This window comes from Thalia democratica, chromosome 4, assembly GCF_965202585.1.
Source record: "Thalia democratica chromosome 4, ktThaDemo2.hap1.1, whole genome shotgun sequence".
NCBI lineage: Eukaryota > Metazoa > Chordata > Thaliacea > Salpida > Salpidae > Thalia > Thalia democratica.
Genome location: NC_139168.1, coordinates 33,642,750 through 33,714,838, shown reverse-complemented (window position 1 = coordinate 33,714,838; position 72,089 = coordinate 33,642,750). Strand labels below are relative to the sequence as shown.

General features: G+C 27.0%; 4 protein-coding genes across 4 annotated transcripts; all 4 read left to right on the top strand.

Moving 5' to 3' along the window:
- Window positions 1–11,776: 11,776 nt before the first annotated feature.
- On the top strand, window positions 11,777–13,702 carry LOC145834070 (uncharacterized). The gene has a single exon (XM_082941404.1). The coding sequence runs from the start codon at window positions 11,794–11,796 to the stop codon at window positions 12,634–12,636; it is 843 nt and encodes a 280-aa protein (XP_082797530.1). The 5' UTR covers window positions 11,777–11,793; the 3' UTR covers window positions 12,637–13,702.
- A 1,048-nt stretch (window positions 13,703–14,750) lies between these two features.
- Window positions 14,751–19,199, top strand: LOC145835263 (exocyst complex component 7-like). The gene is made up of 4 exons (XM_082942834.1): window positions 14,751–15,073; window positions 16,417–17,306; window positions 17,581–17,740; window positions 17,942–19,199. The coding sequence occupies exons 1-4, from the start codon at window positions 14,762–14,764 to the stop codon at window positions 18,578–18,580; spliced, it is 2,001 nt and encodes a 666-aa protein (XP_082798960.1). The 5' UTR covers window positions 14,751–14,761; the 3' UTR covers window positions 18,581–19,199.
- Window positions 19,200–19,540: 341 nt separating this feature from the next.
- Window positions 19,541–27,788, top strand: LOC145834418 (multivesicular body subunit 12B-like). The gene is made up of 6 exons (XM_082941843.1): window positions 19,541–19,655; window positions 19,721–19,825; window positions 20,142–20,359; window positions 23,370–23,518; window positions 25,183–25,250; window positions 26,410–27,788. The coding sequence occupies exons 1-6, from the start codon at window positions 19,584–19,586 to the stop codon at window positions 26,503–26,505; spliced, it is 708 nt and encodes a 235-aa protein (XP_082797969.1). The 5' UTR covers window positions 19,541–19,583; the 3' UTR covers window positions 26,506–27,788.
- A 20,492-nt stretch (window positions 27,789–48,280) lies between these two features.
- On the top strand, window positions 48,281–63,079 carry LOC145834691 (uncharacterized). The gene is made up of 10 exons (XM_082942187.1): window positions 48,281–48,319; window positions 48,407–48,545; window positions 48,603–48,754; window positions 57,842–57,925; window positions 58,052–58,114; window positions 59,191–59,292; window positions 59,380–59,442; window positions 60,710–61,095; window positions 61,598–61,796; window positions 62,071–63,079. Exons 2-10 carry the CDS (start codon window positions 48,410–48,412, stop codon window positions 62,644–62,646), a joined length of 1,761 nt encoding a protein of 586 aa, XP_082798313.1. The 5' UTR covers window positions 48,281–48,319; window positions 48,407–48,409; the 3' UTR covers window positions 62,647–63,079.
- Window positions 63,080–72,089: the final 9,010 nt, after the last annotated feature.

The following is a 72,089-nucleotide window of genomic DNA, read 5'->3' as shown; positions in this document are numbered from 1 at the left end:
ACGATGTTTTGTTATGTTTAAAGGTTTTAATCTGTGAAAAATTAAGCTCTGAACGATCAAGCCTATTTAAAAAACTCATCTTTAGCTTTTATCATTGCGGAAAAAAATCTATATGCATTGAAAAATAAAACTTACTCGTATGCAAGTTATAGTTTTGTTTTGTTATGTAACTAGCTTAACGATAGTACAACAAGTAAATCCGTGAGAGATAACACTTAATTAAAAACATGAAAAAAATTAGCTTTGTTTGTTGCTTACTTTATTTTTAAAATAGTAATTGTTAATTCTTTAAATGTACTTAAGCACGTAAAACTTGATAACATTTTTGTTAGTATTGAAACAAATAAATAATAAGCAAATACAAGTGATCTTACTATGTAGTAGGTAAAAAAAAGAAAACTGTATCTGCACAAGTTCCCAATAATAAACAGTAAGTATGAAACTGAACTTAAAGTTATAGAAACACAGCTCACGAAAATAAGTTTATTGCAATAGAAAAAAACTTAGTCGAAGCATTCAAAACAAAATAATTATTAAGCAAGTAAATTGCTTTGCTAGAAGATAAAATTAGTTTAATTTTAATTCGAATCTTCAAAAGAACAACAACCATTTAGAAGAGATAACAATGTTGAACAAAAATCGCCGAGCTGAAAACAAAGTTGATGAGATGCATTTGCCAATAAGCTTTTTCGTAAAAAGCAAAAAGGGCATCAAGGAAAGGCCAACAGAGGTAAAGATAAAATAAAATCCGTGAATGCCGAGTTGAAGCACCTTAAAAATTCAATGCAAAGCTGATAACTGAACAAGGGGTAGCTGGAAAGAAACAAGAAAAAAAAAAGGAATTGAACGTGTGGGTTACACAACTATTCAAAATTAGAAAATTAAAATTCTTGAAAAAAGTTTAAAGGCCCTCAACTCAAAAAGTTGTGTATATTTGACAAAAAATATAATAGCGCATGTAGATCTAACTAACGTATAGCTTTGAAAAATCAATTAATAAAATATAATTTTAGAAACTTCTAAAAACTACTATATTCTAAAACTCATTTGAGCCACATCTCCAAGAATATTTTGAAATTTTTAATAAAAAAATTTGTTTGTAGGTAATAACTAGACCTACACCAGCTTTTTAAAATATTTAATACTTTTTAAGTTACGGCCCATTAAAATTATTTTAAACAATTTTAATTGTTCGAATTTGAATAATCGCGCACCCGAAAGTGTGACCGTTGAAAATAAAAATCTTCAGGGAAAAGTGAAAGAACCCATTGAAAAAATAAATTGCTTTCAGAGAAAAAGCTAAAAGAAAACAAAATGTTTTGAGCAGACATTTTAATTTGAAAATAGCCAACTCAAATAAGAACGTGTCTAAATTGCAAGCGGATTTAAAAAATAAGACATAATTGGTTGGCAACCTCAAGAAAATCTAACCTCTAAGTGGGTTTATTTGCAGAGCAAAGTGACCAACTTGCAGAAATGAGAACAGCAACTGGAGATAATGGTGGAAGCGCCAGAACTTGCAGAAAGTTTTAGGAGAGCTGACGTTGCAGGGGGGTGGAAGCCCGAAAAGAATAAAAAGTTGAAACAAATGAGGTAATGAAAGAGGAGCTCTTGGAAGAGGTGGTGGTGATAAAGGTGTTAATGAAAGCGAGGAGCATCTTTCTCGCAGGATGCTCAAGAACTACTAAATTGAAATACCGACTAGTGGCAAACAATAAAAAAGAAGAGTGTTCTAAAATATGTAAAAATATTTAAAAAACCAACAAACTTTTAGTCTTGCGCATTACTTTTGCTCGAAGTACTATGTGCAACATCTAAACGCGTTAAAGTGAAAGTTTTAAAACTTAAGTTTTCTTTAGTCATTTTGAGGTTTTTATATGTAAAAAATCATTTTTAAACCTAAGCCTACATTTTTAATTTAAACAACACTCATGTTTAGAAAAAGTATAAAATCTTACTGAATTATAATTAACTTTTAACGTTACGACATAATATGTTTATAAATTTTATGTATTTAAAGATATTTCTTCTACCAGTTATTATTTTACTTGCTAAAGATAGATTGAAAGTAGATCAAGCAAAAAAAAATAAATTACAAGTATTGTAAATATATTTGACATATCTTTATATACTTACTAATACAAGATAAAGACCAAAATATTATTAGAAAACGGCAGACCAACTTGAATGATTAAAAAAACAAAAAAAAATACTATAAACAAAAGTGGAAACAATAAATGATTTAAGTTCTTTTGTTTTTTATTTGTTTACTGTATTGAAAACTTTTAAAATTTGACACTAAAGCGTGTAAAATAAAAACGAATTTAGAGAAAAAAACTTTATATTGATTTTAATTAACTGTAACTTTTCAAAAATTGATCAATGTATAAAGATGATGCACTATCTAAGTTATTAATTTCAATTTGTTAAATGTAATTTTTTTTTGTGTATCAAATTGAGTTTTTGATAGATGACAAAACTCCTCATTAATTTCTACTTACTTAATTACGTGGGTTCATTTGTTTTTAAGTTTTTATTTTAAAGGAGCGTCAAAACTATTTTAATTAAAATTATTTGTTTAATTTATGTGAACTAAAAACATAACTAATTGAATATGAAAATACTTTTTAAACAGTAGAAAACTATCAAATATTCACTAAGTTTAAAAACTAGTTTAAGTAAACTGTTTTGTAAAGATTTTTCTTTATTTCGTAATCTAGGAAACCATCAATAAAATTTTCTTATCATTAAAAAACATTTTATCCGGCGCAACACAATATAAATTGACGAAATAGGTTCTATAAAACTTTAACCGGTCAACAGTTTTATATTTAAAGACTAAGTTTTACCACTTTGATGCTGTTATACAACGTTAATATTTTATAAACAGAATTTGTTAGTTGTTTCTAAAAGTATTAATCCAAATGAAAGAACAATAACGTATAATTATGTTGAATTGTATTTTATTTAGAATTTTTGTTAAACATAGGATGTCTTTAAATGTTGTAAGCTGTTTCTTACAAATACACATTTTTTTGAAAACATACAGTTTTATATTTTTGTTAGTCCCTAAACTATTTAAAAACATCAAAAAGTCTAAAAAAAATAGTTTAAATTTTATTACAAGATGATAACAAGCTAAATCACCGATGTTTCCCATTAAAGAAAATAATTTGACTGCTTATTTATTACTTGTTAAAGTCAAAAAAATTCAATAATTTTTGAATATAGTTAAGCACGACGAAACTGACTTAGACTTTTAAAAATATCTAAAAAAGATAACGAACAACTTTAAATGATCTTTCAATGTAGCAGAAACTGATTTAAAAATAGTTGACTTAAAGGTGAAAGAGCTTGCAAACAGCAAAAGCTCTACCAACAAAAATGTAATTAGCTCGTACAAAAATGAAAAGAAAAGGTGTTCAGCTGAAATTTAACAACCAACAGTAAATTTGAAACTGAGCTGATTTTTTTAAAAACAGCTCTTCATAAAACAGCTTCAGTGTCACACAAAGTAGTCGAACTTTTGAAAGCTATCAAAGTATTAATTTAAAGTTGCTGCGCTGGAAGATTTAAAATTGTTAACTACCTAAGAAAATAGTGGAATTTTAATAGTAGTATTTTTTAGAAACTAAAGAATAATCAGAGATAAAAACTTGATTTCCTAAAAAAAAGTTAAAACATTTGTCTCATAACAAAGCTTTGCTTAAAAAGCAAAAATAGCATCAAAAAAGACCAACAAGAAAAAAGTTAATAGAAATTTTTTGGACGACGAGCTGAAAGTCCTCAATTTTTTTTACAAAAAGCTGGATACCGAACAGAGTAGTGATTGAAGTAGAAAACAACAATGACCAAACAAAATGTGCGTGACATAGAAAAACAAAAAATTTCAAGGAGGAACTGAGCAGCTCATAGAATGCGAAAAGACTAGGAAGGAGAAGAAAAAGAGCTGTTGGATGTAAAGCGAAGGCTGTTTTAAAAGAAGAGAGGACTGTTTGTTTTCTGCAAGAAGTTTTAAAATAAAGCACGACAAACAATAAAAAGGATTAATAAAGCGTGAAAAAAAAAATATATAAAACAAAAATGTTCTATATTTTTGTTTATCTACTGCATTGATAACGTTTTTAAAGTTAAATCTCTTTTTAAAAATCAGTTTTAAAATGTAAAAGCTTGTTGACATAAATTTGAAGAAAATTGAAATTTTTTTTTAACAATTTAGTGAATTGCAGAAAAATATACTTACTTGTTTAAAATTTTCGGTTTGTCTTTAAAAAACTACATAAATGTAAGTATTAAATTAAGACACTGACTAAAATTTGACTTATATTTTTTATGTTAAGTGCGTTGGATCGGATTAAGTAATAAGGTCTTTGAATTCTTTTTATTAAAAATATTTTGCAAATGAGGTAAGGCATTAACACAGCAGTGTTTTGATAAACTCTATTTCCCATGCTAACCCATTTTACCAAAAATTTAAAATCCAAACCCATTAACTCTAATTTACCTTACCCAAACATACAACAAGTAGTACTTATTGTTAATTCAAAATAAAACAAAAAATAAATTTTAGCAGTACAACTGTAGCCTGGTAGAAACTTCGAGTATTTTGAGCTTTAATGTTTCTCTTCAGTCAATAAAAATTATGATTGGGTTTGGGTTAGGTTAGCTGGGTTATCACTTATAAGTTTTATTTAACCAAAGTAAAGTAAAGAGACAGTTTAGTCAACACCCATATTTTAGATTTAGACAACTTATATCAACATACATAAGTATGCAACAAATGCAGGTAGCAAAAACCACATAGTGGTCAAGTATAAATTGTTGTAAGTACTAATCTACACCCATTAGCATTTTTATTGACTTTAAATTGTTTTTTTTTTGTAGGTATAATGTTATTAAAAACATGTATAGTTTGTTATTATATTTTATTTGTCCTGAGCAAGACAATAAAATATATTTGTAGAGTATAACTCAATTATAGTTTATTGAACAAACGCTCAAAATATTTGGTCTCAGGACCTGGTGCACAGAGAACCTTTCAATTATCGGTTCGCACACCATGAGAATACTCAATTACATAACCAGAAGGTTTTTTCTTCAATAGAAAGTAGTTGCATACTGTTTTATTTTTCAATCAGTAAGTATGTACATTTGCAACTTTTTTTCATAAACTACTGTCTAAAGCAATTGAGGAAGAGAGTAATACAAAATAGGCTGTTAAGCCAACATAGAGCTTTTTGGTAACTAAAAAGTCTTATCAAATTTTGTACATAGTCGGATAGAATAGGATTTTTTTTATACCAGATTCTATGAAGTGCTGACAATGTTTTTGAAACTAAAAACTACCCAAAAATATTCAAAAAGTTTATTTCAAAATCAAGACCTGATTCAACTATATAAACGTAGTGTGGACTAATGGTGTAAGGCTCCTAATAATAGGTTTGAAAACCCTCTAGAGTTGAAGTTTTCAACATTAAAATCTAGTGGTCAACAAATATTCAAAAAATACTACTTAAAGTACCTACATGTTTACTGTTTATGGCAACTTATTTACCACTTCTCTAAAACATGGTATAGAGTTCCTAAAAATTAAAATAATGTTTTTAAAATTTTTGAATTTTAGATTTTTTTTTGAAATGTACAGGTTCTTTTAAGGTTGTTTAAGGGTATATTAATAGTAGTTTTTTAACTTAACAAGTAAAATAAAGTGCTCTAACACAAACAATTCTATGTAAAAAAAGTTCAATATTTTCAGACATGTTGTTAATCCTATAATCTAGTATAAGTTTGGTTTTTTATAGTTTTTACTTATGTATTGAAAATTTAACAACTGTTTGAGATTTACCTTAAAAAAGACTTATATTTGCTTTTTCAAATTATAGACCATAACCCAAAGCACTCTAACACAAACAATTCTTTATAGAAACAAGTCAAATTTTGCAGACATGTTGTTAAATATAGCATATGTTTGTTTTTTGGTGTTTTAAATTATGTATTATAAATTTTATGACAATTTGAAATTTACCTTAAAAAAACACCTATGTTTGTCCAGTCTGATTTTTCCCAGTGAAAAAATGATTATGGGTACATACATTGGGTGTCAAATAACTATGTCTATAGAAAATCCTAAACTGATTTTTTAAAGGCTAAAGCACAAACAATAAGGAGGCCAAAAACAAATTCACAAAACGAGTTTATTATTTTAAAGATTATGCAGGGTATGTTTTGAAGCCTATGTTTGTTTTTTTAATAAGTTTACTTCTATAACTTATATTTTTTTCTGTTAAAAACCTTACCACAGTTTAAAAAATGGCAACATTTTTTTATAAATAAGAGTTTAAGTATAAGTATTTTTGAAAGCCTTAAAAAAATAGTGAAGAATTTCAAGTATTTTTTTAACTAAAAAATAGTAGAAATTAGTTGCATTGAAACTTACAACAGTTGCCACAATTCAAACTACTCTGGATAACTCAATCTAATTTTAAACTCATTTGCAAAACTCCGGTAAGTTTGTATATTTTTTCCCCAATCTCAGGCTAGTTTTTGAACTTTAAACCTCTTTTTCTGAAAAAATGGTTTTTATTAATCCTTTCCTTATTCGTTTAGTAGTTTTTGTATTTAATTTGATAAACAGTAAGTAGTTTTTCTTTTTTTATTGGCTCACACTGTATATATTTCTCAAATTTCTTATAAATTCCTCCCAACTCAAGCTGGTTTTTTTATCTGAAAGAGTGACAACCTTGACTTACATAGGTTCTGAGATACTTGAAGCAGAAAATAAACTAAAACGTTTTTGAAAACATTGATACTGTTATATCCCGCTATGTATAACTCTTGGTTTGACTTTTGTTCACCCAAAAAGTAAATTTCTGCCAAACTCTCTTTTCAGCCCACTTTAGCTCTTCACTGGTATAAGTGACAATATTGTCTATATCAGGAGTTGGTAACTGCAGCTCTTAGTCCATATGTGGCCCACCAGCAAAAAATGTTTGGCATATTTAGAACTTCTAGCTTAGAAACAGTTTTCTAGTGCATTAGAACCAAGCTCTAGCTTTTTTATAAAAAAAGTTCCAAATATGCTTTTTTGGCTGCTGCTTCATTTATGTTTTTAAAGTTAAGAAATAGTTAAATTTAATTGTAATGTTTAAATTCTGTGACCTACCAAGAATTTTTTTTATATTGTGCCCAAAATAAATTATTTCCAAAGTAAAACTTCTTTCTCATAAAAGACTACCAACCCCTGATCTAAGTGATTGATTTTGTTGCGTTGTTATTTTAATTAATGTTAGCAGATTCAAAAGAGGATAAAAAAGATGAGAAAGTATTGATGAAACATATTTTTGTAGCTTACAGCTAAAACAAATTATCAAACTATTTGGTCCTTGAAACAGTATCAGTAATATTTTTTTTGTTGGTTATATGAATTTAAACTTTAAAACTTAATAGACTACTAAATTTAGTTATTGTCGGCATAAAAAGTTTTAGGTATAATTATTTTTACTTACCACATTTTTTCACAAACAAATAGCAATATTGATTATTTAACATTTTCCTCACCTATTTAACTTTTACTTACCTGTATGAAATAAAATTTATAAAAACACTTTTAGTTTCTTTCACTATTAAGATACATATAGTTATTTTTATTTGACCATCTATAGACTATTTTAGCATTATAAATACATAAAAATTTTGCAAAGCAGTAACTAAGTAATTCTAATTATCTTATTTAAAATAAACTTTTATGCGTTTTTCTGAATACAAATCACTAAAATTCTCAAGTAAATAAACTAAATATTAAGAAAAAATTAAATCATAATAACTGTGTAAAATAGTAACAACTTAATTCAAGAGTTTAAACAATTTTACGTTTGAGTAATATAAAAAACAAGGTTAATTGCTAATGAAATCAAATTATAAAAAGCTTTATTCAAAAAAAGAGCTTTTTTTACATGTCTTTACACTTAAAAGTAAGTTTTTGTTTAACTCCTTAACTGAATTTTTATTTTAATGACAATTAGTATGTTTTAACTTTATATGGTGTCTACAACTTTTTTAATAACTTAATTGTAATAGTTTTATTTTTAGGTATATGTAATTCTAAACTCTAATTAAACTTATTACGGCTTTTTAACTAAAATATAATAACTACTTAAATATGGTTGTTTGATAATAAACTTAAATCATAGTAGTAATCAGGTAATATATAGTTTATACATTATTGCATTTAAAGTCAGTAAGTGTGTTTTACTAAAGTTTGTGTAAAATAGTATTTAGCCTTGAAGTCTTATTACTAAGTTTAGCTGCCAAAGCAAAAGAATATAAATTACTTTGAAACATTTATTGTAATTTTAAAGCTTTAGTACTGAAGTATCGGAAGTAAAAAAGTGGCTAATAAATAGTTTATTTTGTTGATTTAAATGATAAACTTGTTTAAGCTTAAAAGTAACATATCGTTAAAATTGATACATTTTTAGAGTAGTCGGTTTAATAAAGTGAATAATATATATAAGTCTAGTCTTTAAGCTTAAAGTTGATACATGAAATTAATTTTCATCCAAAATCTATGGCTTAAATGTATTAAAAAATAAGTTTCTATTAAATTAGGAAGTTTTAATATTGAAATTTCAAAGTTCTTAATGTTATGATAAAGCTAAAAAAAATCTTGAAAAAGTTTATTATCTTAAAAGAATTACCATTGCGAATTGATGGCTCTCAAAGTTGCCTAAAGTTAGATTGTAAAGTATTTTACACTTTAAAAAATATCTCAGGTTAAAATAATTTGAGACTACAAGTTTTTAAAAGTATTATGGCATAAAACCTCAGAAAACGGAAGTTATCAAACACAGTTTTAATAATTTAAAGCTTTTAAAATTATAATTTTAGAATATTTCGATTATAGTTTTTGTTTGCCCATTTAGGGCTTAAAACTAATCTTTAAAGGCTCAATTACAATGTCTAACATTAAACTTAAATGTTCGGAAAACCACTAATAAAATTAGTTTGAACATACCTTTAATTGTTTTTAATATATTATTATAAGTATTTTGCTAGAGTAAATATATAATTGATCAACTCCAGAGTTTAAAAAGTATAGAAATGCATTGTATCAATTTTACAATCCTATAAATTTTAATCCATCTGTACTAAGATACACTAGCTATATTATAAACATTGACTATCAATTAGCTTTTTATGTTTAAATGGTTGTTAAAACTACTAAAATGTCCAAAACTTTATAAATATTATACTATTGGATGGAAAAAGCACATAATAACAGCAAGCACTTGGTAAACTAGTCCTCTAGCTTTAAATTAATATTGGTCATAAACCAAAATCTAAATGTATTAAATTAATTATTTTAATCATTGAAATATTTATTTATTATTATTTATTATGATAAGTTATTATTTAATTAAATTAAGATAGGATAAAAGCTTATGCAATAATATTTTGTATAATCTTTGTTGAGCAATACCATCTTTGTGTTTAAATACTTGTAGTTAAAAAAAGTTGTTATAATTTTGATAAGCCACAGTGAGAATGATCAGACTAACTTCGTATTAAGGCCATAGCATAGGTCCATTTTTTTTATTAAAGGCCAAATAAGGTACTATAAATTACTTTTTTTTAAACTTATAATTTTTTTATAAAATTTTTGGATAGAGACAGTTTAGTATAAAGTTCCTGATACACGCATATGGAAAAGTCAATTTTCTTAGAATCTTAGTAAATTTGCTGAAAATTTGTCTCCTTAATTTCCAAAGCAATTATCATAAAATTTTAAGAAAGTTATCCTTGCATTATAAGAAAGTATCATATTGTAACTATTAAAATATAAGCATTATTGAATTTACCATTTTTAAAACGTAATGTATTGAAAAAAACATATAATGCAATTTGAAAGTTACACTATAGTGTTGTAAATTGTTAAAGTAATATTTAAAATTTTTGGGAAGGATTGCTTAATAACTGTATGAGAAGATATATTTTTAATGCAGTTTTTTATTTATTTAGATGTTGTCCTCCTATTGAGGCCCATTGAGTTCTCCGTACTTTTTTACCTCAAAATTTGTTTGAATTTTTTTAAATGGTAAGATTCAACTAATAGCAAGATTAAAGATATTTAAAACTAGAGCAAATTAAAAAATCTTGACCTCCCATATGGCCCTAACTCAGGGTAATTATTTTGTATAAAGTTTTTCTATGAATTTAAAATTAGGTAAATATTGTCCAGAAACTACTCATCACAAATAGAAATATTTAGGTTTGTCAGTATAATTGCATTGTATTCATTTTTACCAATAGTTTTAAAATTAATGGAATCATTAGTTAAGTATCATTCACTGTAAGGAAGCATTTATTTGAAATGAGGAAATCATAATGCATCAATGATATTTGCTTACACCTGGACAATATTCCCTTCTTTGAGAAGCCCAAGTTTGATAGAAATTATATATATATAAATATATATATATAACACAAGTAAAATGACCAAAAAAATTTCTATCAAATATCTTAAACAGATTAGTTAATTATATTGACTTTTATCTTTGAGGCACCTAAAGTTAATTTTATACAATCTACAAACATAGTTATATAAAATTAATTTTGTTTTGCAGTCCATTCAATAAAATTTTTAACATTTTAACCTGTGTTTGAAACATCAAATTGTTTAGACAATTTTAGATTCAAAAGTTTACCTACAAACTGAGTAAGGTTGACTAGCTGACTGCTAGCTAGGTTATTAAAGTAATATTGTTGTGTTTTAGAAGTTTAAAAAATTAAAAGGTTACACTAAATATTTATTTTAATTTAAGTTATTTTGGCTATACCAACATTTCAAGCTCAGACTGAATTTAATTATTATTTTTTCACAAACCATTTCTAATTTTTGTATTTAGTTATTTAAAGAAATTTATGGTAATTGAAATCTGCACAATAAAGTGTAATAAAAAAGTACTGTGCACCCCAAAGTCCCACAAATATTTTAGATGCCTTTATTTTCCTAAACTCAAGAATGTCTAGTGTAAGTTTCAAAATTAACTCCGTTCACCCCTGTATGAGTTTTAAACACCCCAAAATAAGTTTTGTGCACACACTGTAAAGATAATTGATTTAGAGCAAGTACTGAAAGCCCTAAATTGTTAGATATTGTATATAAATATATATAATAATTGTTATAATCATTATAAAAATTGATTAAATTGTTCAAAATATTATGAAAATCATCCACTGTAATTTTCTTGTGCATTTTATTTTATATAAAAAATTAATTCTTCCTTAGTTTTTATGATATAATCAACACTTTTTTTTGTTAAATATACTGATCATAAAATATTTAAATCATAGTAAAATAATACATAAACATTTTTTATGTATGTAGTTAATTAAGATTTACTATAAAATTGTTAATTTTCTAATAAAAAATAGGGTTATTTATTGTTAAACTAAAGTTTTTTTTCTTCTAAATAGGTTATTTAATAGATAATAAATTTAATTCAATAACAGTTAGTAAAAGTGTATTAATTTTACAATAAAAACAGTTGTTGTTTTTTTTACTTAATGATATTAATAATAATTTTAGTTTGCAAATGTTTAACCTTTAGGTCAAATTTTGCATTTTTTTAAGAAAAAAAAGTAGGTACAATTTATAATTTTTATTCAAAGTTATAATTGTTCTATTATTTTTCTAAATGTTAAAAATACATTAAGTAAGACGGTTATTTAAAAAAATGTATACAGTTAATTGCATATTATTTGCTTTCAGAGCAAATAGAATCTTAACTTAACATGGCTGAAAAAAAAGAAATGACGTGGCAAGGTAACAAGTACCAGTGGGTGATTGACAGGGTGATACGAGACGAGGAGTGCAAGTACACAGTCCTGAGAGCCTTCAAGCAAAAAAGAGATGGCCAGGAGGTAGCACTGAAAGTTTACTTCACCAAAAGCTCCAGGGAACCCGCGCAACTGAAGATTCACAGACAGATTTTCATGCGCGAGCTCAACGTCTACAAGGAAGCAGATCATCCCAACATTTGCAAATATTTTGACCATGGCATCCACTTGGAAGCAAACTTCATATCAGTTGAGCTGGCAGGGTACAGCATTGTTGAACATCTGAAAGATTTCAGGCAACAGCGTTTGCTTGATGAGATAAAAGTTTTCTTTCAGCAGCTTCTGGATGTCTTGGTGTACCTCCACGGTAAAAATGTTGCTCACTGCGACATCAAACCAGACAACTTGCTCATTGGAAAGGATGGCAAGTTGAAGCTGGTTGATTTTTGCCTTGCAAAAAGAGTAAATCCCGATGTCATGATTCACTCCCTTGAAATATACGGCACCAGACCTTACATGGCACCTGAAATATTCCAAGTGTTGGAACATTTTCCAACGGAATGCGACATTTGGTCTGCTGGCGCAGTTCTTGTGCAACTTGTCACTGGGTTCAAGTGGGCCATACCTTTTCACGCGGACGCAAACTTCAAGAAGCTGATGAGAAGGGATGTTGAAGACGAACCTTGGAGCTTGATGCAGCCTGACATGCGAGAACTTGCCTTGAAAATGCTTAACCCTGAAGCTGAGTTCAGACCAACTGCCGAAGAGGCAAGAAATTGCAGCTGGTTGAAAGAATGAGTTAAGAAAAAAATATTTTAGACAAAAAAAACAAAAAAAGCATTCATTGAAAGTTTTATATGTATTTCACTGGCTCTATATTTACTCTGAAAACGTTTTCAACTTTTAATCATGTTCTACTCTAATCATAAAACTTAGATATAACATATAGTGCATATAGTGTGTAACACAAATTTATTAAAATTACATAGTAAATAGCTGTAGCTATGTAGCAAAATTTGTAAACAAGTAGGGTATTTATAAGTTTCCATCAGGAACTAAAACATTTTTAGTCTAAATACCTGTAAAAATTGGTGCTTTAGATTTTTTTTTTAAGTTTTTATATTTTTTTAATGTATAAGAAAACTTTGCTTTTTTTTTGTAAAATTAGAATATTGTTTAGAATTAAATTAGGCTTAAGTAAAATACTTATGCATTTATGAGGTACTAATATACAACCCTTTTTATGTTGGTTTGATAGTATAATAGTGATTTAGAAAATATTTTGAGTTAATGTTTTAATGAATTTAAGTAATAATGCTGAAGAATTTACCTATATCCAATTAAATTGGTGTTTATTTTACTTTGTGTTGCTAAGTATTTTTATAAGTTACAAAAAATATTAATGTATTTAGTAATTTTTAACCAAGCGATATAATCTTACTGCTTACTTATTGTTGAATATAGATGAATTAAAAGCCAAAACACATTTCCTAATTGACAATATGTAGTTAGTAAATTTATATTTTATTATAAGTTGTTATTTTGTTATGCAAATTATAATACATACATAATTGCTACTCACTCAGGCTATCACAAGCTTCTTCGAAAGTTGGCGTTGGTTTAAAAATTATTTAGTAAATTTTATTATTATAAGAGCACATACTATAAGAGAAATAAAGCAAAAAGACTTAACTTAAGTTAAACTACTTGTTTATATTTAAATTTCATTAGAAAAGTTTGTATTTTAACTGTGACAATCAGTTCATCTTTAAAATATTTTGAAATACTTTGTTATAACTAATTAAAATAAGATTTAAGCTTGATGAAAATAAGTTCGACAAAATTATTGTAATTCAAGTATTATATGTTTTGGTTTTAAGAAAACAATTAAAAAAGTTTGTAAAATAAATTTTTGAAAGAATAAATATATAATTCAAGTAAATCTAATATTATTAAAAAATTAAAAGATAACTTTATGAAAGTTTTGAATTATGTATAAGCTAAATAATGTGAAAGCTAATTTTTAGATTAATAACACTTGATACTAACATTCAATATATAAAAGAGATATATTTGTTTTAAGTTGAATTTCGTGATACTTTTTTTTGCATTTTAAAAAAGCTTATAAATTAACTTAATATTTTTGTTTTCTTCAAATGATGTAACAGAATCCCATGTTAATAGTTATAAGCATAACTGTAATTAGTTTATTTTTCTTGATAAATAATTTTAGTTAACTTTTACAAAGCTTTTAGGTTTAACTGTTTATAAATTCAATGATGAACAACTTTACTAAAATTTAAAATAGTATATCTTTAAAATCTAAATAACAAATTAAATATAGTAGAAGTTGTTTATATCCATTTTTAGATGATCTACTACATATTAAAAAGATATATAAACACCTTAAACGTCAAAACTCTTAATTATTGAGTATTTTGTCATAAGAGTAAATTTTTGCTTACGAATGTTTTTGTTTCAAATCGTGTTTATTTTTTCGTTGCTAAGCATTGTGTTTTGTTTTTCAAATGATTGCCGTTGACTTTTTGGGTTTTACTTAAGCTCTTAGTGTACTATAATGTTTTTTCAAACGTCAACCACAATATTAAAAATATTTTGATGGAAAACATGCAAGTTATTATCATTACACCAGCTTTTGCTGATAATTTTTTAGTAAAAGATCACACAACTTACTGCAAAGCTATAAAATGCGACAATCCTTCGTACAAATTTGTATCTTTTAAATTAGATCAGTCTTTTTGAAAAGTCTAGTTTTTTTCTAATAGTTTATAAAAAAGTTTTCACTTACAAAATTCATACGTATTTGAACTTGAAACTGTTTTTCCACTAAACTCCAAATGTGTCTGACACATCACAAGCAATTAAAAGGGTAACAAACTTTTACAGGAAAAATAAATAAGAAATGGACCTCGACAACCCGTACGACACCCCGGCGATGAAGGAGGTGCGCAACAGGAAGCGCGAAATCGAGGACAAGTTGGCGGAAGACCTGCGCAAGCGTGACGTCATAAAGGCGAACTTGGAGAAAGCGGACGTTTTAAAGGAGGGCATGGTGAGGACGCTGGACCAGTTCGTGGAGAGGCTGAAGAAGTTGGAGGACACGATAATACCGGTGCACCGGCAGACCAAGGACCTGCAGTGGCTGCAGGAGAACGTGGAGAGGACGAAGTTGGCGCTGGACGACGACATCCGCTACCACCAGGTGGCGCAGAAGGTTGGTAAACAGTTTTGTTTGTTTGTGCTTCAGTGTTAAAGCTTGTTTCAAATTTTCAGATTTTTTTTAAATCTCAAAGTAGAGACTAAAAGTAGTAAAACCTATTTTATTTAAGCAACAAGATTTTGATTGTTCTGTTAATTTATTTTCATAATACTTTTTTTTTTTTTGTATTTGTGTTATTATAGATTTTTTATTGTATATTTTTACTATAGATTATTAATTTTTAAGTTATTTAATTAGTTTTCAACTTTTGTTATGTTCTTTTGCCCTATTAGTTGTGTTTAGTTAACTTTTCGATTACTTTTTTTACTTTATAATTTTAATAATCTTATTTAATGTTAGATTTGTATTCTACTGATGATAACAGCTCAAAATATTTTGTTTACTGAGAATTATGTGTCTTGTTTTTTTATTTTTGTTATCATATTAAAATTTAATAAAAGGGAAACACATTTTAACCTTGTGTACAACAAATAAGGTTTAATTAAATAAAAAACTCTACAATCAGATTTTTTTTTCCTTCACTTTGGCCCGTAAATACAAATATATTTAGCTTCCTTTTTAATTAGATAAAAAACGTAAAAACAAATTCTCAGTATACTAAAAATTAGTTCTCTATTTTTTTCACTCATTGGATTAATCATCAAATGTTCACCTATCAATTATCTACTGGCAGCATTCTAGTTTGCAGTACTCACCGTTATAGTTGATGATTAATATTAAAGTATTATAGTTTAGCTGTAAAGTAAATCTAAGAGAGTAGCATTCATTTGTGCAAACCACACAGCTGTTTTATTAATTGTTTATAAGATCTATTCTTTTTGACTAAAAACAAACTTGAAAATTATGTTAAGTTCAGCTATTTTTGTTTTGACATTTATTTGTGTTTCTCTTTTATTGATATTTGATTTACGCTTGATTAAGCAATGTTAATATTTTTTTTTAATTAAAAAGCTTTATAAGCTTAAAACTGTCTATGTTTTATTTCTACTGTACCCATATTTAAAAGTAGAAGAAAATTGTAAAAATGTATATATTTGAATAAAAACATCGTTCTATTTCATAGATATACAAAATATTTTTAAACTTTTTATAATCTTACTATTAACTTGTTAAAATCAAATAAATACCTTCTTAATGACAGTTTAAACAATACACAATAATCACACAAGATAACACAAAATAAACTCAAGAAAATAAAGCAGCTTTGTAAGCTTAACGTTTGCATTTGTAACTTTACCATAAATTCATTTGATAAAAAACCCAATCGGACACGTAAAATAAAAAACTTTATTATTTAAAACTCGTATCGTACTGAAAACAACTCTTTTCACACACAGGTGCAGCCCATCATCAACAAGCCGATATCGAGCAACATACCGCAGTACATCGGCAGCATGAAGAAGCTGCAGCAGGCCGCCCGCTTCTTCTCCGCCAACAAGCCGGGCAGCCTGGAGCTCAAGACGGTCACCCAGCTGTTCGACAGGGGCAACGAGACGCTGGAGCACGACTTCAAAGTGTGCCTGAACCGCCACACCAGGCCGTGCGCCGCCGCCGCGCTGCTCGACCTGTCCAAGACGGACATCGGGGAGCTGGGAACGAGCGAGTTTGTTCCGGACAAGGCGGTGAGGAGCCTGTCGGAGATCGCCAGGTGGCTGACCAGCGTGGACAGGAACACGCAGTACATAACCGGGTACTCGAACGCGCGCCGCAAGCACGTCATGGACTCCTTGGCGACGGTGTACGACCACGCCAAGAGTCTGTCCTCCGACTCCCTCAAGAAGACCTTCACCTTGGCCGCCACGCCCAAAAAGTCCGCCAAGTCGGCCAAGCTGCGCAAGATGAGCACCCTGATGACAAAGAAGGAAGCGTCGGCGGGCAAGAGCCTGACGGTGCCGCTGGACGCCGCGGAAGAGCTAGAAATACGGCCGTTCACCAGCATGACGTTGCTGGTGCTCAAGCTGCTGTACTGCGAGCACAAGCTGATGCAGATGATAATCCCCGCCAACTTCCACCAGCAGGTGTTCATCGACACGATACATGGCCCCCTCAACAAGATCGAGACGGCCTTCAACAAGTTCATTGATTACACGAGGGCGTGCAACGAGAGGAAGGACCACGCTGCCGTGGTGAACGTGTTCCCGGTGGCCAACTTTCTGCACGGCAAGCAGCAGGGATTCAAGAACATTTTGAGGGAGGCGGACGAGCACAACAAGCGAAGGATAAGCAGGTTCTTACAACATTTGATAAAAAAACTAAGATATATATATTATCAAATTTTGAGAGCTTAAATAGTCGAAGTATTATTTCTAAAAAGTTAACTCCCAATAGCCGTTTTCTTTAATGATTTAAGTAATGTATTAAAGTTATGTGATAATACTTACAGATGTTAACATTTCTATGTAAGTCATTTAGTCTAAAAGTAAGTCGTTTTCTATAATAAGTACGTTTGCTGACTTAGAGAATTTTGTTCTACTGTTAGTTGTCAAATTAATTTCTTGCAGGTTGCTGAGGCAGCTGCACGTGTGCGGCAAGGAAGTGCTGATGGAGTTCATCGACAGCGTCAAGAGCGACCCGGACTCGCACATGCCCAAGGACGGCACCGTGCACGAGCTGACCAGCAACACGATGATGTTCGTGCTGCAACTTTCGTCCAACATGCAGGTTAAAGAAAAGCTCCTCGTGTTTGTGATTCAATCAATCACAATTTAGTTGTTCAAGATTTTTATGAAAAAAATCCTTGTGTTCAAAATTATTTTTACAATGAAAAATCTTAAACGAATTCAAGTATAAACATAAACACAAGCATCTAATATAAAAATTGATGTAAAAGAAAATGAGTAACAATTCAATTGTTCTACGCAGGTGGCAGGCAGGATGCTCGCGTCCCTGACCAGCCCAGACCCGAGCAGCAACGACTTGGAGCTGGCGAAGTACCTGGTCAACGTTTTGAGCTCCTTGAACGCCAACCTGACCAACAAGACGAAGGCGTACGAGGACGACGGGCTGAAGCAGGTGTTCGTTTTGAACAACTACCACTTCATCTACAGCAAGCTGAAGGACCTGTTGGCGCTGCTGAGGCGGGCCAACCCGGAGATCGACAGCGTTTACGCGGGCAGGATCGAGTCGGCCAAGGCGGGCTTCATGCAAAAGTGGCTGGACGTGTCGATGGTGTTGAAGCAGGACGAGCACTTTGTGCTGGGGCAGGTGCAGCAGGGAAAACTGAAGGACAAGGAGAGGAAGGCGGTGAAGGACAAGTTCAGCAACTTCAACCAGGACTTCGAGCTGCTCGTCAGAAAGCAGCAGAGGTGGTCGGTGCCCGATCAGGAGAACAGGGAGGAGTTGCGGAGGGAGGTGAAGGAGGCTCTGCGCGGTCCGTACGATCAGATGTACAAGAAGTACAGGATGGTGCCGTTCGCCACCAACATCACCAAGTACCTAAAGTTCACCGCCGACGACGTTGACGCGGAAGTCGACAAGCTGTTCTCGCAGTCAAGCTCCTAGATTACACGCTAAAACTCGAATGGATATTATTTAGTTTTTTGAATGATTTGAATTTATTTTTTCAATGCTTTACTGTTAGTGAAGTTCAAGTCTAGCTTTTATTGCATTGCAAATTGTTTGTAGTATAAAACACATTTTTCTTATAAAATTAGCCGACAATCTAAGTTTAAACACTGAATGAACGTAAAGTTTATGCAAATAGATCGTTTACACAGCTTTTGGTTATTACTTAATATTTTGATAAGTAATAACAGCTTATGTTGTTTGTTTAATATAAAAACTTAATATGAGATTTTGAAATAGTACAACATAAGTTTAAGTTTAGACTTATTTCGTTTGTATTTAACTTGAAACGTAGACTTGTTTTAAATAATTAAAAAATATTTTTATTATATACTTTTCTACAACTTTTCTTAGTAGTTTTTTTGAAAGTCTTAGAAAGTGTTTACTGAATACATACGCATATTCCTCTTCAAAAACTTGTTTAAAATGGTAACAAAAGGTTTTGTAAAAAGATAAAATTGTAAAATTTAATATAAATGAGTATTTTTTCTAATTTTAGGTATGAATATAAGTTACTTAGTATATGTCAGACATTTTGTTAGTAAACTTTGTTTTAAACATAGCAGACAAGCCCTTTAGTTCTGTTTATTTAACATTTTGAATGGAATTTTCAACAATTCATTTTTTATAGTGTTTATTTAGTGCAATATAGATTTAAGTTCATACTTTCATTTTTATCTCAATCAGTTATTACTTACGTCAAAAAATTATATCTTTTATTTTGATTATGATAAGAATGCGTCATACTTTCGTAACTGTGCTAATAATAATTTGATATTAGTTTTTAAACAAAAGTATAAAAGTTTCAACTAAAAGTCTATTTTATTGCTTTTCATTAATAATTTCACTGCAATTTATTATGTGTTAAAAAATGCAGCGCTCAAATAAAAAGTATGATAATTAACAGCTTATTTTGCGTTAGAAAAATATAACTAAAGTGATGACTTTGGATGCAATAACAAACGTAATTATAATCACCAGAAAACAAGATTGCCCACATAACTACGAAATTGTGAGTTTTATCAAATTTTAAAACATAAGTGTCATTTGTGGTATAACGTCCTGCTTGTTTTTCAGATCGACAAGACTCCCAATGGTGACGACGCGGATCTTTACAAGGACAAGTTTTTCAGGGGCAAAGTTCGAAGGTACCTGTGCTACACGCGCGATACGAACCCTCAGGTTTGCTTTTGAGGTGCTGTCATTTTCAAACGCGAGTTTTATGCAATTCTTAAAATTTTTCAAAATATAATATTTTGAACGCATAAATATAAAAGAGCCAGTTGTCTATGAAAACTTTAAATAAAGTTATAGTTTTGTACAGTCAGTTACGATAAGCTTAGTCTTGTTCTTTAAAGTTAAACAGTTTATACAGTCACATTATCAGTAATGTGTCCAGTAAATGAAATGCCAACTAATCATCAATAAATGACGCTGGGCATGCTACGCACCTATTCACTTGTAAAAAGTTCTGCAAGCAAAGTGTTCAATCAAACAGGACACGGTGATAACCGACATGGTCCTGATGCAGCTGAAGGAGCAGCCTCCAAGCAGCTTCACCGGAGTGGAGGTCACCAACGACACGTGCGAGCAAGCGCTGTACAAGGAGCTGTTGTGTTTGAAGCAGGTGCACAGGAAGCACACGGAGATCGCCGTCACGGAAATAATGCTGTGCAAGGACGACTCGTACAAGGGCAAGATGTTCACCGTCATCGGGTGAGAATTTAAGGAGTATAAATGAAGATAAAGTAATGATTTTTTTTATACAGACAGTTTATAATCCTTTTTTTTGTGTAATTGTTTGTTAAGCTAGATTTTTGAAGTTAAATGCATTAAAATTGTTTTAACTCTACTCAAGTAACGACATCATTAAGACTGTAAGATAAGTCATAACGACGTATGTAAGATCAGTTTATTAGGCTAAATTAAATCTACAACAAATTAAGATACAACAGTAGATTTTATAAAATACTTATAGTATACATCTGAGTTGTTTTTTAGTGTACTTAGTTTATTAAGCTAGTTGTTAAGTAGTTTTTATACATTACAAAATCTGCTTTTTAAAATCAAACTTATTATCTAATTACTTTTTTTGTTAAAATATATATGGTGTAATGATTAGTAACTTTAAATATTATTATTTATAGTTTTAATAACTAATTAAGACAAAGCTTTCCAAAAGTACTTTAATATAAAGTAGCCTTATAACAATTTAGAAATATTACATTTAATTTAAGTTTAAGAAAACAGATTATATCTAAAATTCATAAAATTAACGTCAATTATATAGAATAATTAAAAAACATTCTCCAAAGAAGTTTAAATGTTATTTAATGATATACCTAAAAATACTTAAAACTTTGTTATATTTTGTAAAAAAAGTTCCTTTTGTTGTACACAAGACAAATAAGTTTTTTAAATTCTCTATGGTTACTTGTGGATTTTCTTTTCTTCTGAAAGTAAGCTACAATCAGTAGTTTTGTTAAAAAGTTAAAATAAAATTAAGGTAGTTGAAATGATTAGCACACTTATAAAATATTTAGGAAAGTTTTTGTATACAAAATTTTGTTGTGTTAAAACAGATTCCCGCACAATTATCCATGTGTTTAATTTACTTTGATTATACTGTTTTCATTTAAACCTTGTATAATCAAGTATCTACTTAAAGTTTATATACCAATTTCCTTTAAAATACAGTTATAATGAAAATTACCTTACAGCAGGGATGTTTTAGTTTACTTAACTCAATTGTCGATTCAACTTAAATTTTTTTTTTATAACTTACAAATACTTTATCACTACCAGGACTAATTTCTTCAATTTTCAATTCTAATTTTCAATTGAATTTGTTATTCAAATGTCACTACAGTAATCTTGTGGTTAATAAAATATTAAAAGTTGCAATTAAGTTGTCAATTTTAGTGAAGATTCAAGATTAGAACTTGTTAATATAAAAAACTAGAAATCTATAAAATAAACAATATACTGATAAATGTGCGCTTATCTGCTTTAAATAAACAAAAAAAATTGTATAGCAACACTGTATATAAAGTTATAAATTGTTAAACTAAATAAAGTAATTGTTTAATTTTGTAAATCAAGTATTAGTAATTAGTCGTGTTTTTCTAGTAATCTAAATTGTTATATTTCAGTATTCTGTATTTTGATAACTATTTATATTTTATAAGCTTTGTTTAAGTATTTAGAAATTAATTTTATTGCAACTAAAGGTTAATTAGATCCGTAAATTTTTCCACGTCCCGAAGATTAACAGAGTTGCCACTTTACCTGGAAAAACCTGGAATTTGACAATTTAGGCAAAATAACCTGGAAAAACCTGGAATTTGACAATTTAGGCAAAATAACCTGGAAAAACCTTGAATTTGAGAAATTTTGAAAAAAACCTGGAATTTTGAACAAAAATCACTAAAAAAAACCTGGAATTTTAACAATTTTCACATGCTCAGTAGTAAAATTTTATTTGACTCAAAAAATCTATCATATAAATAAAAAGTTTTTGTCATCATCAAAATTTTTTTTTATTAAAAAACATATTTAAAGTAGCTTTACAGTATCTTTTCAACGTTTTTATACTACTTAACACAGTTTCTTACCTTAGACTTAACTTTAAACTGAAAATAGACCCAAAAATGTGTACTTTTAAAAACCTGGAAGAAATTTAGAAAACCTGGAAAATTTTTTGAAAAAATAAGTGGCAACCCTGGATTAATAAAAAATCGACTGATAGAACTGCTAAATAAAAAAAAGTATTTAATTAATACTAAATATAAACTTAATTACTGTTTAAAGATTTTACCTCTTTAATTTTTCTTTTTGATTGCTTGCTTTTTTACTAGTTTTTTATTTAAATTTATACGCAAAAAAAAATGTTTGTAAATATTTATATATAAATACTTATCTCTACCAAGGAAGCTCGAAGTTTTATTTGTTTACAGTATTTCATACGACATGTATAAATATTTTTATGATAATAATCTTAAGGTTAAAATTAAAAATAACGAAATTTTGTTATTTAAGTTATTATTTTTTATTGGTAATAAATATTTTTATAACTTAAAAATTAAAACAGAATTCTTGGAATAAGTATTAAAGGTTTGAATTAAGCTACGTATGCTAATTAGAAAGTGAAAATCGCGTATTAAAAACTTGCATTTTTTCAAAGTGTACAGATAATTTAAAAAAGATAAGAAGTTACAACTACCATAAAATAAAATTTTAAGCTTAAAAATGTTGATTTTGTTTATTTGTTAGGACAACAACTTTTTAAGTGTTTTACATCAGAATTAGTCATGTGGCTATAAAAAGCTTTTAATACTAATAAGTACTTTAGATAATTTTTTATAATGTTTTTACTTTTTATAAATGTATCTGGTACTTGGTCGGTTAACATGACCATAAAATATTTAGTATTTATTCGATATAAAACCTAGTCCAAAACAAGCTATTTATACTTACATTATAGACGTTTTACAACCATTAATTAGTGTTTATATATTTTTATTTATAGGCAAATATAGTTTAACAAACACAAAAAAACACCTTTTTGTTTAAGTTTCTTACGTTTATCTTTAATGTTATGTCGAGTAAGAATTAATTTTAAAATTATTAAGTAAATCTTTTTTTTTTGCACAGAATGTAAGTAGAATTCTAAATTCAGCAGTTTTTACAGAAGTTTTCATTTCAAAAAAACGATATTTTTCCACAGTGAAGCGAACAACATCAAAATAGCGTACAAGACTTCTGAAATTCACACGAAAAAGCAGCTGAGGCCAGCGCCCGCCATCCCAGCGAGAGTGCAGAATGAAGTTCCTCTGCAAAAACCGCCCACACTGCCGCAAAGAAAACCGAAGTCTTGTTAGTTTCACTTAATGTTACAGCAATTGAATTAGTTATTTTACATAAATGTAAGTTTTTTTTAATAAGAAAAATGTACAAATACGAAAAGAAGTTTAGGGTTTGAAGATTTTTGATGTTTTTTTTTCAAATAAATGTCTATTTATTTATTAAACCTATTTAGCTAACTAATAACAAAATACAAGTTTTTATTATAGTTTTTTTTTTAAATCAGTGAATGAAAATATTACAAATTCTTATAGTTGTTTCCTTACATAAACCACAGTCTCAGTTTTTTATTTTCTTATGTTATAAAATGAAGATAGTTGGTTTTGAAGAATTTGATTTATCCTATAAATTTACAAATTTTAATTTTTACCTGACGCTTAAAATTATTTCAGTAATATTGTTTTAAGTTTATTATAAATTTATAGAAAGTAGAATATTTTATTTTCAATCAAGTTATGATATTGAACATACGTTTAAAACTTAAAAATTAAAACTTTTTACTAGTACTTCGTACATTACATTACACAATTACAAAATTTTACTAAGTACTTTTATATTTATTTTAAAAAGTATTTATTAATTTAGTACAGAAAAGCATCAAATAGGTTGGTAATAATCTGAACTTTGAACACAGAGCAACACAAAAGAAGTTTTATTAAATAATCTATTCAAGTTGTCGATATAATTGTTCTTTCACTTTAATTATCTCTTGAATTAGTAATATTTTTTTTAAACTAATACTAAATTATCACAAAAAGTAGTTTTTTAAAACTTACTTTAAGCGTACCATACTAAAATAATAAAAGCTAGTTAATTTTGTTATCCTTTAAGAGTCGATGAATCTTCAACTGTATAAGTCATACTTTGTATTTTGCTTTTTAATTGTTCCGACTGCTCACGTATAACTGCTGTTTTGTTTTACTTTTCACTTCAAACTTTAGTTTTGTGACAGTTAGATTTTTCCTTAGTCGAATTTATTCTTTAAACTTCTGAAGTAAACATATTAAAATCGATTTTTACATAAATATTAAACCAAGTTACATTCTTCTCTCATGGGAAAGATGTGCGTTGTTTGTGTGGTTGACATTTAATTTCTATAAATGTTTTTCGATGAATCTAATGCAGACAAAACATGCGTTTAACTTTTTTTAATTTATAATTATTTTGCCCAACAACATGAATGTATTCGAACAGGAGTTTTTGTTATGTAAGTTCAGCTTAATTGATGATATTTCAGGAAAATGTGTATCATTTTTTGTAAATATCAGATCTTTTTTGTTTTACATAGTACGAGCGTATAAATATGACAATACTAAAACGAAGTAGCTTTGAAAGGTAGCAAAGTGTCTAAATTTAATAACTATCAAACTAAACTATTCGTAATGATTTTATTCAATATTAACATTTGAGTAGAATTCTACTTATATCTTGATAATAAATATTTTGAAATATTTTTGTAATATAAGTATTATACAAGAAAATTTTACTTTTAAATTCTACTAGTTTTTATGTGAATTTTTTTTCTATGTCTTATTTGTTTCTAAAAACAAGACTTATTTCACACAATCATTTCAATTAGTTAAAACAAAAAAATTCAATTTATTCTGAAACATCTAGTAAGTTTGACTTCTTCATTAAACATATCTAATCTATTTTTATTAAAGTTATTTTTTAAGGTTTAGAAGGAATTCCATTCAAACTGAACGACCGTCTACTCAGTTCAGACAGTTCCAAGGATGAAAATGTGAGTTACATTGTTATTATGTTGTTGGATTATGAGCTTCGAATGTTAAAAGATGGAATTATATATCTGTTGTTTTTTGTTTGTACCATAAAATATGTCTAAAAATATCTTCATTTTTCTACCATTTTGTAGACATTAAGATCATTAAAACTAATATAAAATTATTCAAAATATGTTCTTAGTTAAGAAATTTACAAAGTTGTTATTGCTCATTAAAATACTATAAGTATTATTATGATAGTGTTGTTTATGTTTTTTTGACACGTCTTTGTTCTGGAGATCATCTTGACAAGTTTTATTATAAAATAACATATTAGATTTGTTGATATGTATTTTTTGCATAAAGTTACTTTAATAGTAGTTATTCGAACTTTTTAAAGCTCATTATAATTACAACATGAATTTGCTTTTTTAACATTGTTGTAATATTAGCAGTAAAAAAGTTAGAAATAGTACTATTGAAGTATTGTTTTTAACTCTGGAGATATTTTTATATCAAAACAGTTTTATTACTTTCTATTTTATTTGCAGTTGTTAAGAAATGAGCAATGCCTATATTTGTTAGTTTTTATAAAACTAACGTTGTTTCTTTAGTTCTATAGCAAATAGTTTATCAATTATTAAGAAATTGAGTTTAAATTAAAAATATTTTTGTATTATAAACCTAAAAACTATTCATATAAAAACTACTTGAACTGCTGCATATTTTCAAGAAATTTCTATAAATACGATATTCTTGTTTTTTAATAGTACTAATACTCAAAAATTGAAATCAATGAATTAGTTTATTAAGTAAATATGCTTTATGTTTCTGAATAACTCGTAATGATCAAAACTGCTTAACTTTTAAAGACAAATTTACTTTATTAAGTAAATGATAAAACTTAAGCTGTTCGATACAATATGAAGCAATTTGTTGCTCTAAAATCTTTTGTAATCTTTACAATAAAATATTGGTCTAAAGCTTAAAATTGCTACAAATAATATTATAAGCTATATGTTCATTAGATCTTATATGTTTATCGTTGAAGTATTTTGATAAATGTTACACACAAAACCAACTTAAGAATCATCAAATTAGAACGAACAAATGTGAGCAGCGTTTTAAAATCAAGTAAGTGTCAGATTATCATTCAACTAGTTTTATAATTCTTTTTAGATGGACGTCAACAGAATATTGTGCAAAACTGAAGCTGAGTTGATTGATTTAACTTCCTACGATTTCAGTAGAGAGAAGAGTCTGCTTGCATCTTAATGTGACGTCATAATTGTCTCGATCATATTCTGTTGGGTTTCGTGTTGTCATCTGCATGTTTCAAGTTTCATAAATATGTCTAGTTTTCTTTTAAGCTAATTTCTTATAAATTGTACAATGCCTTTAAATTTTCACCTTTATAGAGTCTTACAAATGTTGAGGTTTTGTAACAATTCAAAAATATACGCCTATCATTCGGTAATTATGTATTTGTTTTTGAAAATAATAATGTTATAATTTATTTATATGTTAATTGAGAAATAGCATTATTTTGTTTTCTGCTAAAAATACTAATATATTTCTTGCTTAAAGGTGTTTTGAAAAGCCTTAGTTTTTATTAAAAAGTAAGTACTATAGTTTTTTTTTACCTTTATTTATTTTGTTGTATTTTCAAATGCAAATTTCTTCAGCCAATTTAATTATTTTCCATGTGAACTTTCTTCTTAAATATTTTTTGATGAACAAAATTTTGTTTTGTTGATTTAGTCAATAAAGTTATATCAAGCTTTTAGTTTATTTTGTTTAAACCAGATTCTAAAAATTTCGACAAGTTATCTTTATTTTTTTTCAATCATATTGTGGTATTTAATTTAAAAAATTAGTAGCAACATATGAAACACATAAAGGAAAATTTTGTTCTTATTTTTGTAAAAAGCCTTTTTTATATGCTAATAAAGAACAATGAAACTTTTGTTTTTTCAAAATATTTAACAACTTAAGTAAAAATTAGCTTCGATTTTTAAAATTAGTTAATTTATTTTTCGATTTTAATCGTTTTGTCAGATTTAATTTTGTTTTTTGTAAAACGTGCATACTTTTCAAAATACAAAACTTGCATTTGTTTCTCCAGCTAGACTAATTGCTTTGTGACGACTTATGCAAAAAAAACTTTAACTTTAAATGTTTAGAAACATGTTGTTGTTAGACTTTTTATTTCAAGTTTTTGAACTTATATTTCACAAAAAATTTAAATGAAGTTTTGAAGCGAATTTTGATTGAAGTATGTTGCGGTGTTTATTATTTAATAGAAAACATCTGTCTGTTTTAAAACATCATTTTCTACTTGCATTAGTTTCAACTGAGTTGTATCGTACTTTGTATGTGTTTAAAATTTTTAAGGTGTGTAATTTTAACCATACTCAAAAAAAAAAAAAAATTTCATAAATACGAAACTATATTTGAGTGGTTTAATGCTTATATTTCGAATATTTATAAAGCCTAATTACATTTTTGTTTATTGTTTTATGGGTGTATTATAAGTTTATATTTTTAAATTTGTCTAGAAATGCACAATAGTATACATAAAAAGTTTTACTTTCAAGAGAGTTTAGTGAGTTGTATTTTGTATTACTTTATACTTTTATATTTGAAGTCATTTATCTGATTATTCTTAGTCTTTATGGTTACTAGTTCTTATAAAAATAATTTAGTCTTTTTATAGTTAAATATATGCTTAGCAACTACTATGAGATTTGTCTTACTGCGCACAGAAGTTAAGTGATAAAAAGTTTTTTAATTACGTATATAAATCATGTGACTATAAAAAAAGATAATACTTTTTAGTACTTTATCATATTTTTCATTAATTTAGATAAATGATTTATATAAAAGTAGTTTTCACCAATTAGTATTTTACAGTAGACTACCGCTTAAGTACGCTTTTTTTTTTGGTACGCACCCTGCCTTAAGTACGCACTTATTCAGAAAAACAAAAAAATAATTTACTTTTTCTTTACTTAAAAATCAAATTAAAGAACTAGTTTTGAAAAATCTACCTTCTGGACAAATACAGCATTTAAAAGATTTAGTGTCACTGTGAGTTGCTTGATGTTGAACTAATGAACATTGTAGAGCATATTTTAATAACTATGTTAACGAAACTAAAAAAATAAAATAAAAGTTTTAAAAATACAATTCAATCTACATTGTTAACTGTGCCGTTATATGTACAATTTATTTATCAAAATAAAGGGTGTTACATTTGAACTTTTAAGAAATTCCTGTTTTTTGCCTAAATTTTCAATCATCAAGTTTTTCCAGATTATTTTATGTTTCCAGGTAGAATGGCTAATCTCAGGGTTGCCACTCGTTTTTTCAAAAAATTTTCCAGGTTTTCCAAATTTCTTCCAGGTTTTTAAAAGTACACATTTTTGGGTCTATTTTTAGTTTTAAGCTTATTTCTATATAAGAAACTGTGTTTAATAGTATAAAAACATACTGTAAAGTTACTTCAAATGTGTTTTTTAATCAAAAAATTTTGATGATGACAAAAAAAAATTTATTTATATGATAGATTTTTTGTGTCAGATCAAAATTTTACTACTGAAAATGTTAAAATTATTAAAAATTCCAGGTTTTTTCATCAAAATATCTCAAATTCCAGGTTATTTTGCCTAAATTGTCAAGGTAAAGTGGCAACTCTGTATATAGAAAACTGTATTAAATAGTATAAAAACATTGAAAAGATACTGTGAAGTTACTTTAATTGTGTTTTTTAATAAATTTTTTTTGATGATGACAAAAAATTTTTATTTATATGATAGGTTTTTTGTGCCAAACCGAAATTTTACTACTGATAATGTTAAAGTTATTAAAAATTCAAGGTTTTTAGGTATTATGATCAAATTTCCAGGTTTTTCCATGTTTTTTTCAACATTTCTCAAATTCCAGGTAAAGTGGCAACCCTGTAACCTGCTGAGTTAGCCTGAGACTTTCACAACCTTTAAAATAGGGTGAGTAATCCTGAGTAGTCTAAGTGGCCTGAGATTGTGACAGTCCTGTTATTGAATGTTAATAAACTAAATACTTATGTAGTGGTTGCAGAAAAGTGAAAAGAATAATGATATGTAAGCTGTAATGCTACAAAAAAATAATTCTAAATGACAAAGTTAAAAAAAACCTACAAAAAATACAACATAGTTAAGTCATAATTTAATTTAAATGTACACACATTGATGTTTTGAAAATGTTTGGTAAACACAATGTAGTTTTGTACTTTCCATCTACAAAACAAAATATGTGGCTAGTTCTAAGAAAGAAAACAAACAGATAAATTTCATATTATATATGTCGTCAAAAAGTATGCACTACCCGTGCTAAGTACGCACTTTTTAGTCGGGTTCAATTTGCGTACTTAAGCGGTAGTCTACTGTACTTAAGTATTGCAAAGTGTTATAGTTAATACTATCAAAGAAGTCATGCTTGATTGAGCACATTATTGTAATGATAGTATAAAACCGTGACATCATAATTATTTTGCAGCAAACTATCTCATCTAATATTTCATATAAATTAAAGCAATTCAAGAGTGTTTCAAAAGCAATGGGATGCGACAGTGCGACGGTCTCACACAAATGTGAGTATCGCTGCCTAAGCTACCCTAAATCAAGGCCTCCTCGTAGGAAACCTGCTGCTTAGATTAGTGAGCGAAAGGTGCCGAACGACTAGGAACATCTGCTAAATGCAGACTATGTAAAGTATAATAGATTACAAACAATACTCTAATTCAGGGGTCGGCAAACTGCGACCCGCGAGCATGTTATTTTTTGAATGGAATGCGGCCCGCGAAAGAAAATTTTGTGGCCCGCTGAGCAAAAACATATTTCAAGTAAAATTTTTTTCGGTTATTCGATTTAATTTGATTAGTTTGGTTTTTAGTCTCTGTATAACGTTTAAAAATAATTAGAAGAAGTTACTGCTTTAGTTTAAAAATGTGAAAATGACAGATTAGCATTCTAACAGGATATTTTTCTGAGTTTCATAATAACTTCTATATTACAACAGCAAGTAATTATCTGAAAAAAGAGTGCTTGAATTTAATAAGTTAGTTATATTATACCTATTTATTAAATAAACTGAATGCAAATGTTTTCCATTTTGTACAAAAGCAATGCACAGTAATTAACTAAAGTGTCATTTCTTTATAGCTTAGATATTCTTTTCAATATTTTTTATACCTATGTTTCTTTTATATATTTTTATTTGTAAATGTTATGTTTTAGTGTAAAAACATTTAAAATATTATAGTAATAAGAAAAAAAGGTTTATTTAAGTTTTGTTTTAACACATTTTAATTTTTTAGAAGTTTTCTTTGCACTTATATTAATTTATATGCACACCAACTTAAAAAAGATGCTCATATTTTAAACCACTTTTTATAAAATACTTTAGTTAGTTTAAGTTTAGTTTATGCATAATTTTCTAATTTTAATTTTCTTTATGTAATATCTAAATTTGTACAGACACATTTAAAACAATATATATGACATAAACTAATATAGTTTTTGTTAGGTATACATTTTCATTTTTCAAACATGGATTTTGTCAAACTAAGTTAACTTTTATGCTTTGCATATCAATACACACATTTGCTGGTTTTTGGAGCTACCTATATAATATAAACTAGACTTAGGGATGGTTTATAAACATTGACACACACTCAGACTATCACTATTTGAAGACTTCAAATCTCAGGCAAACTAAGTCATTTTATAAGTTTTTGGCTAGAATTGTTTTTTGTATACAAAAATATCAGGAATGTTTTTGTTAATTCAGGCTGGCTTTTTTGCTCGAAAGAGTGGCAAATTAAACTTATGATGTAAGTTTTGCTCAAACCAAAGTGTTAGTTTCAGTTATAATATATGTTAAATTTTAAGACTTGCAGCTGATATAATTCAGAATATTGTTTAACTGTGAACAATCAGTGTTACCAAAAAACATGAATCTCGGAAAAGCTTTGAACTTGAAAATTTATGATTAAAAATTTTAGAAAAAAACTTAAATTTGAGAATTTTTGAAAAAGCCTGGAGTTTCAAACAATTTTTACATGTAAAGTAGTGAAATTTCGATTAGACACAAAAATTTAGCAAATAAACATTTCTTAATTAAAAAATATATTAAAGTAGCTTAACAGTGTTTTTTAATATTGATATACTTTATAAGACACTTTTTAAACTTTAATTAAACTTTATACTAAAAATAAAAGAAGGAATTGTATTTCTAAAAACTTTTGGTGCATTGCACCTTTACTTGTAAAATTTCACCGATTGTTGTGCTTCGTGTTTGAACTAAACCAAGAAATTATACTAAAATGTCAAAGTTAAAAAAACATCTCTAATAAAAATTCTCAGATGAGCAACAGTTTTTCTATCAGTGCTCTTATGTTAACATATTGATTAAAGTCATAATTTGATCTATGCGACTTTATAACCTTAATGCATTTCCTAAATAGGACTTTTTGTTGTTATTGAAGAAATAAACAAAAGTTTTTCATTACTGCCAACAAAAATTCTTTAAAAAAGTTTTCAATTATAAACGGTATCTCATTTTTAATAATAAATTTTGCTACTTTATAACTTGCCTTAACAACTTTTTTTTGATAATTCTGTAGTTACTGAAGATAATCATGTGCTTTGTTGGAATTGACTTTGGTGATTTGTTTTTTTATCGTTTCTCGCAATAACTCCTAACTAACTTTTATTTTATACTTTTGTTGCTCGTCTTTTATTTTACAACTAATATTTTTTAATGCAATATTCTTATTGCAGATTAAGAATTGCTGTAATGCTTAATAAAAAATATATTTTCCCTTCGCTAATGACTCAATAAAGTTTTATACTTTTCTTAAAAATGTTTAAGAAAGTTAATTGTCCATTACAGCTGACTTATACTTTTTTGGCATGTAATTTGTTTACTGTTAATAAGTTTCGTTATTTCTTTATGTTGTGAACTTTTTTTTAACCGGGTTGCTACACAACCAGGCTATTTTAAAAGCTTGAAAACTCAGATGTGTGTGGAACTTTTATTTCAAACACTTTAAAGAAATCTTAGAATTTCAAGAATAGTTTTTATGACTGTAGTGTAGTTTACTAATTGTAGTTTTTTCTTGTTTTTTTACACTTTGTGTACTTTTTAATAATGATGATATTTTTACTAGGTACTTAAGCTTGGTTTACAACGATTTACTAGCTTTTTAAACTTTTAATGAACTTAGGTTGGTTTGATACAACTCAGACATTTTTGCTTTTTAAGTGACAATGATGTAAAAGACTATTTACTAATAAGATATTTTACTTAAGTATTCGAGAATTAATTATGTTAAATAATTTGTTCTAGCTTTCTTTAATACTATATTAGTTTTATTAAATTAAGTAATTACTAAATTTTTAATGAATGTAAACTATTTAACACGCAAAAACTTTTTTTTGAAGTTAATATTCTTAGAAATATGAAAAAAGGGGTTGATAATATAACAAATATATAAAAGTAACTAATAAATTGTCTTTCAAGTTTGGTTTTTATAGAGAGTTAAATTGTATGTAAAATTATTAAATTTAACTTATTAAGTGCTTATGAAAGTACATAGTTTATTAACACTTTTGTATATTAGTCAATGCAAATTTCATTTTAATTTTATTTAATTTAAATAATCATTCTATGTAAAGCTAAAAATCATTTAAAATGATAAGGTGAATAAAAGCAAAACTTTTCTCTAGTGTGACTAAAACTAAAAGATAATTCAAATGTCACTAAAACTAAAACTGCGGCCCGCGAAGACTTTGTAAACTTGAAATTTGGCCCGCGACCACCAACTGCCTGCCGACCTCTGCTCTAATTCGTAAGTGTTAAATCTATTCTAAATATTTCTTTATATACTTTATTTAACTACTCATTTAGTAGTTTTATGAATTATATCATATTTAATTTTAAAAACTTTTATTTGAATAAATAACCATCGTATTTTTATTAATTACGTTTGTATATAAATTTATTAGTTATACACAGTTATTAAACACTTAACTCTGATAATAAGGTTTTACTACTAACAAACCAATATTATTACTTTATAAAATAAGTTTCAACACTGTACAGCAAACATACTAAGCTTGAAAGAAATGTTTTGGAATAAAGTATTTTTATTCGAGTTTATTTTTCGTGCTTCTATAGGATTAACGTGTAAATATGTATTTTATAAAGTTGTTTTAGCATTCTTTGAATATAAAGTTGGTTTTTTACCTTATCTAAAATTGTATTATTTATTTAATCTTATAGAAAATTATACTTGTGAACTATTATTTAGAAGTATTTGAGTCGTAAAAATAAACATGTTTCAAAGTTTTTAGAAACAAAAAAATCTAAATTGAAAAGTGTTTAGGTAACATTTAAGTTTTTGTATATTCAGGGTTGCCACTTTACCTAGAATTTGACAATTTAGGCAAAAATAACCTGGAATTTTTATTAATTTTAACATTTTCAGTAGTAAAATTTCGATTTGACACAAAATGTCTATCATATAATTAAGATTTTTTGTCTTCATCAATTTTTTTTTATTAAAAAACACATTTAAAGTAACTTTAAAGTATCTCTTAGATATTTTATACTATTTAAAACAGTTTCTTATATAAAAATTAACTTAAAACTAAAAATAGACCCAAAAATGTCTACTTTTAAAAACCTGGAAGAAATTTCGAAATCTTGGAAAAAACGAGTGGCAACCCTGTATATTGTTAAGCTATGGATGTTAGTATACTAAGTTTTTGATGCTAGTCGTCATAATAAAATGCTTATTTCACGGTCTTTAGTCTACTTTTAAAAATCAGGCAGTTTGAGTAATGTATCTAATATAAAAAAACGCTATTATAAAAATTCTTTCTCAGAGATATAAGTTTATTTTATGAATTACTAGGAATTGTTTATTTGTCGACAAAAAAGACGCTCAAAGTATTTGGTCCTATGACCTGATGAACGAGGAACCTTTTAGTTATTGAGTTTTACACCTCGGATACCGTTTTAAAGTCTTTCATTCAACATTAAATTATTATAAGTTTTATTTATTTTTCTCGATAAGACTAGAACTTTAATAATGTGAACTAAATAGTATTTATTTCGAAAATACTTGAAAAAGTTAATGTATTGTTTGAATAACAAACATACCATAATTGATAAAAACTTGCAATTCTTACAGTAAGTCTAGTTTAACTTATATCCAGATCTTAATACAAACTCTATGCTGTAATAATACATAAACCTTACATTAGACATCTTTCTGGATGAATAATTTTGTATCATTCAATTAAGTGGAACAACGAGTGAAACTTGCATTACATTGTACTACTACTTAAAGTTGTAAATAACCTGCGGAAAAAAATAGTTTCCAAATAAGGCTTTTCACAAAATGGCAAGTGTCAGAATTTCAGAGATTGACACTTTTAGCTGATAAATGTAATATAGCATTTCGCTATTGAATTAATTAAATATTGAAAAATGGTAATTGTTAGACTTTTATAGAATAAAAATTGTAAACCTACTTTTATCTTTGTAAAGGTTTATTTTTTAAATAACTAAAAGTACAAATCAAACACGACATTAAATCCGAGCTTAAACTTTTAACACGTTTGAAGCGTGTTTACATTAGTATAAAACTTTGCATACTTTTAATTTTTTTACGTTATAGTAAAAATGTTATACAAGCATAAGAGTTAAATCATACAAAATAAAACGTTCCCCTCGAAAAATATTTTTTCTCAAAAGTTAGTAAGCTACAGATTTTATACATACTTGACTTTTACTTACTGAAAGTTTTTGCAGAAACTGATTGAAATTTTTAGCTTTTCGGTTACGATTGAATCTTGAGTTTCAATAAGAAGGAAAACTGGGTTTCAGCCTATCGAAGGCTTGTTGTTTGATCTGATGATGGAAGTAAAATGATCAAACCTTTTAATTAATTTAAGCTTGTTTCACAATGTACAAAAGTCCAGGCTTAAGTTCCACTTGACTTTCGCCGATGTTTTCTTTAATCTTTTGTAAAAATATTATAATTTTTTAAAGTTTTTAGTTATACACTTCATTTAACACAGGGTTTCCTAAACTTTTTTCAATGCGCCGACTTAAAAGTAGTTTAAAACGCAATGGTCCTTTTTCAATAAAATGTCTTAAAAATATACTGTGCTTAAGATATTTTCTAGAATAATTATTAATTATGTTTCTAATTATGGCCTAGTTACGCCCTCCCCTTTTAGCCCCTTTGCAGCTTATGGCCCTAAGTTTTCTAAAATAGCTCATTTTGTGTAAGCTACAACTTTTCCCGTAATATCTAGTAAAGTTTTCAAAACAACCCTTAAAGACACCTAAGAGCTTTTTTTTGCTCTTAATCGTGAACTCCAGAATATCTAGTATGGGTATTAAAGTATATCCTTGTGGCCCCTTTACTAATACGGCCTCGATTTTTGCCTGTTTGCAGCTTTTGGCCTTCTTACTCTCTAAGACAAACTTTTGGAAACCCTAGTGTTTGTTATAATAGATTAAGGTCTTTTTATATTTAAGCACCTCTTGTAACGCTGTACGGTCATTCGCTCCGATGAAAAAATACGAAAATAGCAATTTTAAAAAAGTTTATTTTCGACAAATCAGCAGTCGTAAACTTTCACTTCGCACAGCCCGTGCAAAGCGGCTTGGCAGTCTTTGTCGTTCAGCTTCAGTTGGGTGTATACGTTGACGCAATCCTCGTCTCCCTTGTCGTTGTTCGGCTCATTCTCGTACCACCCGAACAGCGACCCGTCGGAATCGGGGTCGAAGTACTCGCTGTTGCCAGGAAACCGCCACACCCCTTCCTCGCCCCTGTCGTGCAAGCCCACGAATAAGTCCCTGTTCGCCTGCGTCACCAGGTTTTTGATCGACCTGGAGTGTTTTGTTACGTCACTATGTCGTTAAATGAGTTGGTTGTTAAAGTTTATTGAACGGTCAAAACTCAGTTATTTAAAACCGTGCCTCTGAAAGTGTTATTATTTACTATCAAAGTTATCAAATTCATAAGCGTTAAAAAGTGAGACATATAAAATTGTTGCTGTTTTCTGGGGTTTAATTATTTTAATTAACTTCAAAAGTCCTTCATTTAAAATACAAGCCTTTAATTTTTATATATTATCAGAAAAAGTTTTTACATGCATAAAGCATCAGCTTTTTCTCAGAAACAACATTTGTTTGACAAATAAGTAGTATGTATATAAAAGTTTTGAGTAATAATGTCTAAGTCGATTTTGATAATACACTGTACATTCAAAAAATTTTGCATTTTTTTAGTACAATCATAAAGACTTATTCAAATTAGAAACCAATTTTCTAGTAAAAAGTTTTAAAAAATAAGTAGAGAGTTAAAACACTTTAATATAAATTTGTTTAAAACTTAACAAAAACTGTTCGTAATGACTATTATTAGGATTATGTTTTAGATTTTGCTAAAAAGGTAGTTTACGAAATGAATTAATATGATCTGTTTTTTTAAGCTTTAATTAATTTCAATTATATAATTTTAATTTATTATACTTCTAAAACTTACATACTACTTTAATCTTTCTTTATTGTACGTTACCTTTTAGTTTACAAAGTAGAAAGAAACTACTTTTATATGTAACAACAAGATGACTAAACTATTATTATAATTTGCCTAAACAAATAATCCAGGTAGGAGCATAGTACTCCGTATTATCAAAAATAATTTTGTCGTACTAATCTAAAAAAACACCAGGTAAATAATATTTACTTAGTATAAAATGAAAAGGAACAAGACAAAATAATAAATCTAGTATTAAAAATTCAATAAAAAACAATATAAACTTGTTCTGGTCTTATTGCATGTATAACACACAACCAGTTTCTTAAATCGTTTAAAAGCAGAACAAGCATCGCTATAATGGAACTTAATGTTTTGTGAAAACACGTTTAAATTGAAATTACTCACTCGTGATACTGGGAGCCCTCTGCCTTCATGTTGAAACTAATCAGGTCTCCGCCCATGGAGGCACATTGGGCACGAACGTTGTCGAAGTTACCAGGACTCGGGGTGATCCTAAACTCGTACCTGACTTTTTTAAAGATTATGTTAACGTTTACTTTAAAAGAAAGTTGATGTAGTATACATTATTTACTCATCACTGAAGAAAACCGCATGCGTTTTAGCCATAAAACAACCATAATATCTAAAACTTTTAATTCTATGTATCAGCAAACACATTTAAAAAATACCATGTTGCCGAAGTTTAGTTTTTGATCTCTAAAACCAAGTCATTACTTATTGTAGCTTTTAATTAAATAGTTGAAGGGAAACTAACCATTATAAGACTTTTCAACTTCATCAAATTTTTCTTGAACAGCTGGGCATGTAGATTGAATAAAAGTAGATACATCACAACTGAAACTGAAAACTCCACCGCTCAATCCGATTAGAAAGTATAAGTTTATAAAAAAAATCATACTTTTATATCTATACTTATAAATAAAGTAAACATTTCTTACTTTATCTGTTATAAAAAACAAAGGTTTACAACTATTGTAAACTTTGTTGGTGTTTTTTACTGCTTTGTATAATAAAAATGGTCAGATTTAACTGTTTCTTTTACACTTTTATAAAATATAACTGACATTCACTTTGATCATTTTACTTTAAAGAGAGTGAAAACATAAATATGATGCCTCATCATAACAGAAGTTTATTTTCACACTTGAACAAATACAAACAATGGAACGAGTGTCTTTTGTTTGTTTTTAAACTCAGTTGTTGTTGTTGTTGTTGTTTTTTTTTATGCGATATTTTACGTATTTTAACAAAACTTAAAGTAATATGCTATATTACATGGCTGAAGAGTAAGTTTTTTAAACGACTAAATAATGGTATTTGATTGCGGTTAAATGACAAATCAAATTCTTATAGTTCTGAGTTAAGGTGAATTAACTCTTTTATTACTGTTTTTTACTGTAGTACTTTTAAAATTTTATTAATTAGACCTACATGAACTTTTCTCTAATGTTTTCATACACAAAACTAAAACATCTTAAAACATAAAAAGTATAACACAGCAATATCATACAAAGTATTGAAAAAGTATATCTTATCAAAGTTTTAGATAAAACAGCCGCAGTTTGCCGACCGCTGTGATATGACTAAGCATTTTCTAAAAAAAAGCTGTAAAACAAAGATTCTAAGTTATAATATTTATAAGACGTACGTTTCTATGCACATTTTAATAAATTAGTGCTTACAACTAACTACAATTTGAACTAAATAGATATCCAATAAAAAACAAAAAGTTTGAAAACTTTAACGAGAAACAATAGTCATATCTCTTTTTTTAGAGTAAATCAAAAAGTTCAAAGGTTTTTTTTTAATTTGGGTTTTATTTTCAAACTATATTTATATTTATGAATTAACTAATAAAATTGAATAGTATGTATTACATTTTTTGAAAATAAAAACGCTTAAGTTATACCATATGCAGTATTTTCCTTTCAATAATCTTGTAATTAGTAGTTGTGTAATAAGTAATATAGTGATAAAAAATCTTAAAACAAAAAGAAAAAGAAATATTTAACAGAGTTTTTTAGTAACTACATTTAAAAAAAGAGTTTCTAAATTACTTCACAATTAAATTTCTTAAAATAATAAAATTTCAACAATCCAAATTATTAAAGACAGTAATTAAATAACTTATAACGTTTCTACGGCGTAAGCTCACAAAACTACTTCTAGTTTTTAAACAGCCAATATACTAACTTATGATTACTACCAATTTCTGTATGTTTTATGCTGTTCAATTTTTGCACATGTGTTTGTTTTCTCTTAAAAATGTTTGTAACACGTATTTGCGTTCTTATATTTTACAATTTAGATAAAATAAATACTTTAAAAACTAGTTTATCTAATCAAGAGAATTTAATAAGGTGGTTCTTATCCTTTATAAAAATGATAAATATTAAAACTGTACTTTAAAAAGTTGTTCATTTGTTTGTTGATATTGACTCACATAAGCTTTTATTTAGAAAAGCATTTTTATTAAGAAATTCTTCGTTGTTTATTGAATTATTTTCAAAATTAAAAAATAGGTTATAGTAAACTTTTATGAATTTAGTTTATTTTATCTAAAAATTTCTTTAAAACTTTAAAAAAATTTCAGTATCAAAAGTGTTTTGAAAAAGTATTTTATATATTTATTGTAAAACTTAAAACTAAAATAGGTAATAACTAGTTTAGTAGAATAAGAAAAAATAGTAATGAGCTTTGCAACCATTAACCAACTTAAAAAAAAAACTAAAACGTTTAATAGTTGTTTAAAGTTTTCAAGAACCTACAAATATGTACCTAGTAGCTAGATAGTCAGTTTATAAAGGTTTTACTTTTTTAAGGTTAGACCAGAAATAGTAAACTTAATGTAGTCTTAACAAGTTTAGCTTTCTTTGAAAACAGTATAAAAAGTTTTCATAAATTAAAAGACAAAAGTTCAATTAGAAAAAACAAGTTTAATTATAAAAAAATAATAACCACAAAACATATATAAAATTTCAGTGAAACCTTTTTGCTGTTTTAGACAGGAGTTGAATAGTATATACCACAACACACAGCACATAAAAAACCGTTTACAACCAGCAAAGTAATTAACTTAATTTAATAAGTAACAATCAGTATTTTCATTCAGTTTTTAATTTAATTTATCGAAAAAAAATAAGGTTCTATACAAAACAAATAAAGTTGGTTAATCTCTTTCAAGTCTTTTAAAAAACTAATTAAATACTTCAAAGTGAAAATTATTCAGATCAATACTGAGACGAATATATTTTTTTTAATTTTTTTTTTTCTGTAAAAAGACACTACTAAAGACATGTTTAAGGAAAATCAAGAAAAAAAAAGTTGAAGTATAAACCAAAAAAGAGAAAAGAGGACTTAAAAAAAAGTTAAGGCGACTTGTTAAGACAAACAATTTTCTAAATGACAGCAGAAAACAAGAAAAGACACTGTAAATTGACATTTAATATAGAGAAAAACAAGTATTATTATTAAATCTTCTCTACTTTTTTATCAAAGGAACAGTTCTTGAAGCTTTACCAAACGGAGAAATTTTTCAGAAGGTGAAATTTGGAAATACAGGGAATTTTCTAAGAAAAAACTGCGTGTTTCCGTTAGTAATTTCAGAGAAGGAATTAAATTACTCAAGGGCAAAGAAGTTATGTCATCTAAAAAATAAACAGATTAGGCTTAGTTATAGTTTTCATAAACTTTGATTTATGCTTTGTATTGTTTGCAAATAATGCGCTTTTGAACTAGTCTGAAGACTTATAGCTGTAAAACATGGTTTTGGTTAGTTAATACGTCTAATTTGCTTTATAAAGCTTGTCACCTTAAAATGTAAGCAGTATAGTATAAGTTAAATTTGAGTTAGAACTTAATCTGATTAATTGAACTTTCAAGTAATAAGTAATAATATTCTGATATTTTTTTATAAACTTTTTTTCAAAAGTATATTTTCTTAAACAATAGTGAAAAATTATTGATTAATCTACTAAACTAATTTGTAATGTTATAAACAATTTCGAATATGTTAATAAAAAAATTATCACTTTAGTAGTATATTTAAAAAATTATAATGTTTCGTGATTACAAAAAAAAGAATTCTGCCAAAGAAGTTGGCGGAAACACAATAACAAATATTTAACATAGAAACACCTCCTGTTTACATACTTTATCTAAAAGCTTGTTAGGTTTGTAGTCAATTATGAAATGCTGAATTAGTTTTGTTATACTAAAACTTAACGTTTTATAACAAGTGTAGGATATTCTAAGGTTTAAATGAAGTTTTTTTTTAACTTTAACAATAATATTTAGCACATACTAGTGATTTTTTTAAGTATGTTTCGTAGCAAATTTTTATAGAAATCAATATTCATGATTGATTTTAAAACAATCTTTCTTGTACATTGAAAAATACAGTTAATTAGAATTTATTTCAGCCTAATTTTAGCTTTGTTGAAAAGTATTAGTATTATTAGAATGTAGTAAACCATAAATTAAAATACCATAACTCTTTTATTAGAATTTTTTTTTGATTTATTAACAGTTTTAATTTTATATTACTTTATAAAATAAATAACAGTAAACAACGTGCTTTATTCAAAATAAAAGTCTTGTTTTTGTAAATCAGTTTATTATTTTTAATACAAAGCTTAGATTTTTTTTTACGGTTTCATTTAATACTTAGAGATCTTACATTATACAACAAGTACATATAAAAGTTTTTGTTATAAATAAAAACTTTTTGAGTACCAAAGTTTACCTATATACAATCATTGTTAATATCGTAAATACAAATAAATAACAACAAACATTTAACTACTATGTGTTCTCGTTACAAAAAAAATAACTGTTTGTGTTTTTATTTTTAGACTAATGAATAAAAAGCTACTAATACAAAAAAAAACTATTAAAGAACAAGAACAAAAAGGTTAAACAGATAACATTTATGAATCCCTTTGAATTTTTTTATCAACACTAAAGTTAAAATAAACCAAAAAAAAAACTTTGGATATTTTTAAAATCTTCGGAGAACAAAACATTTATTTATTATGATATCTTAAAAGTTACGTCCTTTTCCATTTTTGTGGTAAATGCATTTTAAATTATGAAAACACTACGAATTTATCAAAAATACTCAATTAATTAAATTCTCTATTGCAAATAGACCGAATGTAAGTTTTTTTTTTAATTTTTGAATTTACTAGAAAAACTAGCATGAACCTCTAAGCCTGTCAAAACAGCTTGTAGTAATAAAAACTATTTTTATCACTACTAAGTGATGAATGATTAAAGACCATTATATCATGAACTTATTGTACACGATTAACAGATCGATGATAAAAAACTGGTCAAATAACCTGGTGCAAAGAAAAATCTTTCGGTCATCGAGCTACACGATAATTATTCACTTCATTAGTTTTGATTTATAAAATAAGTTAAAAAAATTTTTTTATAACTTTAAAGCTTGTATTGAAAAAGATTTAGGTACATAAAAAGAAATATGTATTAAAAACAAAAAAAAAGTGACATTTAATACAGATAAACTTAACATGAAATAAAAGTGACAGATAGTTGTTAGAATAAAATTTGTTGAGACAATAAAATTAAGCATACTGACATTTTTTAAAATTGTAAAACAGTTAGGGTCTGAATGCTTCAAAAAAATATTTTTTGTCTACTTTAAACTTGTAAATGTGTTAATTAAGTTTATATGTATACCTTTAGAATTAACTACAACAAGATAAAGTACGTATTAAAACACAAGTTTACTACAAGTTGTTTTTTAAATATAAACACAAGCTAAAATATTTAAATTTATGATTTAACAACAATTTAGTTAATAATTTAACTATTCTACATTTTTGAAACAACTACATCAAAGACATTTTACTATTAAATAAACTTTTTTAAATATGTCAAGTTAATGTCCATTTAACTTTATGATCATAAGATTCCAATGATTTTGAATTTATTGATAGACTATACCTTCTAGTTACGACAATTTTGCTTACTAAATCTGTTTAATCTGAATGGCCTTTTGTTTCGTGTATATATTCTATTTCCGTCTACTTGTTGAATTTTGTTTAGTATTTGAATTTTTTTTTCAAACTCTTAATCAACCGCTCATAGCACAAACCTTTTAATGAAAGAAAAAAACGCTTATAAATGCTAAGCTTTTGATAAAGCTATCAAATGATTTTTTTCTTGTCCTATCTTTTGTTTTGATCATGTTTAAATCAAATGTTAACATCACATATCTTCTAAATCCTTCAAAACCTAGTGACTAGAATATCTTGTCTTTTAAATGTTTTGGTATGAGGTGCAAAAAGAGATTTTTTTGCAGTATTTCCTTGTGTTCAAAATCAGCAAGCCTGTTTCTTACTTCAATGTTGAGGTCATGACCATTAACGGAATGTAGTTACTTTTTTGGTAATAAACCCTTGGTAGTACTACATCTTTTTCCATGAGATATTTTTGTAAACTTCTAAAATTCCTATTATTAGATTCTGTGCAAATTAAATAGGCCAAAATTCGCGAAGCACCCAGTACTTCTCTGCGTTATTAGTAATGCCATGATTGGCCATTCTCTCCTCGAAGTACGAAAACTGATCCTTCGCATCTTCAATGTCAAATTTTGAAAGTCTTCAGGCACTTTAGTATGTGATATCCCCGTCTAGTTGAATTATGGTACATGCTTCGCAAACTCTCATATTCCACTTTTTAGTTTTGTCTTTCCCTGAAGTGCAAGGGTTCTCTTACAGTTGTGGAAAGAGTTTGTCCAATGTCAACACTGTTTTATTAATGACTTGTTATCATTCTTTCACCTCCCCTTCACTCTGGTCAACTTGAGTCATCTGACTAGTTCTTGGTTTCTGCGCCGCAGCTCATGCAGTTCATCTTCTAATGTTCTAGCTGCTTTTTGTCTTTCCAGTTCTTCAATCACTAACCTTAACTCTTTTACTTCATCCACTTAAGTTTTTGTTGGTTTTTTTGGTGTAGAAATTAAGTTTCCTGCCATCATGGCACTACTGTCATTTCTTAAGTTTAAAGAGTTTGGACTTCCTACATCTGTTGTATCAGGAGGTCCCATGTTCCTTTTAGAATCAGGGTTACCATTTGTAACAAACCCAGCCTAGTTAGGGCTGTTACCTTTAGAGGTAATAGCTTTGTTTCTTTTTATGGCCACACGTTTTGAGCGTTTAACTGTGGAAGTACTATCTGAGTCACTCATTACAACTTTTATCACAAATTATTAATAGTTATCTACTGCCAAAATCATTTAACAAATTCTAACAATAACTGTGTTTAAGTGTTTTATTAAACAAAAGCAATATACACATACACTAACTAAGTTTTTAAACAACTGATAACACAAATCAATAATAAAATATATATACTCTTTAGCGCCAAATTACAAATAAGTATGGTAGAAATCAAATCAAAAATAATAAAGGACAATTTGCTACACTACAAGCCAAATTTGCACGACTGCACAAAATTACACGAGTGAACAAAATTGCACGAAGATGATTTTGCACGAGTTATATTTTTGCACGAGAGTAAAAATATACAGAAAACGAAAAAAAAACTAAATAGTAAGTTAAAAAAAAAAAAGGTACTGACTGAGGGTAAGTTTTAGGGGTAACAGTGATAGTAAAAACAAAAAAAATAACTAATAATAATTAATATGATTTTTTTTTCAGCGAAAAAAAAAATTAAACAAATAAAATAACTTACCGACCGAGGGTAAGGGTTAGGCATAACAGTGATATTAAAAAAAAAGATTAAATAATAAATAAAACTAATAAAAAAATTAAATGAAAAAATTTAACCTGTGCAAAAATGTCTCGGTGAAAAATTGATCCTTCCTGCAATTGTGTACGCTCGTGCAAATTTGACTGCTATCCAGTTCTTAGAGCTATAAAAAGATTTAATAGAGAAAATTATATTTATTAATATAATTCTAAGAAGTTTTGATATCGAAATCATTTAAGAAATGTAACCAATATACTTTTGATATCTGCATTGAGCAGATGTTCCTAGTCGTTCGGCACCTTTCGCTCACTGATCTAAGCAGCAGGTTTCCTACGAAGAGGCCTTGATTTAGGGTAGCTTAGGCAGTGATACTCACATTTGTGTGAGATCACCGTGGCACTGAAGCATCCCATTGCTTTTGAATAAAAAGCTGTGTTGCTTTTGACTGTACAATACATTGAATGCGATATTTTGTTGCGAGAGAATTGTGATGTCATAGTTTGATACTATTGTTACGACACAAAGCTCGTTCAAGCGTGACTTGTTTGATAGAATGTAACTAAAAAGTTTAAAAACATTTAAATTACTTAATTTTGTAGAAGGTATAGTATGTATAAACATTTTTTGAAATTTATGTTAAATAAAAGCAGTATTTCAATATTTAAAAAAGTAAACTAATTTTTAATTACTATACAACTCAGTTGAAACTGATGCAAGTAGAAAATGATATTTTAAAACAGACAGATCTTTTCTATTAAATAAGAAACACCGCAACATACTTCAATCAAAATTTGCTTCAAAACTTCATTTAATTTTTTATAAAATATAAGTTATCGAGTCGTACACCTCGGATACCATTTAATGTCTTGTCTAGGACAGAATTAAATAAAAAAAACTAAAACAGACCGTATTTCTTTAAAAAGTAATCGGATATTAGCTTTTATTCAGTGTAAAAAAGGTTAAAACATTTAAACGGCAAAGTACAACCTACCGTAAAGTATGTCCAAACTTTTGTTTAGATTTAAGGTGCGTTGTGTACTTTACAATTTCCCAACTACACTTACAGATTATAATCTGTTAAAGCGTAAATGAAACAACAAGTCCAACTTGAAAAGCTATATACTAACTTTGATAAAAAATTAGTAAGAAAAGTTTTTTATAAAATCATCTGTCTATTTAACATAAACCAGGGGCGTGTCTAGACTTTTTTCGGTTGGTTTGCGCAACTTTTTTGTTAAATGATAGAGTATTTTCGGTTGTAGCTCTTAATAATCCACTTTATGAAAAATAACATAATTTTTATTGACATTGTAAAATTTTTGCCTTACATTTTCAGTCTATCGTGTATAAAAAAAAGTTTTACACAATAGAAACTAAAAACGATGTACTAATCAAAATTAGTAATTAATTTGTACCTACGATAAAATGATAAGTAATTTATTTACATAATTTAATGATTTTTAAATAAATAATTTAAAAAAGCAGTTCCAGTTAGATATTTAGCTAAAAATTAAGTTTAAACAAAAAATAAATAACATCTTTGAAAACAAATTAGTAACATCTATGAACAGTTATTTCAAAACTTGAGGAAAAATATAATAATTTGTAAACCTACGACATTTCTAATGGTGTAAAAACAAAAACAATATTTGATTCAATTAAAAGTCTTCTAGTTAAAAAGGATACCCTAGGAAAATAAAACAATTCAAAAATAGTTATTTAAAACTATTTGATTAGATAATTTTACATTAAAAGTTTTCTTCTTGAAATGTGCTCGCTTTCGTAATTATAAAACTTTATTATATGTACTTAACACTTTTATGTTACAAAAACAAACTTATTAAATTACATTATTTTTGCACAAAAAAAATTGCTTGATAGAATTCAAAAAGTTAGAATGTGTATGAAGTTTTTAGTTAGTTTTTATAATGAATACCATATTCAATTGTTTCTTTTATTATGTTTTAGATTATCAGGGGTCTCACAGGAGTCCTTTCAAAACACGCCCTGACATAAACTAACAACAAACATTATGCCAAAATAACATAACTAAAAAGTTTTTTAATAATAATCATCTACGCAATATGTATTTAAATTACTAAATGTAAACATTAAATTAAAACATGTTATTTAACAAAAAATAATTGTTACGTATTGTAACTTAACCTAAAATTTTTAAATATACAAAAAATATTTGATTAACAAAAAGTTATCAAAACAGTTAAACATAAACAACTAATGACATATATTTAATTAGCATTTAAAAAACCTTTTTTTTTAAACGTTCCAACTGATTTATATATTATGTTGCCTCAGTTCACTGATCACAAATGAGACTAATTTGAAAAACTGACGAAAACCAGACCGTGCTATGGTTTGACTTTTTTTTTTAACTTTGAAAATTGCTGAAATGAAATTGAGTGTAGGCTTCCTATTATACCTTTTTATTTTTTGACTTATTTTCGTTATGTTTCTCTATAGATTGACTATGTGATGTACAAATCTTATTTAGTCGTCAATTTATAACTGAGCATTGGTCTTTAGAGAACTTTTTACTTTGATAGGATATCTTGAAAGTTTACTTTTGAAATTTTACATTGCGAAATTAACGACTAAATAAGTTGCGTAAACTTTTTTTAAGCACTTCACTCAAATATAACTAGTAGAAAACTTAATAGTTTTACAAGTATAAACATTAACACTTTTATGGAACTTTTTTAGTAATCAGTATAAGTCGTTTCAAAGGAACTTGCTAATTATGTATAAAGTTCATAGTTCATACTACAGTTCATGTAACGCGATTAATTTATACAGTAATTAAATATTTAAATAACTGAAACATTGCTTACAAGAGTTATAACCTTTTCAAATGTTTATTGTAATTTGAAAAGTAAAAATACACTTGATAAGTTCTTAAGAATAAGATAAAAAAAATTATTGAACACAAAAAGTATTTTACCAAAATACATTTGGAAAAACAATTCAATTGGAAAATACAATTGGAAAAACTTTAAATAAAATAGTTTAAGAAACCTTCACAACAGTTTAATTACTTATGTTTTATATAGTTTATAACTAATGTTTTACTTAATTAATTTTACATATAACTTAATAAAACACTTTTACAACAAAATTAAAAATAAAAGTTTTCACATGTTAAAACAAATATGTTGTGATGAAATTTATCCTAAAAAAATCAAATTTGTTTTAAGTCAATTAAGTCTATACATGATTTAAAAAGTAATTAAAAAATTTAAATTAAATTGTTTAAAAATTAAATTAATAACTTTCTATTAAAAGTTTCGTTTAATAAATTAAATGATTTTTTCTGGTTTAAGTTCATTGTGATTTCATCATAAAAAGTTTAGTTCTAATATGATTTTTTTTCTTTCTTTATATTCGAATTATCATATTATTTTTATATATGTATAAATTTTTGTATCAAATTTTGAATTATTTAATGTTTTTTAATTTCATTTGGTTTTATTTTAATACCAAACTTCATGCTTACAAAGTTTTCATTCAAAAAATTATGTTTAAGTTTTAGTTAAACAGAAGTTTTATTTTAGCAGCAATAAAATTATTTAATTATTTTACAAAGTTGTAAGATAGATATTTTAAACTGTTGTTTTTGATTAATTTTAGTTAAGTTGTACTCAGTTTAATAATGAAATAAATTTTCAGGTTATAATAAAGTTTTGTCGACTAAGAAATTAAAAAAAGGTAGTATACTTGTTGATAAAATAGTAAAAAAAATTTATAAATATTAATTATAATTTATATAAATTAATAAAGTTTTCTTAATATCAGGTTATGCTTGTCAAACCAGAAAATTCGAATGAAATTGTTTCTGAAAAAGAAGAGTGTATGAGGCCTGAATCTGTTGATGTTAAAGCAGAAGAAGAAGTGTTAGAACTAACAGAGAGTTTTGATACTAAAACCAAACAAAGTCTGTATGAGGTTTTTTTAATCAGTTATTTAGAACTTATTACATTAAATATTTAAGGAACGCGTGCTAGAAAAGAGATACCAACTGTGTGCCCCTACTGTGGATACGCCAGCGCAGAGTCTTATGCAATGCCAGCTCACATTAAAAAGTGTCAAGATGAGCATTCACTATCAAACGTGAAATCAATCCCAGCTTCTAAGAAATCTAATGTTTGTTTGTTATATGTTTGTTTTTTTTTCTGCACTAATTAAATAGTTGAATAAACCAAGGCTTTAGTTATCTTATTGTACTTGGTACTACTAATTTTTACAAAATAAAGACTTGATATAAGATAGACTAGCTTTCAAACTTTTTTTGTTTAAAACTAAGACATTAGAAGAGAAAACCAGTAATAGAATACACAAACGTTTTTTTGTTTAAAAATAAGTATTTAAAACTTGATATTTAAATATTTTAAAAGCTTGTTTTTAGAAGTTTTATCTTCTAATCTTATGTCTTACTTCTAAGCAAAAATATTTAAAAGCTAATTAATTCACCTAGCTTATATCAAATCTCAAACTTGTAAGTATATTTGTATTTTGAATTAATCAGGTAAGGTATCCTAAAACTTATATTTTAAGTTTATGATAACAATATTTCAAGTTTAAAGTTAGTAAGTTTTAAACCCATATAATTTATCAATTGTTTAGTTAAGTATATATTTTGACAGAAATAAAATATATATTCAATGTGGCATATTACATTATTAATATTAGTTTAAAACCAAACTAAGAATTTAGTTTGAAATTTTTTCAATAACTTACAATCTAATACTTTGTAGTTTTATCACTAATACGTTTTATGTGATACTAATTTTTACACATTGTTATATGATTTTAAAGTATAAAATGATACAAGAACATTACAGGGTTGCCACTTTACCTGGAATCCTGGAAAAACCTGGAATTTGACAATTTAGGCAAAAAACACCTAAAACCTGGAATTTAAGAAATTTTGATAAAAAAACTGGAAAAACCTGGAAAAACCTGTAATTTTTAGGAACTTTAACATCTTCAGTAGTAAAGTTTCGGTTTGACTCAAAAAATTTACCACATAGATAAAAAACTTAAGTCATTACCAAAAATTTTTTTATTAAAAAACACATTTTAAGTAGCTTAACAGTATCTTTTCAATCTTTTTATACTATTTAGCACAGTTTCTTACCTTAAATTTAACTTTAAACTAAAAATAGACCCAAAAATAGGTACTTTTAAAAACCTGGAAGAAATTTGAAAAACCTGGAAAAAAATTTGAAAAAACGAGTGGCAACCCTGACATTAGTAACACTTTGAAAAACTTAGGTTTTTGACACTTAATTTAACTTCAGCAAGTTTGAAACTTATAGATGAACACTTGTATATTGAGTCTATTAGTTGATTTTTGTTCCAAGTGTTAGTTGAATAAAGATACTTAGTTAGTATAATTCATTTTTGAAAAAAAGTCTTTTCGAACAAATAAAAATTTTAATTTTAAGAACTTATGCATAGCTTGATTGCCGTCTGTTTTCATACTACTTTTCCTACTGAATCAATAACCCAGTAAATCCGTAAATAGTTTTAGCTTAGAAGTATGAGGAGAGTTAAAAAATTAAAAACTATAACACGAAGTTTAAAAATATTTCTAAAATGTATTCATGGTTTAAGTTTTGATATTTATTGCAATTATATTAAGAAAGCAGTTTTTTATAAATGTTAAAAATATATTGATTGGTTAGTTTGTTCCTGAAGATGTAAAAGTTGTGCAAATTTTACCATTTTTGTTGAGTTGTAAGAAGTTTAGATTTACTTAAGAAAAAAATTGTAATTGACAATATTTAGTAAGAGAGAGCGTAATAAATAAGGAGGAAGAAGTTTTTTATATATAAATATGGCTACGTTTTTCACTTGAAGCATTGCTAGTTGAAGTATGGTAAGTTGTTGATGGAGTTGGCTGTCTGGAATTTAAATAAAACTATAACATAAATAAGAAATACATCAGTAGTATGTCTTTCAAATTTAATTTTGCAACTAAATTAGGTTTTCAAGAGCTTTGTATTTTAGTAATTAAACTTTACTAGAACAGATACATGACAGAGTTTTATAAGACCATTACTGTTAGACAGGGTTTCCACTTAACCTGGAATCCTGGAAAAACCTGGAATTTGACAATTTAGGCAAAAAAAAAACTGGAATTTTGAACTAAAATCACTAAAAAAACCTGGAATTTTAACAATTTTAACATGTTCAGTGGTAACAATTTAACTCAAACAATTTATCATATAAATGAAAAAATTTCTACATCAAAATTTTTTTTATTAAAAAACATATTTAAAGTAGCTTTATAGAATCTTTTCAATTTTTTTATACTATTTAACATAATTTCTTACCTTAAACTTAACTTTAAACTAAAAATAGACCCAAAAATGTGTACTTTTTAAAACCTGGAAGAAATTTGAATAACCTGGAAAATATTTTGAAAAAACAAGTGGCACCCTGGTTAGAACATTGATTTTAAAAACTATTTGATCAATCATTTTAGAGAAAAGTTCTCAAGTAACTGTATTTCATTATTGTTCGAAAACTGTTCATTGTTTATAAGATCTATATTTTGTTTGAGGTATACTTCCTTTCAAAATTTTTTTTTTTTTACAAAGTTTTTAGGAAATATACTTGTTTGGTGTCAACTTGTATATCCTAGCTCAATTGGTACTTAAATTAAACTTTCTGCAAGATTTTTTATGAACTCATAAGAATTAAATTTATTATAAGTCTATATTTACAATAGCAAACATTTACTTTCATAATAAGAAGTAGTCTATCACTCTTTGTTGTAATTTTAGTAGTTATCAAAATAAAAGACTAAATAAAATAAAATCAATGTCTGCAAGATCTCCTGAAAAAGTATATTTCCAAAAATTATAATGATACTTTTAAATAGTAGAAACTGGTACAATAATCTATAATAGGATCTGCCAAACTCATTTTCATAACCACCTCTTCGCATTAACTTATAAAATAATTGCCCATTACTAAAATATATTTCCTCTTTAAAAACTACTAACAAATTTAGTTGTTCGATCTTCTACTAGGAATTGTTTCTTGTTATCTAAAATCACTTCCAAAAGGGACATATTTTTATCCTATGTGCTATAATATACAGTAGAAAAGATAGTTAGTTTGTGAGTTTTGTTAAGGTTCTTACTACACAGAAGAAGTACTTCGTAAAAACTAGCATTAATTTAAAAATGTTTAAAACAAGTTATTTCTGTCATTGAACAAAATAAAACTTAGTTGAGTTTTGGATGACTAACTTAATTAAAGGAGGTATTTATGGTTCCTTAAATCAAAAAAATTGACTTGTTTTTGAAATTTACTTGGGTACATGCTTTCTAGAAATAATATGTTGTAGTTTTTCTAAATGCTCATTTGATGATACATACAGGTTTGCAAATAAACCTGGAATCCCTGAAAAACCTGGAATTGAGAAATTTTGAAAAATACCTGGAGTTTCAAAGAAAAATCACTCAAAAACCTGAAATTCTAAACAAAAATCATTAAAATATCTGGAAAAACCTAGAATTTCAAACAATTTTTACATGTTAAGTAGTAAAGTTTTGATTTGACACAAAAAACTTATCATATAGATAAAAAATTTTGTCATCACCAAATTTTTTTAATTACATAATATATTTAAAGAAGCTTTAAGTTATCTTTTTAATGTCAATACACTATTTAAAACAATTTTTTACCTTATGTTTAATTTAAAACTAAACATAGACCCTAAAACATGTAATTTTGAAACCTGGAAGAAATTCTGAAAACCTGTAGAAAGTTTGCCAAAAACATTTGGCTGCCCTGTACATATATGCTTGGGCGGTGCTGCTGACCTTAATTGTCAAAAAGAGTTATTTTTAATACTCTTGAAAATTTCTCCCAACTATTTTTCAAGAAAGAGTGATTATAATTAAGTTTTAGTAGTATAGTTACTAGAATTTGAGTATGGCATAAACTTAGCTGATTTAAAACTTTTAGTCAATTAACCTAAAGTTTCAAGATAAGAAACTATACAATTTAAGTTAAATAAACTGTACAGTATTTGCAACAGCCAAGTTTATGCCATACTCAAATTCTAGCAACTATACTGCTGACTCAAAGTGTACTGATAGGGCTATTATTTTTTGGTGGCTAAATAATTATACCAAGTTTTTTATAGTTGAATAGATCTGTATATCTTGTTTCAAAACTAGTTCTGATACTTTTCTATTTCAAGTACTTCAGAATACTTGTGTACGTTTAAATACAACCATATTTTGCTATTTTAAGTTTAAAAAATTACACACATTTTTCATACTTTTCATCAAAAAATGGTTTATAAAAACTGATAAAGAAATAGCTTAATATTTTTAATAACTATTACAGTATTTTCACAAACTTGAGATACTCAGTATTTTGACAATCTTAGGATAACTTGCTCAGGTTATTATTTTTTTTTTAAACTCAAACTTTTTCAGAATAATTCAGTTTACCAAAAACTCAGGATGAATTTAAGATAAAAAAAACTAAAGACTTCATTTTTCTAGATTTTGAATGAGATCTAGTTGATCCAGTTTAAACATTTTGTTATTTTATTTAAATAGTTTTGTTCAAGAACTTGATTTTAAATTACTTATTTAAATTTTATTAGCCTAGGAGCTAGTTCTTCACTACTCTTACTCTAGCATACAACAACTGCTTTTATTTTAATTTTTTAGTACTTAACTTCTAAGATATTCGAAGCAAAAAAAAAACTGTTTTGAAAACATAAAGTTCTGATCTACTTAACTATATATATAATACTAGGTGCAATATTCAATTCTTTAAATAAGGTCAATGGCCAGCTGTCTTCCCACTTTGAGATTATTAGTTTTAGCATAGTAGTTTTATGAGAAAATAAAAAGATTTGTGAGATATATTTTTAGTTACACCTGACTTAACTCAAAAAATCTCTTGTTTAACTGAAAATAACTAACTGGTGAAATTAACTAAAGATTTTAATGTGAAAATTCATTAGTTGATGAAAAATACTTTTACAGGTTATGAAGTTGAACACTGTATAGTTTATTTCTAGATAATTTGATCTATATATATAAGAAAAAATTTCAAAATAGTTGAGTTTTAATACCTAGAACAAATCTTCAGCTGAATTTCTCAAGTTACCAGAACTCAGAGTTTTTGCCTTCTGTCCAAAAATATCATGAAACCTAAAAAGTATGCTTTCATACAATGCTGTAAACCTTTGATGACTCTTATTACAACTTTTTACTCTAAATTTTCAGTAAATTAAGTATATTACGTATCTTTTGTTTTTTGCATATTTAAACAAATGTATATTACTGATAGTTTTGTTCTTTTAGAAATGTGTTTGAAGTTATAAATAAGTTAGATACTACTGTGTACCTTAACTTCACAGATATTCAACAGGATATGAAAACTATGCTTTATTTTTACGAATTAGTCTTAAAATTTAAAGTTTTATTTTAGCTATCAGGAACTTTTGACTATTTAAAAAATTCAAAGTAACTTTTTCCAATAATGTATCAAAGTTAGTGAGTTCAATAGGATCTTTAGGGAAGACGAAATTTAGAAAGAATAGATCACTAAGAATCTATCTTCTCTTTATACTTAAACAATATTTTGAAATATATCCAGTAGTCCATTACTATTATTTAAGTTGTTCGAAAATTATTCGAAAAACAAAACTTTGTAATTGAAACTTCATCCTCTTTTTAATTGTTTTAATTTTTATTCTTTTTACTTAAAACTTAAAAAAAAATTAGTTATTTCCTTAGATTATTTAAGGTCTCAGCTCTTAAATCAACAAAGAAGTTTTAGTGAATTTAAGGAAATTTTCAATGAAAAAATTGATGTTCATACAGGGTTTCCAAAAACTCCACAATGGGCTGGCAAGCAACCATTGACTTTTTTGGTGACTAGAATATCCAACCAATATCTTCGGAATTTACGTACTTTTTGGATTATGCACTCATGTTTAATTAAGCATTTTTGAATTCTCAAAATATGTAAAAAAAGTTGAAAAGTTTTTAATATTTAAAATGGTTATGAATCTGCAATAATAAACTTATGGGATTGAGTGTATTTTTGTATTTAAAATATCTTTAAAAAAACAAAGTTTTTGAAATAAGGTATATTTGACATCTTTTAAATTAGTTCTCTTGTTGTATTCCGCACCTTTGTTAAGGACGCAATGTACATATATTCGTGAGAGGTTGCTGTAATTATATAAGACTTGAGTTTTATGTTTTTTTTGATTAATGTGTTTTAGAAGATAGGTAAGCCAAATTGCAATCATTTTTGCTTGTATGAACTTAAAAGTTACGAAAGTTTTTAAAGATTAACTCAAAATTAATACCTGATTAAGCTACACGAAAATACCCACATTAATTCTGGTTTTTAGCAAACAAGAAGGCTATAAACAGATTTACATAGAATACTGTTTCTAGGAACAAAACCTTTTTGAGATTTTGTAAGATATTTTTAAGTTTATTTACGTTTTTTTTATTGAAAAAAGCACTCAAGTAAAAACTTCAACTAATTAAGTTTTTGAATAAGTTCAATAAAAACTTTAACTAAGAAGTATGATACAACTAATAGTTTTAGGTAAGCTTTTTTGGTATTTTTGTATAGTTTTCCATAGCCTTCTTGTTATATTTTATGAAGGATTTTAAACTGAAAAACAAAACTGGTTGGAATTAGACTCAAATATTTTCTGAAATACTTTAACCAAAAAGAAGCAAAACTATTTTAGAAAACAAGTATTCCAGTTCTATCTTACTATTTACAATACTTGGTTTAATTTTCTAGTCACCAAAAAAGTCAATGTCTTCTTGACCTTGACTGTGCTTTAAAACTAGTTGAAAATTGAAAATATCATGCTAGTTAAAAAAAAATTTCAAAGTCTTAAACCAATTCAGACTTATTTTTTGGAATTAAAATAAAAAAGGATGAATAAGGCTAGCTTGTTTAGTCAGGTGAGTTTTAAGACTTTTATAAAACTCAGACATATTTTTTGTCAAATTTCAAAAAGTTTTAGTTTATTTAGTTGTATTATATGTTCTACAGTTTAACTCTTATAAACTTTACAAGTTTAAATTTAATTATCACAAAAAGTTTTACGCCCTAAGCTCTCATACAGCTCTATTTAGACATAACCAAGGTTTTTTTCTTTAACTTTTTTAAAAATAAAGTGTGGATGTATAAACAGTCCTCCTCTTAGTGATTCAAAAGTAAAGTATAATTAAGTAATTTTGAAAAGCTGTGCTTCTAAACATCTTTAAAAAGTATGCTCAGTAATTCCCTACCAATTTTTTTTTTAGTATATTTGTTTTTACATAAGTCTTAGGTCCTTAAATCTCATGGATATAACAAACAGCCGTTGCATGCCAACATCTAAGTTTTAGTGTTTCACAAACATTATGTGATCAACCAGTCAGACTAATACAATTTTGTTTAGGCTCTCGTCAATATCTGTTAACAAAAGTTTAAGTGAATTAAAGAACAGGAACTGCTGTAGTATAAAGTTCTTTGTAGAAAGTCTTTAAGGAATAATAACCAAATAAAGTTTTCTACTTTATATATTTATAAAGATATATACTATAGCTTTATTTGGATCTTTAAATTTTTAGATCTCCGTAAATATTTTTTGTTTATTTTTTATTTTTTCATAAAAAAGTTTGCAAGCTAGAGCATTAATACAATTTTTTTTCCAAGTTAGTAAGACATATTTTGAATTAGTTTACAAATATTAGTTCTAACATAACCCTGTAAAATTAGTTATGCACTTGAGTAAATTATTTATATTTAAGAATTACTTTCACCACTAAATAAATTTGTAAAATTTTTCAATCTTTACTTGAAAATTGATATTTGGAAAATATTAAAAATTAATTGTGTATTTTCAAACTGCAATGAATAAAAAAATAGTTTTTAGTTCATAACTTTGTATAAATTTAGTACAAAAAAAAACCTAGTAGATTTTACCATTGGTTATTTTCGTGATAGATAATGATAAATGTGCATTAAGTGTTTATTTTTGAGTATTTCGTTTTTTATTGGTTTTGATGCACAAAAACTCATTAATATATCACTAATCCGTGTATATTGTTTACTACTATCAGCTTTGTAGTTTATTAGGCATTCATAGGTTTAAGTGTTTTAATTCTAATTTAAATTTTTTATTGCTTAGTTTTAGTATTTTGCAAGTTTTGAATTGATTATTTTATACTTGAATTTGTGAATAATTTTTAAAAACTCTGCTTTAGCCTATGGCAGAAAACTGAATTGACCTGGTAGTATTTTGCTTAAGTTAGTTTTATTATACAGCTGTTTTTGTAGTCCTAATATTTTTTTACAACTATGAATTGATCAATCACTAGCTACTATTTTGTACACAGTCATAGTTTTTATGAAATCAGGGTTGCCTCAGGTTTTTGAGAATTTCTTCCAGGTTTATAAAAGTACACGTTTTTGGGTCTTTTCTTAGTAGTTAAAAGTTAAGTTTAATGTTAAATAATGTGTTAAATAGATTTTTTAGATGTTAATAGATACTTTGATAGATACAACATTGAAAAGATACTGTAAAGCTACTTTAATTTTTTTTATGTGATAGTTTTCAAATTAAAAATTTTACTACTTAACATGTAAAATTTTTTAAAATTCCCGGTTTTTCCAGTTTTTTTAGCCAAAATAGTCAAGTTCCAGGATTTTTCAGGATTAAATACTTAGCTTAATTTTGATATATTTAATTGAAAGCCAGTACTTTTGGGTACGCACTTTTAGGCTGTGTTTAAAATGCATACTCAAGTGGCAGATTATTGTACGTTTTCATCTTTTAATAACTTTCTTCTTTTTGTGTGTTTTATTAATTTTAAAAGCTATGTATGTAAAGTTTTTATATTTAAAAAAATAACAAAACTTTTCTTTTACGCATATTATTATTTCTTGAAGTACTTTCAATTGCTTCGTCAGCATGTAATATTATTCTTGATTTCTGACGAAGCGTTTGAAAGTACATTAAGCTATAATAATGAGTGTTAAATAAAAGCTTTGTTGATTTAAAAAAAAATAATAACTTTTTGTATAGCAATTAATAAAGACAAAAAATCACAAATATTAATTGATGAACCTAAAAGAATAAAGTTGTTAATTACTTTAACTTTGTTGAGTTTACTGTTATGTTTACAAGTAAATATTTTTTTTAAGATTTAAAAAAATACTTTCCAGATTATAACAAATAAAAAGGGGAAAGAAAGCATGGTCAACCGTAAAAAGAATGATTCAAAATCAAAAGAACAAAAGATCAATCTTGTAATTTTTTTTGTTTCAGTTGAAGCTTTGATTTATTTTTAAGTTATTGTAAAACTAAAGTCTAACTAAATTGTACAACTTTTATGATTATTCAACTGCTAATTTTACGTACCAATAATTTTTCAGACGGTTACTGAAAAAAAAAGGAAAAATAAAGGTTGCAGTGCAGACCAACCCACCAGTAAGAAGGTATTTAAAACATATAAATAGTTTAGTGTAATACTATTTATTTTTCAATTATAAGTTTATTCAAGGTACAATGATTAAATTGTATAAAATATACTTTTTTTAAATCAATATTTTTTTTTGGCTATAGATATAGTTGTTTTTTTTCAAGTTTTTTTGTTTATATTTAGTGATAACAGGATATATTTTATCGCATTAAAACTTATAAAATTATAATTTTGATTGTTATAGTGTAATATAAATTGCTTTGAAAAAAAAGTGAAATATTCGTCTAGTTTGAGTCCTCAGGAATGCTCAGGATTAAAATAATAAAATATAATTATTTAAGATGCTTTTTAAAGTTTTATAAAATCAAGGAAAAATAAATAAAACTTATTCAATTTATAAAATATTTTTTTAACTTATTACAGTTAATAAGAATGAGGACACTATATGCAACGTTTGTAAACATTTTTAGAACTTTTTTGTAGCAACTATATAATGTGGATAGCTAAGATACTGTTGCTTTCTCTGAGAAAAGATTTATGAAGCACTTTAATATATAGATAGAGCAAATAAAAAAGTGAATGCTAAACCAACTTATATTAGTGTCAGCTAAACAGGATAACTATTTAAAAATTTATTTTTTTATAGAACATGCTTTTTACTATTGTAAAACTTAATTTATAGATGTTTTTATTCTGATTTTTTTTTTGATTTTGTAAAATAAGTAGTATTAGTTATTAAAAACAATTTGCAAATTACCTTCAAAATAATTGTTTTGAATTTCCTTGTTAACGTATTCTTGTATACTCTTAAAAAAAGTTAATAAGTTAAAACCTGTGTAAGTCAGTAAAGACAATTTCAGCCCGAAAGTTAATGCTTTTAATAATGTTTTAATTATTTTCAATGTTTGTATGAAACCCTAATTAATTATTATTTAATTACATATGATTATGTGTATAATAGCTTTTACCTTGTTTTATATGCTAAAATAATCTTAATGCTTGTTTATTTCTCAACGATTTTCATAATTTGATGTATCATATGAATTTAAAACTAAATACATTTCAAACGAACTTATATTTAACACTTTTCAGACTGTAAGCTCTTCTAAAGCAATAAATAAAAAGGCCAAAGAATACATAAGGAACCCAAAAAGCAATGGTGTCAAGTCCAAAGGACTTTCAAAGACTAAAAATGTAATTTGTTTCTATCTTAGTTCGAAGTTTATTTAAAAAAATATTATAATAATCAGCTGCTTATTTTAAGTACATATTATTTTTTAGACTGTCCTAGTAAGCAAGCGAAAAAATAAAGAATCAACTGTAGATCAAACCCCCAATAAAAAGGTATTTTAAACATTTAAATATTTTAGTGTAATATACAGTAATTGAATGATTTTTTGATTGGTATTTTATTTCAAGTATAATGATGTGTTTGAATAAAAGTTGGATAAAACGGAATAATATTTTTAAAGAAAATCGAGTTTATTTTAGGAAAAGCTATTAAGTTATTAACTCAAAGAAATCGCAATAATGTTAAACTTTTCGTACAAACTATAGTTTATGTTCTATCTAAAAAATAGTTTAAGTTGCTAGACTTATGGTAGTTGTTATCTTAAGAAAATGGTTTGAAAAACAGTTTATAAGTTAAGTTTTTCTATAACAAACTTTTAAATTAATAAACAGAAAATAAATATTTGAAATCAAAGTCTTTATTAGAATATTATTAAGTTTTAAAAACAAATGTTTAGTTACAGTGATAATTTTATTAATAATATTTTTAATTGACTACCAATGCGATTGATATGTAAAAGAAAAGTATTATTTATTATTTTATACATGAGATTTCAGAAAGAAATAAAAGAGACTTTTTATTCATTGTTTTCTTTAGGTCAGACAACTAAATTATTAGATTGGGATGTAAACAAAAAACTAATGATAATAAAAATGTTATGCTGCCTAAGTCTTCTGGATTAATTATACCTGAATAGTTTTCTCAAGAGATATAAAAACACAATAATATAAGCTTTATTAAAAATTATTAAATAAAGTATATTTGTATGTTTCTAACTGTTTTATATAGTGTTTAATTCATACATTTGTTTTTTTAAATATCTGAAGTATAAAATTCCTAAATAAATCATGTATCTGTTATACAAACGGTTAATACTTTAAAAAGCATTTATGTTGGAGTTAAGAAACATAACTTTCAATTAAGAGCTTGAATCATTTCTTTATTATTTAATAATTTTTTTCAATAAATTTTCATAAAAATTAAAACTAGAGCAGTTGAAATTGTGATTGAAAGCTTAAATTAGAGAAGTTATTATAACTATAAGCTCATTTAAACGCCTTAAAGCTTATGTATAAAAATGTTCACTTTATAATATGCTTAGCCAAATGTTCTTCGTGGCACAGTCGGTTAGCGGTGGTTCCAGACCACCCTGGACGCTTTTTTAGGTTGAAATTCATCGATAAAAAATAGTTCAAAAAAATAACTTTGTTACTTGTCTTATCGTACATTTTACCAACTCATAAAGTAACTGAATCTCAACATTTAACAAATTTACGAGGCAATAAAATGAAAAGTTCTAAAAGTCGCAATAACATTAAGAACAAACCCGCTGACGAGCGGAAGGTGTGCGAGTGGTGCGGTGAGGAAAAGCTGAAGAGCAGCTTCTGGGGAAAGACAACGTTCAGGTTTTGCTCACAAAATTGCGCCTGCTCATACTCTAACAGCTTCAACAAGAAAAAAAAGAATAAAGATAAAAACGAAGAGCCGAAGTTAAAAGGGAAAACAGACGGTCACAAGCCGAGACCGAAAAAGGCGACAGAGTCTGAGAAACCTAGGATGAAAAAGCCGGTTGATTCTCAAAAAGCGAAAAAGAAATCAGTCGACTCCCAAAGTTCAACTGAGCTCATTGAGAAGCAAGTTATGCAGGTGCCGATTGAAATAAACACACACTCCAAACCAAAAATCCAGTCCGTACTGATTAAAAAGTTAGCTGTTTTATTAAAAGCTTTTTGTCTATTTTTTTAAACTTTAAGTACTTAAATTATCTGATTTGATCAAAATTATAACTAGAAATTATTTTTTTATAGTTAATCAAGTTTAAAAGACTGTTCAGATTTAGCTCGTTAAACTAATCAGTTTTTAAGAAATCAAATACTTATTATCAAATTATTTTTTTACTCTTTGATTAAGCTAATCTACGATATTCCTCTATTTTAAGTATTATTTCGAAAAGTATAAAAGAGGCGACGCGTGATGATGTCACATGGGCTGCAGTACAACATAAACTTGAACATTACTGTTAGCAAAGTTCTAGTTTACATCTTAAATTAAAGCTGCCCAAATATTTATGTACGAGAGTCAATTAAATTAATGGAAATTTATGTCACTCCACAACCCTATGACGTCATCAAACGCCTGATTGACACCATTCCATTTATCGCCACTTTATTTAGCTATTACAGCTCCATAACGTTTACAAAATTTCAGAGACGTCGAGCCTGCTTACGTGAGGAAATTTGCGGATATTCCCGACATGGGGGTTTTTTGGCAGGGAGTTTTTCTCGTGGGGTTCAACTGCGACTTCTACCGGCAGTACCTGGACGGGGCGAGCAGGGAAAGTCTGGACCATATCTACAAGTGCCTGGTGACCAGTGAGAAAAATGACGCTTTTAGAGATGTTTACGAGGTTAAACAAGTTCTTAAAAATTCTATGGTTTATGTTAAAGCAACAAGTTTTTTAAATAATATTTTTTTGCGAAATTAATAGAACATTTTTATAATTTTTGTTGCTGTTGTTATTACCAGGCCTAGTAATTCATATTGACTGCATCTTATTTAAATGTATGCTTTAGTTTTTAAAATTAAGTTCTTATACTAAACTTAATCACTGTATATATAATAAAACAAGTAACAACTTAACATTTGATTTCTACAGTTCAGTTTTTTCCTCAATTTTACAGCCACTTTTGGAGCACTTGAGTGAATGCGACGAAGCAGCGGCGCGCAAGCCTCTGGCGGCGAAAAAAGACGAAATTTTCGATAAAATCGTCGAAATTGCATTGAAGCTGCACGAGTTGTACGGCGACGAAGTTTACAAATTATACAGCAGGAACGGCACGCATCCGGGTCACACCGCCGAAAACGACGACTCGCTCACCGAAAAGGGCTGCTTGCTGGAGGAGAAAATCTACGACAGGTCCATGGAGGAGTTCTGCCGTTTCCTCCAGCTCCAACCCTACATTGAAAACGTGGAAGGCGAGGGTGTGGAAAAATGCATCGAAGCCTTCGCCTCGTTGGTCGACGGAAACCTGATTTACCGGTGCGGGGTCATAACGCGCATGTGCAAGAAGTACGGGGTTCCCCGGGAAGCGGAGAAGCACCTGAAGAGGGCGGTGGGTCACGTGCTGAACGAGCTGTACACGAAGCAGAAGTTCTACCCGAAGCGGAAGTCGCTCCCCAAAGTGCAGCACAAGGCGCATTGGCAAAAGAACCGCGGGGAGGAGTACGCTTCCGATTTCTCCGATAACGAGTTTTAGTTGAGAAAAAAAAATCAGCAGATAATTGTTTAAAGGTTTTTTAAATTTAACGTATTTATTTTAGTATAATTCGCTACAGATTTCTACGATAATGAGTTTTAGTTGAGAAAAAAACTTTTAACGGTTTATAGATTTTTCAAAAATTTAATTAATTTATTTTAATACAATACCGATATTCAGATGCTGAATGAAATTTTGTGAGTTAAAAAAAAAAATATTTGTAATAGTTAATTGATTCTAATATTTTTAATGCAACTTGATATTCTATTGCAGTAAGAATATTGTTATCTGACACTGAAAGAGCTGTTAAAAAAATTAAACATTTAAGATGAGCTAAAAACTAATTTAAAAAATACAATTGACAATTCTAATGACTTAGACAGACTTAATGTTATTTATTCTTTATGCTAGATTCTTTATGTTTATAACATAATTTTTCACTGCCTTTAGTGAAATTGAAATTTAGTTTAGATATATCTTTTTGATTTGCTTTACCTTTGGATTTTTTTTATTTGACATTTGAAAAACGAGTTATTTATTTTATAAACGGATTAAGTTAATGATTATATCATGTTTTATACTACCTGAAATTATATCTAAAAATTATCTAAAAAACTCAGTTCTCATTTTTACTTACTTCAAGTTGTTTAGAAAACTATTTGTTTCATTCTTCATAAACTAGTTTTGCAAAGTATGAAGCATTTTCTTCATGCTGCATGAAATTATTTGCGTTACTTGAGTACTACCTGATTAATTAGTTCCTTTTTTTCGGTAGATGATAATAAAACATTTAAAAAATCACTGTGTAAAATACCAAGTTGAAACTAGCATATGAAACTTTAAATTTGTACTAGTCAACTTAGTAAACTTTAATATCCAACTTTTAGTTATTTAGTTATTCTCGTAAAATGACTTCAGTTTATTCAATATTTTATTTAAATAACAACCTAGCAGCTAAAAGTTTGATATTTATATATAACCTTGAATTTTAATAAGTTAGCTTATAAAGTTTGATAATCAACAAAAGTGAGAAATAGAGTTAAAAAATAAAAACTTTTATTAACCCCTTAAAAAAACTTTGTTGAATAAGATAGTACGTAAAAATAAAAAGTATGTACTCCAAATATCATAAAGTTTTGTTTCACGATCTAAATATGAATCAAATGTTGCTTAAATTTGTATACTGAGAAGTGCATTCTCAATAGGAATATTATTGTACTGTATAAATATTATATGCTTAAGTTCACGCCAAAAAAATCTTATTGATACGTTGAGCATACGTTAGGTTTTCTAATACAAACTTGTTACTATCTTTTAATGAATTAAAGTTCCTTATCCGTCAAATTCATGACCAAACTGAAATTTATTGTCTCGTACAAAAAGCTTAAATCTATTTTTATTAAAACAAAATAACATTCTATTTCAATAAAACTTTGATCTCTTTTTTGAGTGAATCACTGTTAAGAAAAACTTTAAGTGTTTGAAAATAAAACTAAAATACAATCAAAATTCTAACTGAACATAAAAACATTATCAACTTCTTTTTTTTGATGTGTAACAATACGTTTAAGAGTACAGTAATGTACAATACATTCTTATAAAATTTTTAAAAATGTACCTAGAGTGACTTAAACGTTTGAAATTTTAAGGTTAAGTTTTTAAACTTTAAGAAATCAAAATTTCTGGCAAAAAATAATTAATGATTTTATTTTAAATTGAATATTTCTCAATTTATTTGTTGCTACTATTTATGGAAATCCTTGAAAATATCTAAGGAAAATTTGCCTTACTTTTCATTAAATTATGTAAACAGAAAAGTTTGAAAATAAGGTCATACAGAGTTGCAAAAAATGATAAGATGATTTGTTCGTATCAAAATATTTTACAGAGCGCTGCTAACAAACCTAATCAGACTATATACTAAAGAATATTAAATCAATGGCATATGAAGAAAAAACAACTAACTTATAAATATTACTTGCAAAACTTTATTTAAACCAAATTTTTTAACTTTAATATGAATAGTTAAATTTTTGCAATAAACCAATTTGTTTGGAAACTTGTTCCACATTTCAAGTGAACGATAAAAGAAGAATTATGCCAAACATCATTATTAAAATGATGTCTGCTTGTATATTTTTTGTTATTACCTCCCAAGTATTTTATTAATATTCTTAAAAGCTCAAAAATGAATTGCAAACTATTTCTAATTTCACCGTTAAAAAATGTAATTAGGTCTAGTTCGAGTCTTCCGCATTCTAAAGATCTAAATTAAGTATTGTGGTTATTCAATGCAAGATATATAAAAACTATTGCGGCAGTTAAAGATTATTCTGTATTGTAAATGTTTTTAAGTATAGAGACCAGATTGGTGTGTTGTAGTCCGACTTTGGACGAATGTATACGAGATATAATTTTTTCATAAATGTTTTTATCTGTAAATTTAAAACATATAGTTTATCAATTCAATAAAGGTAAATAATATGGTGGTTCCATTCAAAATTTTCAGCAATAGAAGTTCCAAGATTATTAAACACTTTAGCCAAAAGTAAGTTTATACTGTGTTTTTCAGTCAAAAGTAGAGATAGCAGTACTTTTTTGAAAATTAGAATACTGCAACAGACCTAGCCTGGTTTAGGTTGTTACCTTTAAGGGTAAAAGCCCTGCTCCTTTTTTTGGCCACAAGTGTTGAGTGTTTAGCTCTAAAAGTACTATCTGAATATCCCTCACTTTTTGTACTACTATTATATCACATTTAGTGTACATAAATATCAGAACTGTTATTAGTTATTTACTGCAAAATATACATATATTTTAGTAATAGTAACCATGCTCAAAAGTTTATTCAATAAAGCAATAAAAAAACACTAACTAATCTTGTAGCAACTGATAACACAGGATAACCATAAGAAACATAAATACTCTCTGGCGCCAACTTTACAAATAAAAGTAGTAAAAATCAAAGTCAAAAATAAAAAAGGACATTTTGTTACAACATGACATTTATATAGGTTAAAGATTAAATTTATTTATTTTAGCCAATGGTAAATTTTATCTATATGTTTTTGTTAAACTATTTGTTTTGGATGGCTAAAAGTTTTGTGTCGCAAAACATCAACTTCCAAATCTTTACCATTTAACAATACCCCTCATCAGGCAATCCACTAAAGATAGGTAAAGTTCGAGAAAATATACTACCAATTACTAATTTTTGCGTTCTATCATGAAGAAACTCTTTAAACCAACTAACTAGACTTTTTTTTGTGACATATTGTTTATTGAACGATAAAAAAAGCGCTCAAAATGTTTGGTCTAAGGCAGTGCTTCTGAAATGGGTTTCCGCGGAACCCTAGGGTTCCGCGACGCCTCTCGAAATTTAAAAAAGAACATTTATTTAATTAAACATTTTATGTAAAATTAAAATTAGTGGTTCCGCGGAAAAGTTGAACTTTGGAAAAGGGTTCCGCCACTAGAAAAAGGTTCAGAAGCACTGGTCTAAGGAATTGGTGTACAAAAGAACCTTTCGGTTATCGAGTCGTACACCACATGCTTTTACAATTTCTTACATTTCTTACGAGCTTAAATTTTTTTTTTTTTAATTCTAAATTTTTGAATCTTAAGAAATAAAACAATCAACAAAATGAAAGAATAGAAGGGAAAATTAACTAAGTAATCTGTTTACTTAAGAAAGTTTTGTAACCAAAAACTTGTCTAACAAGACAAAAATGAAAGTACAATCAAAGTCTCTTGAAAAAATAAAAACTATAGTAGAGAACTTTTTTAGACTTAAAAAATTAATTTTAACTTAGTTCATAAAACGAGACAAATAATAATACCATACATGAAAATACTTGAAATATAGAAACAAACTTTTTAAAGAAGGTAAAACTGAAATAAGCTGAAAAACTTTTAATTTAAACTTTATCAGTAACTTATGCTAAAAGTTTAACTTTTTTTTTTTTGATTGAAGTACTTAAAGAAGTTTATTTGAATAAGTAAACAAAGACATACCGTACAACTTTCTTTACTATTTTAACAAACATAAACAATAATATAAAATAAGTAATATAACATTTACACAGTATGCACTTAATGAGAAAAAAGAAACAATAACAATGAACAATAATAAGAACAAAGAATTTTTTTCTACAAGTTTTTTTCTGAATACTTTTTAAAGCCCAAAAATGTAACTAAAAAGGAGCAAGTAGTATTTGTAAACATAAAAAAAGACTTTTTTAAGTTTCCTATGAAAATTAGATTTATTTATTAGAAGTTAACTCGAGACAGTAAACTCAGCTTACCATTTGTTTCTATACTTAACTCTCTGTTTAAAAGTTCACCTATCACCAAGTTTTACATGGGCATTTTTCTCGAGTTTCCAAATGATTTTTTTCAGAATGGGGAATCACATAAATAAACAACACAAAAAATATCTAGCTTCCTAGCTTTTACCACTGTCGTGCACTTTTTATTTTTCTGAAAATAACTTTTATGTAAAATGTATGGGATCTTAAAAATACAGTTTTCAAGTTACAATAGCTGCAAACTATTTTACATGTAGCAATCATCACAAAAACACACTACTCGCGTTTTAAAACGATTTAAAGAAAGTTTCACATCTTGATTTTTCAAAATAAAAACTTAAAATAACGAAAAATAATAAAATAGTACAGAAAATCAAAAAGTGCCTTCATCAAACTTTCTTCAAATCGTCTTAAAATGAGGAATCCCGAAATATCTAAAGTTTTTGGGTATTATATGACAGTTATTATTGTCTCCTTATACAAAAGTAAATAAACAAGTAGCAATGATCGCTTATGACCTTGATAATCTATATTTAATAAATAATTTTCAAGTTCATCCTGGAAGTTTCAAAAATTACTTAGATTTTTTAAACATAACGGAAGCTCAGTCCATAATTTACTACCTTGGTAAGCTAGCCAGGCGGGAATACTCACCAGTCACCACTACACATTACAGATAATGTTTTAATTATTTAAAAATAAAAGACAGGGTCAAAAGCTATTTGGATACCTGTATAAATTACTTTAGTAGACTTATTGCTCGAAAAAAGACACCCCAACCATGAGTGCAAGCAACCAAACAATTAAAGACAGGATGTTCGGTTAGGGAGAAAACCAAACTGTATAGGTTAAGTATAGGTTAAAAAAGGTGATTAAAAAGGATGATTAAGTGTTTTAAAGAAATTATGAGTTCAATGAATTTGCAAATGCTACTTATCAAAGAATTCTTTTTGTAGTTTTAAGAGTTGTATTCATGTCCTCTTCAGGAAACACTGTATAAAGTTTATTACTCAACAAAAACTTTGTTCAGCATATAATAATGTTTAAAAAATAATTTAGTTTCGAATTGAGTTAAGTTGACATATTAAAAAGAAATTGAAGTGATAATAAAATTACTTATAAAAAATCGATATTGGTAAGTTTTCGAACTTTTTTCGCCATAGTAAAATACTCACGAGCTTTAATATTATTCGCAATTTAATTAATCCTTAAAACATTAGTAATAAGTTTTAAGTGACTTTTTTGTATGTAGTAGATATGTTATCTTTTAAATTTCAAACATTCAAGCTTTTCTTTTCTTGAATTTAGATGAAAATACTTAAAGAAAATATAGTGGTTGACAAACTGGAAACATAATAGCATAAGACTATGATTTTGCTTTTTAAATCAAACAAATTCTCAACTTCAGTGATTTAGATAAAATATTAAAATTTTGTTATAAGATTAATAGTTATTACTTAAGTGTTCTGTTAAAATAAAACATATTTTTACTGATGTTCTCTATGAGCGAAACTTTGTTAAAAAAAAAATTTTGGAAATAAATTTTAACAAAAGTTTTACTAGAGTGTTTTAGGTTAAAATTAAGACTTTTTCTGTTCTGACATAAATTTTTAAGCAAATTTATTTTAGCGCATTACTTATCTTTAAAGATAGCGAAAAAAAAAGTTTACTTTTTTTTTGTCAACTACTTCATACAAAGTACATAAAACTTCTTTACACAGCTCAAAAGTGCGTACTCTTATTGACAAGGAAGTTAGCACCTAAAAACTACCAGTTTAGATAAAAATTTTATCTTGAAGACAAACATTTTGGCTCAAAAGCACTCTACAAGACGTGCGTACCTAAGAAAGCGTACTCAAGACAAAAAATAATTTTTTGTAGATCTTCATTAACTGTTTAGTAATAAACCTTGTACCGCCTCAATAATTTAAAGTTTTACTTTGAAAGTCTACTTTTATAAATTAAAAGTTTAAGTTTCTACTCTAAATTCAGTTTAAGATAGATTTTCACAAGTGTTTGATTTGTTGATACACAAATTAATTCGTAAAATAGCTACAGTGTTTAACTCAGTTACAAAAAATATCTTATTCAAACAGAAGTATATAAAACAAAGTTTGAAATAATAGTAGCTTAATGGTGATGGTAATGGCAAAAACAAAATTAATTTCCATATAACAACTTTGTTTCCGCATCATTACGCAAGAAAAAGTTATCCATTCTTCTGAGTTTTTCTAAACATGGTGAACATTTTAAGAAATCTAAAGTGTAGTTTATTAAACTACAAGTAGTTAGAATGAAAAAAAAAAGTTATTCTGATAGTTCTACCAGCCATAGCACTAGTGACACCTATAGTAGTAGTGTCACTGGCAGCATTTATACAGAAATCAAATCTCGTCTAGGAAAAGTGATAATTTGCAAATGGGTAACGATCATAACTTTGAACGTGTCGTTGTTTTTTGGAGCATCTGTTCCGACGACATTCTTGTTTATATTCGGCGGAAGCAGTTGGTTTGAAGTTTACTAGATAAAGTTTTGAAATAAAAACAAGTATAAGCTTATGATAGAAGTTAAAGTACTAAAATGTACTATAATAGAAAAAACAGTTGTGTTTGAAAGTTGTCAGTATTTTTTGATACTCGAAAGACAATTAGATATACTACAGTTAATTTTAAAATAAGAGTAAAGCTATTTAAAAGTCGAAAAATTAGTTTTAGTTTTAAAGTTACTTATAAGATAACAATCGTAACCTAGAGTAAAAGTTTAAAGTTTTTCCTTTGATAGGTCCTTAAATCTTTGAAGATTTTTAATCACAAAAGAAATATAACAAAACTATCTAAATTACCTTTTGAAAAAGATAATATCGACTATTGTAAAAGTAGATAAATTTTCAACAAGCTTAAAAGAAAAATTAAAATGAAATAATTGTTTAGATGTGCAAGTTTATTTTAATGTGTACATTTTTTCAATCTTATAGTTAAACGAGCTAAAGCTTATATACCTTGTACTTTATATAAAAAACTCTTGCCTAAATAACTTAAAATGTTTTAAACAAATAAAACATAATCTCTGTATATAAGTTTTCTTTTGGTTATAAACTTTTGTAAACAAAAAATTAGCTATGTGTAAAATTGTAAAGATAAAAATAAACACTATGCTTATTTCATTAAGATATAGATTAAATGACTTGTGCTTAAAAAGATTTTTTTTGACAGACTTCATAAGTTTCTAGAAAGTCTCAAAAAACTTAAAAGATTGCTTTTTATTAGAAAATAAAGTAACAAAAGTATAAATTTTCAGCTTGTGATTCAGCCAACGTTTGAAAACTATGCTGCTTCGGGTACCAAAATAAAAGAAGGAAAGTTTTTAAGGCTAGCTTGCAAATCAGGGTATTTTGTATACACTAAAGACATTGAAAAAAAAAGTACGAATATGTCTTTGTAACCTGACTTCGAAACAAGCCCAGCAGAATGTTTAACGGGTTCAAGGTTTACTGTTTTGATAACATTAGGTATAAACTTTATAAGAATCCGTAGAACTGTGTTTTTTTAATAGAATGAAAATCTTTGAAATTGCAACAAAGCTAAACAAAAGAGACTTTTTTAATGATGCAACCACTTAATCTTTAAGCAAAACATGAAACTTGTATCGTTCACAATTTTTAAACATAAAACTTATAGAACTAATCTTATTTTACAGTTTATTGTCAACAAAACAATGTTTCACTTTTATACTATTGTATAAGAGATCATCAATTGTTACAAGTAAATCTTATTCAAATACAAAGACTGTAGTTTGTGCGTTTTTAGAAAAACTAATTAAAGTAATTTATAGTTGAAACATAGTGTTATAATTTATATAACATTTCACAAAGTAATAATGACGTAACATAAACAACACCGGCATCTTTACTTAAGTTTATGTTAACTTTCGCAATAACTTGTGTTTGTTTATCATGTAAAGCTTGTTTAAAATATGAAAACAACACTAATAACTTATTACTAATGTTTAAAATCGTAAAATATTTATAATATTGTATTTAATATCAAAACAAAATTTCAATACATAACTAGTTTTTTAAACTTAGATTGAATTGAGTTACAAATACATATTTTAGTAAAACTTTGCCTATCACAGTTTTACTTCTACAATAATTTGAAGCAAACTCGTGTAAATTTTATTATGTTTTTATCAATGTAAAGAAATTTGCTAAACTTTTCTGATTGTGAAAAACTGTTTAAGTTAGTAAAAATGTATTTTGATCTAACTAAGAGTTGTACAATGAGCTCAATCATTTTACTTGGAATTCTCACTAACATTTTTAGAAATAGCTACAGGGTGAAACTTTTAAAACAAAAACATAAATTATTACTTCCCTTTTTTTTCGATAAAAACTATTTTTGCATACAAGTTTGTTGTAAGCTGTAATTTTTCTTTTGGATTTATTCTAAGATTTAATTTTACTTATAGGAAATAGGATTATAGCAGTGAGGTAGGACCATATCTTTAAAGTCATCATTGCCGATGAGACTTCTAAAATTTTCAGCTATAATTTCTAACCTTGGAGCAAAAATAAAACTAAAGCCTTATCTTTGACAATACATCTATTGCGTGCTTGATACGACCACTTTTGATGTGACGCAGCCATTCAACAGCCGCATTTAAAACACTTGAAGTTCCGACTCAACGTTTAGTTCGCTGCTCGAAAGTATTTTTTTCATTAGATTTAGATCCAGCTTTAAAAAGTTGCGAGATTCAACGATTATCAGAAAACAACGCTCGATGAAGCGCAATGCTTATACAGACAAAGACGGTTGATTGAAAAGTTGTGATGAGTGTTAACTGTTTTCTACTTTGAGCGAATCTTTCGGGCTTTTGTACGCTTTTGTTTTGGAACTCTTTCAAAATTGTTTTGTTTGCTTTCAAAGCTGGAACGCATTTTTCATCGTCAGCTTTTAGTTTTCCTCTATTTTATGTTGTTGATACATCAGTTTATTTAAAATATTTACCAAACAATGCTTTTAAGCTAAAACTGGGTTTTTTATGTGTATTTTGATAGGATGAACGTCATCTATATCAAAAAAGTGTCTAGGTGTTCACGTAATTTTTAACATTCAAAATAGATATACAGTAACCTCTCGC

Coding starts and splice junctions, on each gene's coding strand:
- LOC145834418 (XM_082941843.1), top strand. CDS start 19,584: ATGACTTTGGATGCAATAACAAACGTAATTATAATCACCAGAAAACAA. Junction 20,360..23,369: donor AAGATGTTCACCGTCATCGG/GTGAGAATTTAA, acceptor ATTTTTCCACAG/TGAAGCGAACAACATCAAAA. Junction 25,251..26,409: donor ACAGTTCCAAGGATGAAAAT/GTGAGTTACATT, acceptor AATTCTTTTTAG/ATGGACGTCAACAGAATATT.
- LOC145834070 (XM_082941404.1), top strand. CDS start 11,794: ATGGCTGAAAAAAAAGAAATGACGTGGCAAGGTAACAAGTACCAGTGG.
- LOC145834691 (XM_082942187.1), top strand. CDS start 48,410: ATGCTTGTCAAACCAGAAAATTCGAATGAAATTGTTTCTGAAAAAGAA. Junction 57,926..58,051: donor AAGAACAAAAGATCAATCTT/GTAATTTTTTTT, acceptor ATAATTTTTCAG/ACGGTTACTGAAAAAAAAAG. Junction 59,293..59,379: donor GACTTTCAAAGACTAAAAAT/GTAATTTGTTTC, acceptor ATTATTTTTTAG/ACTGTCCTAGTAAGCAAGCG.
- LOC145835263 (XM_082942834.1), top strand. CDS start 14,762: ATGGACCTCGACAACCCGTACGACACCCCGGCGATGAAGGAGGTGCGC. Junction 15,074..16,416: donor ACCACCAGGTGGCGCAGAAG/GTTGGTAAACAG, acceptor TTTCACACACAG/GTGCAGCCCATCATCAACAA. Junction 17,741..17,941: donor AACTTTCGTCCAACATGCAG/GTTAAAGAAAAG, acceptor TGTTCTACGCAG/GTGGCAGGCAGGATGCTCGC.